Source organism: Mytilus edulis, chromosome 2 (assembly GCF_963676685.1).
Source record: "Mytilus edulis chromosome 2, xbMytEdul2.2, whole genome shotgun sequence".
NCBI lineage: Eukaryota > Metazoa > Mollusca > Bivalvia > Mytilida > Mytilidae > Mytilus > Mytilus edulis.
Window position 1 is genome coordinate 74,561,977 of NC_092345.1, and position 72,089 is coordinate 74,634,065.

A 72,089-nucleotide genomic window follows, 5' to 3' on the forward strand; every position below is an offset into this window, starting at 1 on the left:
ATGACGTAACTTTTTGCGAAAATATTCCTGAAGGAACTTTGAGTCTTACTTCAGACCACCTACCTGTTTTCTTACAACTGAGTATACCGTGTGTTGCTAATTCGTCAAATGGAGGTAATACTGTTTGGCCGTCGTGGCGCAAAGCATCTGATAGTAGTTTGCATGCCTACAACGAACTTACAAATGAAATAGCAGTTGATCTTTTGGATATGCCATTAAGCACATTTCTAGATTTAGATACACTAGCTAGCAAACTTACAGATAAACTGAAAGAATGTGCAAACATAACAATACCGTCAGGTAGCTTTAATCCCAACACTAAGCCGTACTGGTCAGATCAAGTAAAACAAGCACACAAAGCTGAACGCTTAGCTCGCAGGACATGGATTAATCATGGTAGACCCCGAGGGAAGTCCTTTCCTTCCTATGTTGAATACAAATCTGCGAAAAACGAATTTCGTAATCGTCAACGTTTTGCATATAACGCCTATATGGATAATACTTACCGTGAAATCGACGAAGCAGCCGAGTGTGATGTTAGACTCTTTTGGCGCTTAATATCCCGTCGGAAATGCCGTAAAACCAACCAAATTTCAGAAATACTACATGATAACCGACAGTGTAAATCTCCTGAAGATATTTCCAATGCATTTGCTGACTTTTATGCAGGCGTGTATACTCCAAGCGAAAACGCTAAATTTGATAGTGATTTCAAGGCCTACGTGACTGAATTTGTAGATCGCACACTCGAGTCATGTGCAAAATATAATGGCCTCCTCCCAGGAGGGGAAATAAACATAGTTGAAATCGAAACAGCGATTAGAAACCTCAAGCTACAAAAGGCACCAGGCTATGACAAGCTACAAAACGAACATGTTAGATACAGTGGAAGTAAACTACAAACAGTTATCCTTCGTATTTTTAATGCAGTGATTCGTTTGGGTCGTATTCCCTTGTGTTGGAAGCATGGTTTATTAATCCCATTGTATAAAGGTAATGGAAAGTGCAAACTAGCGCCCGAAAACTATCGTCCAATATCGCTATTGCCAATACTTTACAAGCTGTTCGAAACTGTATTAAAGAAGCGACTAGTAACCTCTTTGGAGAAAGATTTATTCCCAAATTTACAACAACAAGGTTTTCTAAATGGACTAAGCTGTATAACTGCCTCCTTCAACTTCCAAGAAACTATTTATTACCTCTTAGAATTAGGCTGCAAATTGTTCGTTGCGTTTTTGGACAGTTCCCGTGCATTTGATACAGTGTGGCATAGTGGCCTAATATACAAACTATTCCGTCTTGGTATAAATAGTAAAGCACTACAAGTTATTTCCGATTGTTATAGCGATATAACCAGTGCCGTTTACGTCAATGAACACGTATCAGTTCCCTTCAAAGTCCAACAAGGCGTCAGACAAGGTGGTGTACTATCGACCTTCCTTTACTTGGTGTACATTAATGATCTATTAAATGAATTAGAATTAGTTGGAACTGCAAATATTTCAAATATTCACACAAGTAATCCATCATTTGCTGACGACGTAGTGTGCATCGGTACCTCACCACAAAGACTCCAAATTTTGTTGAATTGTGCTTACGATTACTCACTTAGATGGAGATTTGAGTTTAATCCGCTAAAATCTGTCATTTTATGCTACAAAAATGAATTAAAACACGTATTTAATCTTGGAGATAATGATGTTAACATTTTAACCGAGACAAGGCACCTTGGAATATTACGAACGGTTGACTTATCGCCAAGCTCAGATATTCAGCTTTCATGTAGGAAGGGCCGAAATGCGTATTTTGCTATAGCCGGTACTGGAACTTGTTTGCTAAATCCCTTAACTGTGTGTAGTCTCTACAATAAAATCGTAATACCTACGGTACTGTACGGATGTGAGCTTTGGAATGGGTTAAAAATGAAAGACATAACGTCCCTTGAAACTTTCCAACATTTCATTGTGAAACATATTCAAGGCCTTCCTAGACGAACACGGTCAGATATGTGCGAATCGATGATCAACCTCGAGAGACTACCAGTACTAGTTGAAAAACGGAAACTGATGTTCCTATGTAAACTATGTGAAATGAAGGCGGAATCTCTTACAAAACAAATTTTCATCTACAGACTATACCAGTTTTTCGGAGATACATGTAGAAAACAATATGGATTCATCCCAGATGTGATTAACATTTTAACAAAGTTTTCCCTTTTGAAATATTTGACAAACTATATGTTCACAGGCACATTCCCAACCAAGTTTCAGTGGAAAAACATTGTCAGTAGTGCTGTTAACCCAATTGAAAGACTTCAAAAGGAAGAGCGAATGCGCAGGGACAACGATTTCGTCCAATTCTTAAGATTATCTGAAAACAATAACTATGATTTCCTGTGGCAATATGCAAAAATTAGTGGCAGACTTTTAACCGCGAAACATATAGCTCAACTCTGGACTACTCCTCCTACTAGCGGAAATTGCAAACTGTGTGGACACTTTGTTCTAGATATACTGAACCACCAAATATGCATGTGCACAGAACTTCAATCACAGAGACTTTCACTTTATAACAGATTAACTGAATTAACTAGTTTCAATTTCATGTACACAACAGTTTCAAAATCGGATGAGAGCTTCTCGGATCTTTTGCTTGGCAACCATGAAGATCTCTGTGACATTTTAATACCGGAACATCGTTTGGAAGTCCTTAACGAGGGATTTTCCTTCCTAAAATACTGTAGACTAAATACTTTTCCATTCAAAATATTAAGTTATTGACATTTCTAATTATGTGATTTCAAAACTTTTCTAATTGTACATAATATTTGTATTTTGTCTTATGTCAATCTCCTATAGGAGGAAATAAAGTATGATGATGATGGTTCTGGATGAAGGTACTATTGTAGAATTTGATGCACCGGACAATCTACTGAGAAATAAAGATGGCATATTTTACTCTATGGCACACGACGCGGGTTTAGTTTGAATGGATTGATATTATAGGTTTTATAATAAAAAATAAAACGAACAAATATGAAATATAACTTATATCAAACTTTTGTGTTAATTTATGATCACAAGGAATGTTTTTATAGATTATCGTTGATCATCTCAATGAGATTGATAATCTCGCTTGAGCCGGTACGGCAAAATCGAAAAAAGCAATCGAATTGAGATGACCAATGATCTGTTAATAGCTATTTTACCTGACTTTGTCAATTTCATGTCAATTTGATTAGCAACGCCACGTGCCTCCTTAGTTTCTAGCGATATTTTTCCATCTCAAGCGAGTAGCATGATATTAAAAATTATCACAAAAATATCAAAGGAAAAAAGAACAAAATAGCGATAACTAATTTTATTACACCTCCATGGTATTTATAATCCTGATTTATCATATCATTTACAATAATTTGATCTAAATAAAAAGACATTTGTCAGATATATGAAGATTAGAGAGTAACATACAAAAAATCTACTGTGTGTACTTTAAGTAATAAAGACTTTTGGTAAATGTTTATATGCATTATAGTTTACAAGGATGTTTTGGTCACATAACATTGAAACTTAGTATACATAAAACAAATCATGTAAACATTTTACTGTTGTGACTGAGTTCACTACATATATTGACACATGTAAGTGTTTAGAGGGCATATTGTCATTTCAACTCATCTTCTTGTTCTGAAAATCATACACAATATTCTATGGATAGTTGCTAGAAGCAACAAGGGATGTTTTGCACAACATATTGAATTTAATCCATAATAGTTTGTACCACTCAATCTTTTTCGCCCATATATTGTTTAATTTTGTTTGGTTTTAACTGTGCCTTATATCTTTTTTTATGAATCGGATATTAGTGGTTGGTACGATATGACGTGCGGTCCAACACTTTTATCATATCAGTTAAAACATTGTTTTTAAAATACTCTTCAGGCTTTTGTAAAAACCTTTTTAACATTAAACTTATCCATGTATACTAAGAGTCACATATTTGGAAAACTGAAGATCGACAAAATCGTATAAAGTCCATAATCACTAAACTAGTATACATTTTTGTTTAAAGGCCAACTGAAGCACACCACAGGGTGAGGAATGTTTAAAACCCATTGGTGACCTTCGGATGTTTTATGATCTTAGGTCGGGTTGTAGTTTTCTAGACACATTCCTCATATCCATTCTCAATTGCATCATTTCTTGAGGTTTTGATTTAATATTCGAGTTGATAGAGTACATGGTTCTAGGCCAACAGTGTAACCTTTGACGCTTAAGCCTCATAAGATAGTGTACAATCCAAGGCTTGTCTGTTACCCATCTAAATTACAACAAAAAAGTCTAATAGATATAGGAAGATGTGGTGTGAGTGCCAATGAGACAACTCTCCATCTTAATAACAATTTAAAAAAAAAGTAAACCATTATAGGTCAATGTAAGGCCTTCAACACGGAGCCTTGGCTCACACCGAACAACAAGCTATAAAAGGCCCCAGAATTGCTAGTGTAAAACCAATTAAACGGGAAAACGAACTAATCTATATAAAATAAAAAAAACGAGAAACGAGAAACACGTATAAATTACATTAACAAACGATAACTACTGTACATCAGATTCCTGACTTAGGACAGGTGCAAACATTTGCAGCGGGATTAAACGTTTTAATGGACCCTTTTCCCTTTTTCTGAAACAATAGCTTAACATCACAACATAGAAAAACACACGATAAAATATCAATTGGCAGGCTTAACTCAATCAAAAAACGTACATTAGATTATGTTTTACGTGAAATTACGATAAGGTCGATGTTAGCTGTTGTAAGTTTGATCAACAGAATTGTTATCAAACCTTATGACACACAAATATGGTTTCCAAAAATAAGATCAACTAAAGAGGTATAGACTGCACATTTGTATTTAACATGTCAGAAGATTTTTTAAAATGAAACATGTTAAATGATCATAACTTTTTAAATGCTGCATAGTTGTATTGGTATTGACATTCGTAGTTTTGTAAAGTACACTTAAAAAGGTCATACATGTAAGCTCTTTCGTTAAGAGATTCAGTATATACAAAAGGGATAAAACATAAGTCGCACAACTGATAATCTCGTTGATATGGCCTATAGTTATTTAGTCAAATCCCGAATACTGCATTTAACGATTATGAAACTTTTTTAGTAGAATTTCTGTTTTAATATAGTCATTAAAGGGCAAAAAGTATCAAAACGTTGCATCGTTTGCAATGCAAAAACAGGTTAATTTCAGTTTGAGCAACCCGTTTTCCCCTGAAATAGCAACCTTTGTTACAGTAAAAATATAAAATTAATTAACTTAAATGTGAAGTCAAAATACCAATCATTGCCAAAAAAGTAAGTATAGAGTTTTGAACTACGTGGGGGTTCCACTCGAGGACTAACAGTAAAAAGTACAGTAGCAGTAATATAATGCATTATGATGATTTCAATCTGCTTTGTATCGATCTGAAAGATTATAGTTCTTTTCAGCTAATTTATTGTTTGTTCTTATGTTGTGCTGTAAAACCAGTCCCAGGTTAAGCGAAAGTTCAGCCAGCACTCACAAACATTTTATGTGCCTGTCCCAAGTCATTTATCACACTTAAAAAAAGAGTATAAATTGAAGTTTGTATTAATATGGATTCAAAATATTAAATTGCACCTTTTCTGTTAACTTCGGCCATCACTGAATGCGTAAACCGATACATTTTTATTCACAAATCGCTTTTATAATTGTGTGTAACGAATCACAAACATGTTTTTTAGTCACCTCTGTAAAAGTATCTTGTCTTAGGAAGGGATAAATTATACTTTGTAAAGGATCACTCTGATTCAAACAAAAAATTATCTGAAACTGACATTATCAAGATGCTTGATTTCTTGATTGAAAACATATTTGTTACGTTCGGAGGACGTGTTTTTTAACAGGCTATCGGCATTCCAATGGGAACAAATTGTGCCTCTCTTTTTGCCGACTTGTTTCTTTATTATTATGAGGCTGACTTCATATAGGAACTTCGTAGGAAGATAAGAAGTTAGCAATATCCTTTAACTCTACTTTTCGCTATTTAGATGATGTTCATTCACTAAATAATTCAAAATTTGGTGACTATGTAAAACGCATCTATCCCATTGAACTAGAGATAAAGGATACAACAGATACAGCAAAGTCGGCCTCATATCTGGACTTACATCTAGAAATTTACAATGAGGGTCGATTCAAAAAAAAACTTTACGACAAAAGAGATAATTTCAGCTTTTAAATTGTGAAATTTCCATTTCTAAGTAGCAACATTCCAGCAGCACCTGCATACGGTATATATATATATATATATATATATCCCAATTGATACGATATTTCCATGCTTGCATTTCCTATCATTATTTTCTTGATAAAGGGTTGTTGCTTACAAGGAAGCTATTAAATCAAGAGTTCCAAATGGTGAAGTTGAAATCATCCCTTCGAAAATTTTACGGACGTCATCACGAGTTGGTTGACTGTTATGGAATAACCGTTTCACAAATGATATCGGATATCTTCCTTACGTCGTAACTACAATCCCCTTCCCTTTTCATAAATGTGACCTACCGAATTAGACTATTAACCGAATTTGATATCTCATAAGCAACACGACGGGTGCCACATTTGGAGCAGGATCTGCTTACCCTTCCGGAGCACCTGAGATCACCCCTAGTTTTTGTTGGGGTTCGTGTTGTTTATTCTTTAGTTTTCGATGTTGTGTCATGTGAACTATTGTTTGTCGGGTTGTCATTTTCATTTCTAGCCATGGCGTTGACTGTCCCTCTGTTATCTTTCGTCCCTCTCTTGTAGCAAATTGTCTATTCACAAATACAGCTAAAAAACATGTAAAGTCTGCTGACGCCCATTGCCATATGTTCGGGCTTCATTAATTAAAGTATAAAATAACGTTAATTGTATTATAATATTTTTTATTATAACATAATCAAAACATGTTACTTAAAGAAAAATAACAGAAGAAAAATAACAAATAATAAATTAATCAAATACCAATGAGTGATTAAATGTAAAACAAAGTATATATAACTGCTGCATATAGGATAAGAAAATACAGGAAACCTGAATTGATGCATAAAATGAATATTTTTATTTAAAATAAGAGATTCTCATCATTTTTAATAAAATTTGCATGATTAATAGTGTAACTTTACAACTATTCATAAATCCACATGTTTTATGCTTTATAACAGGATAAAAAATATGGTATCAGATTAAATCAAACTTAAAAAAGACTAACCAAAACAACTAACAAGATATCAATATAATAACGCTCTCATAATTCATAATATGTATAAAAAAAATCAGTAAAATAATGCCAGCATATGTTTTGAAATGTGTAAGTAATGATATAAAACAATTTTGACAACGTGACAGATAAGCAAATTGAAAGTACCATGCCATTTATAAATTAAACTGTTCCTTAAAAGAGGGACGAAAGATACCAAAGGGACAGTCAAACTCATAAATCTAAAACAAACTGACAACGCCATGGCTAAAAATGAAAAAGACAAACAGAAAAACAATAGTACACATGACACAACATAGAAAACTAAAGAATAAACAACACTAACCCCACCAAAAACCAGGGGTGATCTCAGGTGCTCCGAAAGGGTAAGCAGATCCTGCTCCACATGTGGCACCCGTCGTGTTGCTTATGTGATTACAAATCCGGTAAATAGTCTAATTCGGTAGGTCACATTCATGAAAGGGAAGGGGATTGTAGTTACGACGTAAGAAACATATCCGATATCATTTGTGAAACGGTTATTCCATAACGGTCAACCAACTCGTGATGGTGTCCGTAAAATTTACGAAGGGATGATTTCAACTTCACCATTTGGAACTCTTGGTTTAATAGCTTCCTTGTGAGCAGTAACCCTCTATCAAGAAAATCATGACAGGAAATGCAAGCACGGGAATATCGTATCAATTGGGAGATATATACCCCGTATGCAGGTGCTGCTGGAATGTTGCTACTTAGAAATGGAAAGTTCACAATTGGAAAGCTGAAATCATCTCTTTTGTCGTAAAGTTTTGTTTTCAACCGACCCTCATTGTCAATTTCTAGATGTAAGTCAAGATATGAAGCCGACTTAACTGTATCTGTAGTATCCTTTATCTCTAATTCTATGGGATAGATGCGTTCCACATAGTCACCAAATTTTGAATTGTTTAGTGACAGAACGTCATCTATATAGCGGAAAGTAGAGTTAAAGGATATTGCTAACTTCTTATCTTTCTTCCTAAGAAGTTCCTGCATATAGTCAGCCTCATAATAATAAAGAAACAAGGCGGCAAGTAGAGGGGCACAGTTTGTTCCCATTGGGATGCCGACAGTCTGTTGAAAAACACGTCCTCCGAACGTTACAAATATGTTGTCAATCAAGAAATCAAGCATCTTGATAATATCGGTTTCAGAGAATTTTTTGTTTGAATCAGAGTGATTCTTTACAAAGTATGATGTATCCCTCCCTAAGACCAGATACTTGTATCTACGTTGGCCATTCTTTTTTATGAAGCAAAGTAATACCAACTCTTTCAATTTGTCTTTTAGTTTGGAATGTGGAATACTTGTGTACAGAGTAGAAAAGTCAAATGTTTTAATACTGTTACAAGATGAAAGAGAGTTAGAGTGTATGTACTCTAAAAGATCTTTGGAATTTTTAAGTATCCACATCTGATTCACGCCACCTCTAGAATAGGCAGTTTCACAATAACTTTGAAGCCCGTCTTTGATTGCTGATAAAATAGATGTCAATAATTTAGAAAGAGGTTTCGTGGAGCACTTGGAAGACCCAGCAATATACCGTTGTTTGTAAGGACACTTATGTAGTTTAGGTATCCAATACAGTGATGGAAGATCCAGTTCTTCATCTTTGGTTGAAATACCAAAGGAACAAAGAACAAACCTATGATTATCCAGGATTTCCTCTTTGGTAAGTGTCGTGAGGGTATATGTTGAGTTTCCAAGTGAATTGTCTATACCTAATTCGTTTATCAAGCAATTAATGTAGTGACCTTTACAGACAAAAACGATGTTATTTGGGGCTTTGTCTGCGGGGACAGTTGTTAAATGATTTGATTTATTCATATTAAGAATCTGTTATTAATTTTTACTCTCAAGAGCACTTTTGTTGACATTCTTTAAATGCGGTTCTACTTGTGTTGGAAGGTGTTATATTAGCGAGAGGTCTCGAAGTTTAGATCTTTGCATACAGGAAAATATCGTCGAATTAGTGTCTGAGAAGTCAATAATTCAATATCCGTACATTTATGAAGATTGATAATGTAACAGTTTCTTCTAAACAAAAGTTCATGTTAATTTCTTTTCGAGTAAAGTTTTAAGAACGTAAAACATATTCAACTTCTTTTTTTTAAATTTGAAGTTTCATATGACTTTAAAATCGATAAGAAATGTATATGAATTAGAATGTGGTGCTTCATATAAGATTGGCCTCTTTCGCTAAGGAATAAAACACTCCTGTCTTGTTTTGTAGCAGGGTTTCGGGCGTATCAAATTCAGCTATAACACCATCATCCATAACCATTATTCTGAAACAAAATAACATGGTGATTAAGAAATGACTGCGATTTGTTAAACCTTATTGTAAATTTTATCTTGAGTTAATTTTGATTTTTGACAATTTTACTTAATCGGTTAATTACATCTAACAGAAAGGATGCAGCTCATAGCATTAAAGGTGTGTCCAAGGTTTTCCTTTGTCTCCCGAAATTGCAACAGCAACTTCTAGGAGAACGGTATAGCGTGAACATGTAATATAAGCTGTTGAAATGGAACGGGTACCAATCTTTCAGAATGTTGTAAAACTTATTCATTCAAAGATTTTTATTTTCAATATACTTGTTTTTCGTTATATCTCGGAACTTTCCATGGGCAATGGAAACCGATAATTTCTAATGATATACAAATCAGCTCTCTTCTTGCAATACACTCTATAATTCAACTATCGTTATAAACTACTTTTCAATTTTGGCATTCGATCTACACTTTTGCGTATTAAATATTAATACTGGTATCTATTATGAGTTTATTTTGATTACATACAATAACTTAAGAAACACTTTTTCGTAATCAAATCAATTAATTTAAATGCAGAAACATTCTACTATCATACAAATAGTACTCTCTAACTATTCTAATCAAAATTCAAAAATCAATAACATATAGTTTGCTGAATTCAGTTGCGGACACATAAAGTAGTGATTACAAGCTGGAGCAAAAATCCAAAAAGTTGACCATGACATTTTACTTTAACCTTCAACTTCAATTTCATAATACTGTATTGTAATTTAACGTGTTAAGCTCCAGTTTTGGTAATGGGTCAACCAAAAGGTACAAGATTGTGCAAAATGTCACCAACATATTCAAAGTTATAGCAATATTGTCTCTTTATTTTTTTATAATGTGGAACACTTACTAACATGCATGCATGACTACGATACTATAAAAATCATTGATACTAGCATACCTGTCATAATCTATGACTGTTTTTATCCGATGAGCTATAGACAAAACCGTGCATTCAGAGAAATGCGTTTTTATTGTTTGCTGAATAATCTTATCAGTTTCCATGTCCACTGCAGCAGTTGCCTCATCTAACAGCAGTATTTTTGTTTTATGTAGTAACGTTCTGGTCAAACATAGTAATTGACGTTGTCCAACGCTATAAATATGAAGAAAAAAACATGATTGAAACTCGTATCAATGAAAGAAAAAAACAGAATATGATCTCTGACGAGTATAGAAATCAAAGGTACTATGGTGTAGGCAGGCAGAAGTTAAAATAGAAATGAAATGACAATACAAAATATTCCTTTGAATTATGAATAACATATAATTTTACTATCTCTACGCAAAACAAGCTTTACACCAGAATTTGATTTTGTTATGTTAGTATCGAGCAAAACAAAGTATAAACTCTAAAAAAAAAACAAGGGTCAGCAGCAGAAGGAAAGCAACCCAACCGAAATAAAAAAAAATTAAAATGTATAGATGTTAAATAACAATGGACAAGATTGTCCGAGTCTGACAGGAAAAAAATCAAACAGACTAGAAAGATCTTGCATTAACACAACAATGTCCTGAAGGCCAAAACATTTTGTTGTATATTTTGAGACAGGCATACAAAATATAGCGGGGTTAAACTAGTACTTAGAACATTCTTCCTCAATTTAGATCATTGCAAAGAGGATAGGAAAATGAAGATACAAAATACTACTTAATCCTATAAAAATGATATTATAGACATAACGAACACACAAAAAAACCCAATAACATACTTAATAATACTGATTATTAATAACTTGGTGTATATATATACAAACCTTAGATCTCGTCCACTTTCACCAACTTCTGACCTCAAATCGGCATATTGAGAAGTTATGAAACTTTTTAAATTTGAATAATCTAATGCTTTCCAAATTTGCGCATCTGTAAATTTGCTACTTGGATCAAGGTTTGTTCTCAATGACTCAGAAAATATCACTGGATCCTTTTAAAAAAAATACAGAAAATTCTATAATAAATCTCATGCGAGTAACCTTATTAAACAATTTCCTATAACACCATCTTAAATAAATGTGCTCTTCGGTTGATAATCTATTGTTTCAGTTTATAGGTTTTTAATTAGTAATTGAAAATGTTTTCATCATCATTAAAAGAGGAGCAAAAAATACATGAGGGACAGTCAAACTCATAGAACGAAAATAAACTGACAACCCAATAGCTAAAAAAGAAAAAGACAAACAGACAAATAATAGAACACAATACACAACATAGAAATATGAAACCTGCCATGTATTTTCTCCCAAGAACCAAAATATTATTTGAAGAGAAAAAAATTAAGACAATATAAGGCAAAAATAAAATAAATCCCCCCAAAAGAGATACAAAATAATCGAAGCAAAGAACAACAGGAAAACATACACCAATATGTTTATTCATAAACGTGATTATTTTGCACTTTTTTTTTTTTTTTTATTTGGCTATTGCATAATCTAAACTCAATTAAACTAATCATCAATGTACTCATAAATACTTTATTTTGGCTAAAGAAATAAATCTTTTCTACATACATATTGTTTAGTTTACCATACCTGAGGTAAAATAGAAATTTTTGACCTAAGATCATGCAATCCAATAGCAGCTATATCAAGTCCATCAATCTTGATACAACCATCAACTCTCTCTATCAGTCTGTAAAGTGCCATTGTTAAAGACGACTTTCCTGCTCCTGTGCGTCCAACCACGCCTATCTTCAAAATTGTATAATATTCAATATGTTAATTACGCAAGAAATACAAGGAGAGCAAGCATAACATGAACTCACAGAACTTTTATGAAGGTTAATCCAGAAAAAGGTTCGGGACACATGACATATATATGTTTTCTTTTTTTTATATTGTAATTGTTAGTTATGTTTACTGTTAATCAAGTTATCAAATCACATAATAAATCACATAAGATAAAAAAAAAAAATGACCTGCAAAATTTCGATATTATCTATATTCTGAAAAGTACAGTTTGTCAATATGTTGGTGAGTTATAGCAGCCATTAACGCTACAATGAGTATATTGACAATACGCCCGATGAAGCTATATCTCTAAGCGTGTCAACACTTCCGACATTCCGACCACATCATCGAAAATATTTTATCGCATGAAAGTTCAAGTGATTACACGGTATCTTCACTTGAATGATGCCGTGTGGTAATATCAGGAACAAGTTTAGATAAAGGAACCAAATGTACTTCATTCCAATGGCATCAACACAAAAACGTATACCTCCAATTCCGTGAAGTAAAGTTTGGTTACAACAATGTAGCAACCAAAGGCATCAATTATGTAGACGTTTACATCAAAAACACAAGGATTTTAGCATATGAATATCGTCAGGAATAAGTGTACTTAAACTTAAAAAGGTACAAATATCTTACCTTTTCCCCAGGCTTTATGTTACAGCTAACACCCCTCAATACTAAGTCCAACCCTTCTCTATAACAGGTCTTATAGTTCAAAAACTCAATTTCTCCATTTGCTGGCCAGTCATCAACTGGCCTTTTGTTGCCTATCCATGTTGCCTATAAATATACTCAACATTTTCAACATTGCTGCTTGACGTTTTATTCCACACAAATTGAATTTAACGGACGATCAAAATAGCTAAAAACAAGAATGTGTCCTCAGTACACGAATGCCCCACACGCACTATCATTTTCCATGTTCAGTGGACCGTGAAATTGGGGTAAAAACTCTAATTTGGCATTAAAATTAGAAAGATCATATCATAGGGGACATGTGTACTAAGTTTGAAGTCGATTGGACTTAAACTTCATCAAAAACTACCTTGACCAAAAACTTTAACCTGAAGCGGGACAGACGGAAGGACGGACGGACGGACGAACGAACGGACAGACGGACGGACGGACGGACGCACAGACCAGAAAACATAATGCCCCTCTACTATCGTAGGTGTGGCATAAAAACAATTCACTGACTTATTTCATTAATTTAACATTTGTTAGATTAATTTCCAACAGATGCAGTAGAGACAGCTTTCAGTTAATTAAGGCGAAATCAAATTGTCAAAATTCAAATCTTGTACCAGTCTGCTTTTTATATAAACATGCATTCTGTCCTATCCTTTTGTCTGATCAAGGCAGTCATACATCATGTTCCAAATTAACTTTCACCAGTCATAAAGTCTGGTCATCAAGATAACCAGCTGTAAATGCTTGTATAGTATCTATCAGTCTATATGACAGTTAAGTTCATATTCAACAGTCCAACAGCTACTGTTATCGTATAGGGTTTTGTGCAAATTGATCATAAAGGAAAGAGAAAAATGCAAACTCTCTCATTTAAAATTTTATCAGCACGTGCATGATTGATTAACTTGGACAAGAAAATATCAAAAATTCTTATATCTGATTCAAAACTTCATTTCATCTATACAAAAAGTCCATAGAAAGTACCTCTGGTTGTAATTTGCTGTATTCATCAACTCTCTCCATTGATATGATATCCATTTGTAAAATACTGACAGTTTGTACAACAGCATTCATGCTTACTATTATCTGCAGAAAAAATATTACAATTTTAACAACTTGATTATAATTGGTACATACAAATTAAAACAGAAAGCAGCTAACAGTTCCTACTCAAATTGCACATATATATTGGGATAAAATATTTATAATTGAAGGGTTAACAAGAATCTGTCCATAATACACGGATGCCCCACTCCCACTATCATTTTCAATGTTCAGTTAGTGGACCGTTAAATAGGGGTCAAACTCAAATTTTGCATAATATTATAAATATCATATCATAGGGTGCATGTGTACTAAGTTTCAAGTTGGGACAAAGCAAACGGACGAACGAACGGACGCAAAGACCTGAACACATAATGCCCCTCTACTATTGTATGTAGGCATATAAACATGTTTGTGCTTGAACTAAAAAATGGTTCGTGATCCTTTTGCTAACATTTTTAAATCTCAAATAATGGTAAACCATATATGTTGAAAACTGATGCTTACCTGTAATGCATATGTCAATGACAGGCCGGCATCTGCCCCGGAAAGAGATGTTGAGAGCACAGCAAAAAGTGCAGCAGCTAAAACTACCAAGTTTCCAAACGTCTGTATTCTCATACCAATCCATCTAAAATACAATTATCTATTTCTAAATTACCTTTAACATTTAGGCTAATTATCGTTGAATACACTACAGAAGAGCTTACGGATTTGTGAAAGGTCAAGGCCGCCAGATGCAAAGGATTAATAAATGTAAGTTATCTTTAATATACATCACAAGGATTATGTACGTTTCATGAAATGTATTGCCACTTATAGATTACAAGAGTTTCCTATTGAAAGCATGAAGAAGATCTAAGCATTAGGCGTTATCTGCTCTCCAGGTTGCAGGTTTCTTTCATTTAATGAAATTAAAAATAATTTGAATCTAATTGTCAATAACAATTGATATATATATAAATATACAACGGTATGATAAGTATAGCCGACAGGTTAACATCAGAGAAATCCAGTTTGTCATTTATAATTCTAATAAATTGATAGTGCAAATATAATATAGTTGACACTTGATGCAAAAAGATAATGTCATTCCATCAAACAAAGTGAATTCAATTTCTCATTTCATAATATTTTTTTTATAACTACAGGTAACGTTGGCGCTTTTCTTATAACTACACGCAACTGCGGCGCTATCTCGCGACCATAAAACACAGGCAAGCAGGATCTTCCCATCCTTCCGGAGCACCGGAGATCTGTGATTTTTGTACTGCTCAGTCTTCAGTTCCCTTATGTTGTGTTTTGTGTACAATTGTTTGTCTGTTGTTTATTTAGCCATTAAGGTGTCCGGTTTTTTTTAAAATTTGAATGTCCCTCTGGTATCTTTGTGCAATGTTGTATCCCCTGTTTTTCTATTTGAATATTCATGCAATACTAATGATTGTTACAATGAACAAAAAATAAGCTAACACAGTTTGATCTTTATAAAAATGAGAAAAAGAAATTTAATAACCATATACAATCAAAGAGCTGAAAGCTGTGAGGAAAAATGACGCCACTGTGTCTTTAATATTGGGATATTTTTATGCAAATCTTACAGTTATTAGTTTAACAGTGTAACATGTCTCGTTAGCATATAATTGATATTCGTATATGTGTGTGTGTGAAGTGAAGATGACAACTGGCTGTTTTTTTTTAGTACAAATGAATAGGTCAAGACTACCTCAATAATCTACAGTATCCAATAATACTAGCTGTTTTTAGTACAAATAAATAGGTCAAGACTACCGGAACGATCGACAATATCCAATGACTACTAACTAACAAAGTCTTCCATAAGATAAAACTATACAAAGTACACAAAGCTATTATTGCAACTCTAGGAATATACTAACCCCATTCCAGTGTTTGCGGCAAAATAAAACGACGAGTTCAAATCCAACCGTTTGTAGACTTCATCTATAAACCTTTCCTCTGAGTTATAGGCACGAATAACACTGGTGCCATTTATAGTCTCACTGTAATGGCTTAACAGAAGTGATCTCGTCACTGCCTCTGTCCTTTTTAATTGTCTTGATGTAGGTAAATAAAATTTCTGAAATGAAATACATATTGACAGAGTTATATGAGTACTTTGATTTTGTTGAACGAGGAATACTGCTTTCTCAAAAGTTGCTAAGACAGGGCTATGAATCAATCAAATTAAGGTCATCACTCAAGAAATTTTACGGTCGCCATCATGAGCTGATTGGCCATTATGACAAAAGTGTGTCAGAAATCATATCTGATATTCTTCCTCAGTCATAATAACCTTCCATATCATCATTACCGAACTGAACAAAGAAATAACACGACGGGTACCGTATACGGTGCAGGAAATGCTTACCCTTCCGGAGCATCTGATTTCGCTCCCGGTTTTTAGTTGGAGTTCGTGTTGTTTCTTAATTATTATTTATAACTGTTGATGTAAATGTCCTTTGCTTTTGTGAGTCTTTGTTTACTCCTTGGTTTTGATTGTTATTGTCTTATGAACTTAACCAGATGCAACCAATTGAATTCATATTTCATTTTCCCTTTCATTCTCACATCCTATCGTAATTGACAAGTCTGGCGTACATAGTTTAATCCTGGTATTTCTGACAAATTTACAGAACAGTTGGCCTATAGATTCAATACTTCATGTCATAGTTTGTGTACTGTCTAAACCTATTTTACATCCATGATATTTTAAAATCCTATAATTGTTTATTAGCTTTCTTAGGTGTGAAACTAACAATAGTTATCAAAGGTACCAGGATTATAATTTAATACGTCAGACGCGCGTTTCGTCTACATAATACTCATCAGTGACGCTCAGATCAAAATAGTTAAAAAGCTAAAACGGTAAAAAGTTAAAGAACATTCGGGGACCAAAATTCCAAAATGTTGTGCCAAATACGGCTCGGGTAATCTATGCCTAGGATAAGAAAAAGTTTTTTCGAAAAAATCAACGTTTTGTGTATACAAAACGTTCTGATACTTCAAGTGAAATTTTTATTCTTACCTTTATTTCGCAACAAAAGATAATTGTTTACTCACAGGTGTATACAGAACATTTTACATATTGTTAAGTTAAAATCATTATCGTAACCAACAAATACATTAATAAAAGAAACATACAAAAGCATTTGTTGAAACAAACGGTGTCGCTGGGCATAGGGAGAAATGCAAACCAGAGTAATCGTTCTGGGAGAGTGAATTGGCGTTGTGTAAATCGCATTTAAAAATATTTTAGTAAAGCTAACTTTGAAGTAAACCATATCAAAAGAACTGAACACCCGTGCTGGTCATAGTGATTAGTACGTTTTAAGATAGAATATATAAATTCTTAAATTTGCCAAAATGGTAACGATCTTTTACAAAAGTTTGCTACTAAATTTGTTTGTCATTTATTTTCAGTTTGCATTTTCAATGTCTGTTCATCTTCGATACATGGTTTTTTTAGTTGTTTTTTAATTATCTTTTCGCATATTTTTTTGGCAAAATGGTTACAATATGTTTTTGGTTTTAGTGGTACACTACAATTTGTTTAATTGTGATATGATTGACAATTAGCCACCAATCCACCACAATGGAAGCTGGTGAAAACAACTATTTATCAAGGTCCTGCCTTTATAAATGAGCAACGATCATAACGTTTACTCTCCAAAACAAGGTTTCACTTACTATAATTACAACGTATAAAACTGCTACAGGAGCGATAACAACCATCACCAATGGGGTCTTCATGACTATCACTATCATAGTAGCAATCAGAGTTGACAGGGAAATAACAAAAAAATTACAGATACGTGGAAATCTGTCATCTAATATATCGATATCACCGGAAAATCGATTTATTATTCGTCCTGAAGGTGTTGTATCGAAAAATGACATCGGTGATCGGAGAATGCTGCTCAAAACCTTTGAATGAAATCTATTTGTTCCGTGTATGAAACCGTTAACAATGAAACCTTGAAAAAGTATAAAACTTATTCCTGAAAAAGATTAGGGAATAACATTACTCATCTAGTTATTTTAAACATACGCACGAAATTCACAAATTGTTAATTTCAAGTATAAAAAACTTAGAAGTGACAATTGACTTGATATGCTTAATAAAATTGTTTAATGATAGAGAAATGTTTTAAAAAAATATGATTATTTCTCAAAGAGAGTGAATTCTTAATAACATCCGCTTCTAAACATTTTTTTTTTCACATTTCGAATACCCTCTAGTAACAAGATCAAGTTTGTCAAAAATACGAAAATGCAATGTGATAATGTCATACCTTGTAATATTCCAATCAAAGCATAAAATCCAAGATAGTAAATTTTTTCTTCATAGTAAAAGTCGGTGTTCCAATTTGAAACATTCAATAAATACAAATTAGATGTCCAGTATGTAATCCAGATATTTGAATATATTCCTAAGCCTTGGTATACACACAAGAAAATAAATGCCATAATTGTAATTAATACACCCATTGACTTGATGTAAGTGAGAATGACTGCTAGCTTTACCTAAAAAAAATACAAGAACTGCTAATTTAGCAAGTCATCAATTCTGAAAGCATGTTTAGCAGTTATGTTAATTAAGTTAAGTTTGTATATATACGAAATTACCAAAGTGTTTGGTTATGGTCTTTTTATAATAATGGAAACAGACAGAGTTAACCAGAAATTTGAAATGGTATTATCGAAATATCTTTTTTCATATTAAAGCTCGACAACAATTTCCCCTTTATTTAAATTTCAGTGGCTTGTGATTTTTACTTTAAATGTTTAAAGCCTTTTTAGATCAAGGCCTTAACTAAAAGTATCATGTTAAATTCTTAACTAACATATAAAAAATAGTTCATGGTAATAAAGCTAATATCAAATTAACCATACCAGACCGACATATACACTGTGCTATTTTTAAAGACACCTAAAAGAGTTTACCTATTACTTAGTATGACAACATTTCTAATCGAAGAAATTGAGCTACATCGCATTAAAAAGGGTGGAATGGTAGGATGATTTTATCTACATACATGCATAGCCCTAAGCAGTTCCAAAAAGAAACACATTAAATTAAAGACAAATCTGAAAAATTTCGAACATCAATTTCTCTCAATAGACCAATCTTTAAAGAACTGATAAATGTTCGTACCTTACTTCCGACTTTTCTTTTTTGTACTATACATTTTTAAATCAGAAAACTAGTATTGAAAATTAAAATCTAGTTAACAAGCTTAAACATCGGTGACTAATCTTGGATCAGATACATTTTTACTTATTTTAATATTAAATTTATCTTATCAAATAAAGGCAACAGTAGCATACCGCTGTTCGAACTTCATAAATCGATTATGAAAAAAATACAAATCCGGGTTTCAAACTAAACTGAGGGAAACACATCAAATATAAGATCAGAACTACGACACAAAAGAAACACAACACTAAAATGTAACACACACAGAAACGAACTATAATATAACAATAGCCATTTTCCTGACTTGGTACAGGACATTTTAAGAACAAAAAACGGTGGGTTAAACTTGGTTTTGTGGCTAACCAAAATCAAAAACGTCGGGAACAATGAGCAAAATCATCCAAAAGAAAAACCAACGAAAAAGCACACTACATAAGAAAATCGTAGATTCCAATCATAACCCCTTCGAAAACTAGATTTATCTGCCTATATTTAAACCATGTTCTTATCCTTTGATGAAAATGTGTCTCATTGGCAATGATGCAACTTCTATAAATATCCTTTACGATAGATAATTAAGGTAATCTGCAATCAATTCCGTCTTACTTATAATTTACTAGTACTGTGTTATAATTCTACTAGATTCTACTAGGCCATCGAAAACTGAATATTTAGTCCAGTTTTGGTGGCCAAGTGGTCTAGAGCGCTGGACACAGTGCAAGCGATGTTATCTCGATATCCCATTTGCACGTTTTCGAATCCCAGCGAAGGGAGAACAAATAGTTGCTTCTGCAAAGTTGCTAATTTAACATTGTTATGTGATATTTAGAGTTATTATATTATATACTTAATGTATAATTTGATGCATACCGATCCTTTTTCAGATGTTTCATCTTGTACTAACACACCATCTTTTTGAGAAGGTTTTGCTGTTTGACTTTCTTGTTTATCTGGTGATCCACAATCGTTAGACAGTTGCCTCTTAAGCTTTCGACGACTGTTTTGTCTTGCTAATGTCCTAATTAATCAAGAAATTAAAATCATCCGATCATTTCTAAATGGATATGGCTTAGTTGTCATCAAAATGAACTACTAAATAATTTAACAGTCAAATTTATGACTAAAGTCCAAAAGGATCTCAAAACATTAACTTGTTCTAACAAAATATTATTCCAGTTAATCAAAATAGAAAGATGCATAACAAAATATTATTCCAGTTAACCAAAATAGAAGGATGCATATTAACATTATTTATAAAATAACCAGCTATACTTCAGTAAGATATGCTCGTCCGCTGCATATTTAAATTTTGTGTCTTTTCCCCGATTTAAACGTGTCATACAATATATAAAATTTATTCAATGTTTGTTGTTTACGCAACGTCCAGTTTCAAATTGTCCATGCCAATTCAGGACAAGTCATTTGATCAAACCACTGAAGTTATTCCTTAGTGTGTGGACAGATAAATGGAGAGAAGTAGTAAAGCCTACTAATGTTACGTTTTTTACAGGTGTAAACAACTTGTTGTTTTTTTGTCCAAATCGAAAGGGAGTCTTCTTTCACCAATCTCAATAACAGTATTCTAAAGACAATTTAAATTACGATAACAAAGTAAATGTGCTTCGTGTGAAAAAATGCCTTAAACTTGACTGGTAAAGTCCGAAATTAAGATTGACACATTTTAACAGTTTAAAAATCACTAGTTTTACATCTAAGATATAAGGTGTTAGAAGAATTGCTTGACAACGTTTTTTATTAAAAAAAAATATATAAAGACTTGCTAAAACATCTATAATACTAAAATTACGAGGTCCAATTTGTCAGCCGTCATCACGTAAAAACGACGAATCAAAGAATTCAGCTTTATATATCACTTATATAGTACAAAGGTGTACATTAAAAATTACACCACTCCAGGCCCTTTTGTTTTCCACGTAATTAATATTGCCAACAATTAAGAAGTTCCGGGTCGAGTCGGATACCGATACCAATAGTATATTCACCTGTTACCTATTACCTTATCTGTACGTTCCGCATCTAACAGGTGCACCACCAAACGGTGTATTTAGGATTATGCTATATGCTATAGACACGGATCATAATCACAGGGTTGACACTACTATATTCAATCATTGTCAAATTGTTACCTACATGTATTGTAGTATTTTATCAGTAAGACTTTCTAAGATAACAATACAAATACTAAAAATCTGGACTAAAAATAAGGTGCATGTATATAGGAACCGTTTTCAATTTGTTAGCGGGCATGACATAAAAAAGTGAATCAAAGAATTTTATAACTAACATAGGACAATGCTGTTGATTAAAAAATACTCCATTCCAGGACCTTTTGTGATCCAAAAAATTAATATTACCAATAATTGATAAGTTCCAGTTCGACGGGTTCAAACAGAAAGATTTGAAAGCAGAGAAAACTGTGTATCTTATAATCGGCATGAATTTATCAGATAAAAAATAACACTAAAATAAGGCTTGCGCATAGTTATATACTTCAATTCAGTCACGGACCCGTGATATCACGGGTGTGTTCTAGTATTCCGTAAAATAATAACCCTTTACCTTCTTGACCTTGAACGTTGTGTTTTATTTTCGTCATCTGACATTACACCGTCGGATGTTATATAATCAGACATCCCTCCATCGGAAGTAACAATTACTCTCTCGAACATTTCATCTTTAATTTTCTGAACTGTCAAATAAAAGAAAGTTACTGCGAATTTGGCTTTAAATTGTGCTTATCAGTTTATAATTTAAATTACTTGACGATAGTTGCTAAAACACGGTATAAACGGCTAAATATATTAAAAAAGAAAACAATAAATTTTTGAATTCACGGAAATTGTAAAATATTTGTTGAAGTATAGAAGTATATGGTATAAAATCTTAAATAGTCAATGTCGAATTCGTCCTGCAAGTGACCCAAACACAAAACAAATTGACCCTAACTCTTCGTTTTTATTTAAACTCTAAACGTTAAGCAACCAACAATCCATCAATCCATTTTTCCTATTTTCAACCTCATTCAGTTTAAGTAAAAGGTCTTCGGGCAATACCAGCTTAAGTATGTCGCATTTTAGAAAAAGAAAAAAAGAATATATATCCATAAGACGCACTATCACATTTCTTTTTCACTAAACCATGATATGTTGGGCAAACCCATAATTTGACGTATAATTAACAGTAAAATGCTCTTAATATCAGCGTTATAATAATGGACGTGGGTACTATGCGACAAAGATTGTGTGAGCAAATTTACGATTATATAAGGAAAACATCGTAATACTATTGGGCAAAATATTAGCTTAATTTCGCCGCGTATTCGTTCACTCACATTCAGTGTCGTCTCCGTCTTCTGATGAGTCTTCGTCTACAAGATGCTGCATCAAAAATCGGGAAAAAGGACCATTATTGCTAACTAAGCGTTCGTATGTTCCATGCTCAGAAATTATACCATTGTCTATCACTATTATTTCATCAACCTTTGGAAGCCATTGTACACCATGTGTTACAAAAATTCTCGTCTAAAAAAAACATTTTTCATTTTTAGAATTCAATCGTTTTTCATACCTACCACTTCTTTTTTTTTAAGAGCTTGTTTTAGTATTTATTTAACGAAATACACTTCACGGTACAATGCATCCATATTGTAGATACATATACTTATATTTGTCTATTGGTCTTTAACTTTTGCAACAGTAATTTAATATTGTGACAAATTATCAGATCATTTTACATATTTACCACAAATAAACATGAAAAATAGAGATAGGAAAGGTTCCCAATTGTTTTGACACGATAGCTTGCTTCAAAATACAGTATTCATTGTTCTGATTGCATTTGTTTTAAGTCTGTATCCTTCAGACTCTATCGTGTATTCGTTGAAAGCGTTTTTCTTTCTTTTGTCATTATTTTGATGTTTTACAAATAAAAAAATCAACGTTGGATATCAAAAACTGAATTTTGATAACAAACGGTGTGTTGAATCTTGAAAACGGATATAGGAAGAAAAACAATTAACAAAAAAACGAAATTTGAATGTTGAATGTTAAAATCGAATGTTAAATGTTGAAAATGAATGCTAAAGAAATCAATTTGACTGTTGAATGTTAAATTTAAATCCTACTTGACATGCGTGCGACCTTTGGTTGTTCAGACTCTAGTTTTTGTACCAGTGTGGAAAGTTTTCTTATTTACAATCAAACCACATCTGCTTATTTCAATTAGATATTATTTCAAATATAATTACCTTATTTTTTAGCATTCCATTTGGACCAATAACTTTGTCGAATAAATCTTTACCAACATGGGAATCAACAGCACTAAGAGGATCGTCCATCAGGTATATGTCAGAATCAGAATAAACTGCTCTAGCCAGGTTTATACGTTGTTTTTGGCCTCCACTAACATTTATTCCCTAACAAAACATAAATTATCTTTATATCAGTGTTTCATAGTCTTTCATTCCTTAATTTTGATATTTTCTAAAAAATATATCGATACTTTTTACATTCTTAATTCGTTTATCATAAAACTTGAAAGAGAATATTTGAAATCCTACAAATACCGTACCAAAACATACACCAAAACCATACTTATCCGAAACACAAACAGACAAACAAACAAACACATACAACAAACAAAATCCAGATGGTCTAACTTGCACAATGCAATTATTTTTTCTACTTTTTTTTAAATTTCTTTCATATAGTTTTCGCTGCTGGCCTAACCCGTTGCTTTCTTCTTATAGATGATGTATTTCCCTAGGTTTTAGTTTGCAACCCGGATTTGTTTTCTCTAATTCGATTTCTGACTTTTGAACTGCAGTATACTACTATTACCTATATCTAAAACACATTTTGTTGTGCACAAAATAGTTATCAAATTGTAATGAATACCGCAGAAAATATAGAGTTTTCTGCTTAATTCAGCCTATACATTGTACTGACTGTTATTTTGAAGAGTGAATAGAAATGAAAAAGTAGTTTGTAGAATATGTGCTAAAACGAAGAAAACAACACTCTTATAAATATCATGCGTCCGAAGAGCTTTTTTGTCTTATGTTTAAGGACTTTCAAAGCCAAATAATTGCAAGCTAAGGACGTACAAGAACCAAAACAGGCATAAAATAATAACCTAAAACATCTAAGGTGGTCAACTTTATTTGAGGGAGTTCAAACCTCAATATCTTAAAAAGTTATATATTTATAAACATTTTAAAAAAGGTTTGTTGATAATCCTGTTAGTACCGAAGTACTCACTACTAAGATGACGGGGACTACTAGTTCATCCGCAGTGTTATCGACCCAATGCTGTAAAAAAACGATAAAACAACATGTATCAAATTTCATTTGTCAATCAAAATATCTTGCATTAAGCTCACCCTTTCCCCTAATTCAGTTTCATCTCCACCAGGTAGAATTGTAAAATCTGTTCTCAAGCAGCAGTTTTTGATAACTTTTCTGTATTTACGATCAACATATTCATGTCCATATAAGATATTATCTCTAATTGTAAGGTTTTGTATCCATGGTTCTTGTGATACATAAGATACTGAACCCTGCAAAGTAATATAAAAGTAAGATATATAAAAGACCCGAGAAAGAAAGAAACGAACCTAAGAAAAGTAGCAATTGATTGCGACTTACATTTTTAATATAACAAAAATCATATATTATTTGTTTTGTTTAGATCGTTGCTAATTCTAAGGGGAAAAAATATCAGCCATAGCAGCTTAAAAGAAAACAAAATCATACAAATGCTTTCACATTGATAACAGATATTGAAATCCTATATTTTAAAGACAAGTTAACATTGTTTTACTGAGTTGGTGATATCCTTTGGGTATATCAGTCAACCGGCAAAGTTATAAAGGTATTACGGTAATTACCTGTACATGCACTTCGCCTTCTAATTTCTCCATCTCACCAAGAATGCTGGATAACAACGAGGATTTCCCGGACCCAACAAGACCTACAACTGCTACAAGTTTTCCATGTCGGATTTTTGTATTCAAGCTATATAAAGATACATTTTATTATTTTCAGAAATATTTTATACACAGTATTAATTTTATATCGTACAAAGCAATAACATGACAAATAATATATATATATTTATTTACACATAAAAATTTAAGGATCTGTACACCAATAGCGACAGAAAATAATAATATTTCAATAAGATGAAGTAATTTTGTATTGACAAATATTTTGAGAGGCCTTTGATAATGTCAATTTGTTTCAAATAGCAATATAACAACCTAAAATCTGGCACGGTTTTTTTTCATCAAATAATCTTCAAAATGAATGAGGTTCATAATTAAGACCGACCACAATATCAAGTCTTATTAAAGTTCTAGTAATTGAACAGAATTATCAATGGAATGATACCTCGAAAAATAAACCATTGTGTCAATATAATGGAATTATATGCGACTGTCGTACAAGAGAGAGGTTCAGTTAGCTATTAAATCAGAATTAGTCCAATATTTTGTACATAAGAAAATGCCTATCTATTCATTTGATGTGTTTGAGCTCTTCATTTTGCCATTTCATTTTTACCGTTTTGAATTTTTTCTCGGATTAGGTGTTTTAGTTATTTTTTTTATAGTCATTATCACGATTTGGTTGATCAATACGATATGTCTCAACTCACTAGCGATAAATGTTCGGTCTTATTTATTTTGACACCAGTAAAATTGGTTGATCTGTACTTTTATCGAGCTAGTTCTATTCACGCTCTTGACTTGTTGACCGTGAACTCTCATGTATTCATAGCAGGAACACGTGCGTAGGAAAAGATTGCACTGTCGATGTACTCAGTCTCGATCCTTCTAGAATTGATGGGATTCTCTCGTGTGATTTATTTTTAACGTGATTTGCATCTTCCTAATCAATTTACGGAGTCTGAACATCGGTATTCTACTGACGCTTTAATCTATAAAGCTTTACATAAAAGGATTTGGTAATGATTATTGTATAAAACTTTTCATGAAGGTATCGTGTTACAACTATTAAAAGTGATAACTGGGTTTTTTTCTCACCTACCCTGAAAGTGCTACTTGATTACAACTTCTGTCCCATGTAAACTTTCCGTTACTGATAGTCACAGCAAAGTCTGGAACAAAAACGGATACTTAATACAGTGGGAGAAAAACAGTCCTGGTTATTATATATTATCGACCGCTCTTACAAAAAGCGTAAAATTATTAGCCTGGAAAAAATATTGAAAATTTAGACATGGAACTGCAACACTTCTACAGAAATTATTTGTGTATTCAAATAATAATTTACTTTGTTGCTTTATTATTGCGCGATTATTTTGTACTTCTAATCTAAAAATGAATGTTGTGACTGTGTGTACATTTAATTTAAAATCGGAAGGGTCAATTTACTGAATACTAATATACTAAAGAGAATGTTACTGGGGATACTAATGAATCAGTCGAATATGTCATACTTTGACGGCAACGCTTCGGAACTCATTGAAAACCGAACTACCGAAATTATGTTCATAACCTGCCACTTGCCTGAATTCGGAGGAAAGTCTTCATGGCATTTATAGTCATCTATTTCAGGTGATTGGAGAAATTTTCCTATTCTTCTTATTGACACTGATGCCTAAAATACACATACACATTATCAACATATGCATAAGCTGATATTAAAAAGGATAGGACGCACACACTAGTAATCTCGAGCACTGTATGTTGGTTCCTCATGCTATACAATGAAGAAATATATCACAGTTGTTGTAAGTTGAGATGTGTATAATGGAAAATTGGAATGGGCCCAAAGGCGAACATGAAGATAAAACTAAGGGCTCTCGAGTTGGTATATATATATATAGAGCGAAAGCTCTTTTTTGAGAGCCCAGGTGGTCGTGTGGTCTAGCGGGACGGCTGCAGTGCAGGCGATTTGGTGTCACGATATCACAGTAGCATGGGTTCGAATCCCGGCGAGGGAAGAACCAAATAAAGGCAACAGTAGTATACCGCTGTTCAAAACTCATAAATCCATGGACAAAAAACAAAATCGGGATAACAAACTAAAACCGAGGGAAACGCATTAAATATAAGAGGAGAACAACGACATAACACTAAAATGTAACACACATAGACAAAATCCCACGAGAATAACAAATATAACATATATATATAACATCAAAACCAAATACATGAATATGGGATAGACAAGTACCGTGACACGTCTTATCGCAATGTGAATTTACACTCAAAAATAAGAGAAAACAAACGACACAACGTTATAATGTAATGCACACAGAAACGAACTATAATATAACAATGACCATATTCCTGACTTGGTACAGGGCATTTTTAAAGGAAAAAATGGTGGGTTGAACCTGGTTTTGTGGCATGCCAAACCTCGCACTTTTATGGCCATATGAAATATAACATCAAAATGACAACACAGGACTACAATATAAATAAATTGGAGAAAGCAAATTTACAGATCTAACATTGTTGGGTTGATGTTTAGACGAGTTGTATACACATTATGTACACAGCCATGTATCACCATCATTTATAGCGATCCGATGGATACATCTGTTGTAGAGTTGTCACTGACTCAGACGTACTTATAAGTATAATTGTTTTCTGTGACTGTATATTACATTAATTTGTAGGATCCTTTACTATAGATAATTTAGCTGATCTATAACAATAACATCTTCATGCCTTATATATCATGTACTGTAGTACAACGCTAGATTAAAACTGACGAGAAAAGGTAACACACGGCCAGCGAAAGCTCTTTTTTTTGAGAGCCCAGGTGGTCGTGTGGTCTAGCGGGACGGCTGCAGTGCAGGCGATTTGGTGTCACGATATCACAGTAGCATGGGTTCGAATCCCGGCGAGGGAAGAACCAAAAATTTGCGAAAGCAAATTTACAGATCTAACATTGTTGGGTTGATGTTTAGACGAGTTGTATATACATTATGTACACAGCCATGTATCACCATCATTGATGGCGATCCGATGGATACATCTGTTGTAGAGTTGTCACTGACTCAGACGTACTTATAAATATAATTATTTTCTGTGGCTGTATCTTACATTCATTTGAAGGATCCTTTACTATAGATAATTTAGCTGATCTGTAACAATAACATCTTCATGCCTTATATATCATGTACTGCAGTACGCCGCTAGATTAAAACTGACGTGGAAAGGTAACACATGGCCAGCGAAAGCTCTTATTTTTGAGAGCCCAGGTGGTCGTGTGGTCTAGCGGGACGGCTGCAGTGCAGGCGATTTGGTGTCACGATATCACAGTAGCATGGGTTCGAATCCCGGCGAGGGAAGAACCAAAAATTTGTGAAAGCAAATTTACAGATCTAACATTGTTGGGTTGATGTTTAGACGAGTTGTATATACATTATGTACACAGCCATGTATCACCATCATTGATGGCGATCCGATGGATACATCTGTTGTAGGGTTGTCACTGACTCAGACGTACTTATATATATATATATATATATATACACATCTTTTTTTCTGTTTAAGTATTACCGGTATATTAGTTTACAGGCTTTTTTATCATGATAGATTTGTTTCTGCTTTACATGGTTATAAGGAGTAGAGAATGACAACGGGCAGTAATCCTTCTTAAATGCAACATAATGTAAAGAACTTAATTTCTTGCTGGCTTCGTTGGATTATGGTGTGTTTAAGTTGTTGACTTACGATTACAAATAGTTATTCAGATATGCCAACTTTACTATGCAAGCGATGAAATAAAAAACCTGAGCATTTCCACCAAGGATAATCGATAACAACAACTTGATCGATTCCACCAAGGATAAGCGGAAGCACTTACCTGATCAATTATTTCACCACGGATTTTTTGGATAAGACGTTACTAAGTTGTAAAACTTGTGTCTGATCCATTTGTAATTTTGAACAATAAAATATGTTTAAACTAAACCACGGATTAGCGGTAAATATTACCTGAGCAATTCCACAAAGGATAAACGGTAAAAATTACCTGAACATTTCAACCAAGGATAATCGGTAAAATTACCAGTGCGATTCGACCAAAGATAAGCGGTAACACTTACATGAGCAATTCCACCAAGGATAATCGGTAACAATTACATGAGCAATTGCCCCAAGGTTAAACTGTAACAATTACCTGAGCAATTTCACCATGGATAAGCGGTAACGATTACCTGATCAATTCCACAAAGTATAAACGGTAACAATTACCTGGACTATTCCGCAAAGGATAAACGGTAACAATTACATGAGCAATTTCACAAAGGATAAACGGTAACAATTACCTGTGCAATTCCACCAAGGGTAAACGGTAACAATTACCTGAGCGATTCCACCAAGGATAAACGGTAACATTTACCTGAGCAATTCCACAAAGGATAAACGGTAAAAATACCTTACAAATTCTACAAAGGATAAACGGTAACAATTACCTTACAAATTCCACAAAGGATAAACGGTAACAATTACCTGAGCGATTCCACCAAGAGTAAACGGTATCACGTTCAAAGGAAATTTCAAGATATTGATTATGGACAATGCAAGAAAGGCATTTTTTGCTGTATATGGTTGATGTGACACAAAGGTAAATATAAGCACCATAAACAAATTCATCTGAAATAAGAAATGTTTATTCATTATGGATGCAGTGTAATACGCATATGAGAAATGGGTAAATAAAAAAAATGAAAATAAATGATGCTACTCAACCAATTAACATATTCAGTATTAAAGTATTGTTATTAACATTCTACACATATTACAATAAAGACTCGTGCATATAAAATAGCACATGCCGAAGGAAAAAGAAATAAAGTCAATAGTCGAATGCTTCAAAGATCTTCAAACGATCATCGTAAGTGTTACAATTGAAAAACGTTCTGAAACAAAATATTAAAGATGAATGTATCTTAATTTGTTCAAAGTCTATAAAAGTATTATAAAGTATAGTTATTATTAATAGTATTCCATTTTAGAGTTTCATTTATTTTTATGATCGTATGTGATTGTATTTTGTACTTAATTTAAAAGTTAATGTAAAAGATATTTTTTTATAAATATATCATATAGTATTGTTATATTTTCGGCGGAGGACATTTAAGCGCATTGATAGGACATATGAGCGAAAAAAATCGGACGTTTTAGCGCCAAAGTAGAACCCATTTTAGCGCCTGATTATTAACCCATTTTAGCGAAAATTGAAATTGTCAAAGCCCATTTTAGCGAAATAATTATAACCCATTATAATATATAATAAATAAAAAAAAACTTTAAAAGACTCAAGACAGCACAATATAAAACATATGATGTCCATTAAAATACAGCACTAAATATCTAAAAGATTTAATCAAATGTTAAAAGTTCGTTCTAGCCTGGAATTTATGTCCTAGAGAACGTACGTAATGGGCTCTGGATATACCCCCTGTACAATACTGTTGAATTGCATTAGAAACTGTTCTTTCTCTTTATTTTGTCTAGATATTGATGCACATTCGTCTATACTTCGTATTTTTGTATATGTTGTTAGCAATTTGATAATAGTATCAAGAAAAACGTAAATAGTTTGGTGACAACTATAACATTGCTCTTCATAATGGTCATTGAACGACTCTGGGCCATTATTTGTGCCCTTTGAATTACACTGAACTTCTGCCCAAAGCTTAGTGAGTATTATTCAACCAGGTAAGTTTTCGCTAAAATAGGCTTTAGAAAAATAAAGGTGAACGGATTAAGCCGGCGCTATAATGGGTTCTAATGTTGGTGCTCAAATGTCCACTAGTAGTTCAAAAATTTTCGCTAAAATGTCCTGCGCTCTATATTTTGTGTGGTGTTTTGTGGACATCTGTTTGTCTATTCATGGTGTTGACGTCTTCGACGTTTTTTTAAATCTCCTTAAAACATAAATTTTATCAACCCAGTAGTTTTATAAAAAAACCGAGAATATGGTCTTCTCCTATGATACTATATCAATCAATAGAATTTACACTATGCAAACATATTTGATTTCACTTGTTACGGAGGAATTACCATTTCAAAAATATAAATGATACTTACAAAAAATGGACTATGATCTACACATAGTAAGTTCGTGATTGTAACTTTCGATATCTTCTTAAGTACATCAATTTCTTTACGTCGAATATCTTTAATTTTTGTTAGGAAAAATGGCTCCCATGTATACATTTTAATCAGCTGAAAAACATGTGATTGCAGTTAGATATTTTCATTCTTGAACTATTATCTCCAAAACATAAAATGTCACAGTTCCATATCAAGATATTCTATGGCTTTTATTGTATCAACTCTTTATCTATGTTAATAATCAAATACATTATGTATGTAAAGTTCAGCGTAACGTGTTATGGCAAACCACTTATAAACATGGCTTTGCGTCAATACGGTAATCAAATTCTCAAATTATTTTTCTAATATGAATATATTCACTCAAAATCATGCTTGTACTTGGGTGATAACACTCTTCTGCTAAACAAAGTAAAAACTCAAATTGAAACTTGGACTTCAACTATTTGTATCATGATTTTTAAAAGAACTTTGAATCCAATTGGAGATCAATTTGTTTGTAACTTTTACATTTTTCAAACTTCTATTCGAACTGGAACTTTACTTAAACTTTTATTTGACCTTCAACTAGAAAATAAATAATGTCATTTTTCCATTTGTGAAATTTAGAAATTTTAATTCAAATATAAATATAAAATTTAAACAAAATTGAGATTGTAGATTTTGAAAGTTTTCATAGATTTTACTATTACCCAATAATTCAGAGCTTCACATTACACCTCATAAATATGTTATTGACCGGTAATGGATCACATGCTTTACACAATTTAGTTACCTTGATTCCATTTATGACTTCGTTGAATATTTTTATTCTGCTACCTTTATACATGAATATGTCTTCAAAATAATCTTGCAGTAGTTTTCCAAATATTGAATTCAAGAAGAAAATGAGAAGTATAACCACAAGACATCCAAGAAATGATATTCCCATTGGCTTCCACAATTCATAAAGACCAACTACAATCACAATACAAAACGAGGACAGTTGTTGAGTAAATTGGAAAGCATCTTGAATCCGTTGACAGTCCACTGAAACCAAAGTCATAATTTCACCAGCTGTATACGTTTTTTTCTCACTGCTTTTTATTCGAAAAGTCTGAAATAGTTGGAAATTAATTATTTAATTAATAGAAACTACAGGTTGTGTTCCATCGTCACAAAAAGTTTTAAAATTTAGGTTAGACATGAATGTAACTAATTATATTTATTTTCCTTTAAACTGTAACTATATTTGCAAACAAGAAATAATTTCTGCTAACGATTTGATATGGAAATAGATGACATTGTTTTAGAGGAAGGTTCTCATTTTTTTGCATATGCTTGTGAACGTGTTTGTGTGTGTTAATCAATCATACTTCTTCTATTACGTTACAGAGATTATATTTATTTAGTATATATGACTCGTGGTTTTTTTTAAATTATAAAATAACCTCTATAAGCCATAATACTGTTAGCAATCTCTTTTGAATTACATCAAACAAAACATCAAATTATAAATGTTAAGAGGGCTCAGACTTTTGATTCGAATAAGTATAGTTCAAATTGGTGCATTTGATGTAACCGGTTTTTTTTAGGTGTTTTTTTTTCAATTCAAAAAGTCATTTGAAACGAGTCTTTTTTTAATTTATCAAATAATTGAACTAATGCATGCATATATACTAAACCAAGTAATGCATTCTCTATTCTTTATATTTAAACAACAATGTTTATCTATTCCTATTTTTTAGGTTCATTTTTGTTGCAGTTATATTGTATACCTTTTTATAAATCATTCCCAATAAAGCAGTTTTGATTTTCAATGCAAGTCTAAGAGTAAGCTGTTCTGCGTGCAAATAAAACACCAATTGTAGCTGGCAAAGAAGAAACAAAAGTATCGCAAGTACGACACTATACCAGGTGTATTTATCTGTGATTTGGACTTCCTCCACTATTAATCTACATATAAAACAAAGAACTCTTTATATAATGAATATATCATATGGACAATGTGTTTAACAAAAATTATGACGTTAAAAGAGAGCAAGCATAACAATATTATTTTAAAATATTGGCTCTTTAAAAAAAAACTATCCTTCAGAAGCTAAATGAGAAAATTACATACGCAGTAGAGTCCATAATTAAGGCCTATCATATGATAAAACGATGGACAGCAACCAACTGCAACTTCTGCATTGTAGGCTCCTGACAGAGGGATTGGAATATACAGAGTATGCCGGGGGTATACATGTTTGCAAGAGGTTAACCCTCCCCACATCTGACACAGGAGTGTAACAGCATAACATAACATAAGAACAACTAAACTGTAAAAACATCTGAAAAGGGCTTGACACATCCCAAGATATCGATTTAAGAATACGAGTAGTCATTAAAAGATAGCTCAAATTCCAGCAGAACCCCCCTTTTATATTCCTATAATGATGTACGACTATTTTAAGGTTTGTAACTGTATATTCATGTAGCAATTTTTAAGTTCTAATTTGATTTATTACTCACAAGTTTGTTTTTATCATATCGATTTAAGTTCAAATAGTAAAGTCTGCTGTCGAGTGATTTTAGTTAAAAAAAAATAAAGGGAGGGAGTTAATGAACTGCGTTAGTAGACACTTTATTTGAATTCGGCTTATTGACAAACACATGTAACATGAGCTCTAGTGAGCTTTTCGTCGTGTCCGACGTTTTTAGACATTTCAGGAATAAAATAATAATTAATATGCCTTAATTTAAATTCAAAAATGAGTAAACGAAATTTAAGTAAATACAATTAAAAGTTTTATAACATTTATAACATGGTCATTGTTATATTATAGTTCGTTTCTGTGTGTGTTACATTTTAATGTTGTGTTTCTGTTGTGTCGTTGTTCTCCTCTTATATTTGATGCGTTTCCTTAAATTTAAGTTTGTAACCCGAAATCGTTTTTTTGTCAATCGATTTATCAGTTTCGAACAGCGGTATATACTACTGTTGCCTTTATTTACATAACTATATATCTCTATATTCAGTACAATACATGGATAAGAACCGTTTTATAAAAAAAAATCACATACCACTCAAACGTGACTAGCATGTGAAATAAGTAAACGAATTTAACAAATGTATGTACTGATTACTTACGCCAGAATAAGTGGCTGTAGTAGCATTGCAGTGTCGGACAGTATTTGAATAAAACAAGCACGCAGCCATTCGTATCCATACAGTTTCACCACACATTTCAGAAACGAAGGTTCTTGTTTACAGTTGGTGCCATTTAATGATGGATTGCTATTATTTACAGTTTCACTACTGTTTAAATGTCCATTGATCATTTGACAATGGTCATACTTCTGCAGATTAACCGAGTCTTTTCCGATTTCATAATAGCCTGTTTTAAAATGTCCATTCTGCGTAGGCTTATCAGCAAATTGACGGCTGAAATTACAGTAATGGTAGAGAATGTATATTTTTTCTAAGGTTCATGGCTTTTTGTCGTACAATTTACTTGTTTTTATAAGAAATGAAGAATCTTGAATGTTGTTGAAAAAAGTAAAATCACTAAAATACTGAACTCAGAGGAAAATCTAATCGGAAAGTCCATAATCACATGACAAAATCAAATGACAAAACACATCAAAAACGAATGGAATGGATAAGAACTGTCATATTCCTGACTTGGTACAGGTATTTTTAAATGTAGAAAATGGTGGATTAAACCCGTAAAGCTCTTTTGATATTTAGCAATCATTTGTCATAACAATTGAATTTCTATATTATTATCGGTCTATGTATTTAATATTAGTAGCTAGAATTAACCATGTTAAAATATGATTTAAAAAAAACATAATAAATAGTTCAATATGATGCTAACCCATAAAAGTTTAAATTTTCAATCAAACGCGTTGCAAGGTTCCTTCCTTATTGTTGAAAGTAAACGGTTCCGTTCGCAACTTTCTTTTGAAGGTAAAATGTTTGCTTTGGTTTCAAGTTGTGTAGGCGATTTTATTCAAAGTAGGAGGCGGTTGGAATTCATATTACCTATCCAGTGTTGAACGATTTTCTTCCCCTCTCCATGATGCCTGTATTTCAGCAACAACTGGTTCTGCCTTAAGGCATGGTAAATTGTCCCACAAATCTTCTTTTGTTATTATTTTCTTGTAACACATTGTAACTACACTGTAATACAATTATAAGATTGTCTAGTTGAATGGATTAAGAAGGTGATACTAGCAATCATACATGTTCTCAGAAATAATAACGATTTTTATCTGTATTCTGATGTATGCTTGCTTGCGAATACGCACCTTAAATAACGAATTTGGCTGTCCAAAGTGTGCCTTTTTAACTTGTTTAAAGTGTACGTCTTTATCATGAAATTAATAATAAGCTGATTCTGTATAAATTTGTTTAGGGCCGGCCAGCTGCAGGACTCCGCCGGGTGCGGGACTTTCTCACTACATTTAAGACCTGTTGGTGACCTTCTGCTGTTGTTTTTTCTATGGTCGGGTTGTTGTCTCTTTGACACATTCCCCATTTCCATTCTCAATTTAATTTTATGATTCTGCTTTGTATCAATACGACGGGTTAAGTCCTTTTCAACTGATTTGATAGTGCTTATGGTAAACTGTTACACCACTATTCAAGGTTAGGAGAGGTTGGCGCCTTCAAACTAGCTTATCCTGTCACAATCTGTAGTTGCATGTCCCAAGTCGGGAACCGGTAATTCAGTGGTTGTCATTTGTTGATGTTTATCATGATATTCGTTTTTGTTCATTATTTTGTAAATAAATAATGCCGTAAGTTTTCTCATTTAAATTGTTTTACATTTGTCTTTTCTGTGCCTTTTATAGCTGACTATGCAAAATGGGTTTTGCTCATATTTGAAAGCCGTACGGTGACATATAGTTGTTAATTGCGGTGTCATTTTTGTCTCTTCGAAGTGTTGTCCCATTTTAAATCACACCATATCTTCTTAACTTTATAACATAAGGCGTAATACTAGTAACTTACGGATTATACCACCAGAATAAAATCTTTGACACAACAGAAGAGTAAGTTTCTGGACACTCCATCTAAAATAATACACTAGATTTTTTAAATTAAAATATTCTCTGGCTTTTTTCTCTCTCGAAAGAACAGATAAATTACGAGTCAAAGACAAAATTAACAGAATAATATCATTTAATTTTTATTAAATATTAAGAGACGTTTAACTGTTCAACAGGGTTGATTTGTCAGATATTCTCAATGTCTCTGATTTCTATCCTAGGTCCTAATGTAGAGACTATGGGCTACCGTTTTTTAAATATCTAACATCAGATAACTTGTTTGCAATCTGAACTTTTTGCGATCTCTTCTATTAATAAGACGTGAACCATTCAAGAATAATTACATTTATCAAAATTATAAATTTCAAACATTTTTAACAGATTGAGCGGTGTATCAATTCAATTAATGAATGCCTTTTTGAATGTATGAATATAACCCTAGTAATGTCTCCATTATCAGTTGTTGTTTCCCAATCATCTATAAGTTTGATAAGTGCAGTGACACATGAGTGCATAGGTCTGAATCCTGACTGAACTCAGAAAAAAACCTTACTCTTTATGTACTTATAAAAACGTACAGCTATATGGTCTTTTTTTTTATTTGATATTGTGTACTAGATTGTACGGGATACATGGCAAGACACACATGAATATGAGTAAGAGTAGACAATAAACAGCTGCGCCATTAGCGCATGATACGCCCGACGTCTTGTGTGAAAGTTTTATGCAAAAGTCATAAATAGTCTCTGAGAAAGTTTTAAGCAATTACCATTTATTGCTTTTGAGACACGGCGGGACATGTGAACCACCCCCCACCCCCCTGGGTTTTTTTTACAAATATCACTAAAATAAAATTTTGAATCAAACCAAAAAGTATACAGATCTTTAGATTAATATAACAAAGAAGTGTGTACAATAAAATTTTGAATCAAACCAAAAAGTATACAGATCTTTAGATTAATATAACAAAGAAGTGTGTACAGTTTCAAGCAATAATCATAAATTGTTTTTGAGATACGGCGCGACATGTAAAAAAAAACCTCCCCTTTTTTACAAAATACTCAATAACTCAAAAATGAAATTTTGAGTCATCACCAAAAAGTATACAGATCTTTAGATTAATAAAACAAAGAAGTGTGTAAAGTTTTAAGCAATAATCATAAATCGTTTTTGAGATACGGCACAACATGTAAAAACCCCTCCCCCCTTTTTTTTTTACAAAATACTCAATAACTCAAAAATGAAATTTTGAATCATCACCAAAAAGTATACAGATCTTTAGATTAATATAACAAAGAAGTGTGTAAAGTTTTAAGCAATAATCATAAATCGTTTTTGAGATACGGCGCGACATGTAAAAAACTCTCCCCCTTTTTTACAAAATACTCTATAACTCAAAAATGAAATTTTGAATCATCACCAAAAAGTATACAGATCTTTAGATTAATATAACAAAGAAGTGTGTAAAGTTTTTAAGCAATAATCATAAATCGTTTTTGAGATACGGCGCGACATGTAAAAAACCCTCCCCCTTTTTTACAAAATACTCAATAACTCAAAAATGAAATTTTTAATCATCACCAAAAAGTATGCAGATATTAAGATTAATATAACTAAGAAGTGTGTAAAGTTTTAAGCAATAATCAAGAATCGTTTTTGAGATACGGTGCGACATGTGAAACTAGAGGCTCTAAAGAGCCTGTGTCGCTCACCTTGGTCTATGTGCATATTAAACAAAGGACACAGATGGATTCATGACAAAATTGTGTTTTGCTGATAGTGATGTGTTTGTAGATCATACTTTACTGAACATTCTTGGTACTTAGAATTTTCTCTATCTATAATAAACTTGGACCTTTAGATACAGTGAAAAATATTTTGTAAAAATTTACAAAAATTTACCAAATTAGTGAAAATTGTTAAAAATTGAATAAAATGGGCAACAACTCCTTAAGGGGTCAACTGACGATTTTGGTCATGTTGACTTATTTCTAGATCTTATTTAGCTGAACATTATTGCTGTTTACAAGTTATCTCTATCTATAACAATATTCAAGATCATAACCAAAAACAGCAAAATTTCCTTAAAATTACTAATTCAGGGGCAGCAACCCAACAACAGGTTATCCGATTTATCTGAAAATTTCAAGGCAGATAGATCTTGACCTGTTACACAATTTTACCCCTTGTCAGATTTGCTCTAAATGCTTTGGTTTTTGAGTTATAAGCCCAAAACTGCATTTTACCCCTATGTTCTATTTTTAGCCATGGCGGCCATCTTGGATGGTTGGCCGGGTCACCGGACACATTTTTTAAACAAGATACCCCAATGATGATTTTGGCCAAGTTTGGTGTAATTTGGTCAAGTAGTTTCAGAGGAGAAGATGTAAAAGATTACTAAGATTTACGAAAAATGGTTAAAAATTGACTATTAAGGGCAATAACTCCTAAAGGGGTCAACTGACCATTTCGGTCATGTTGACTTATTTGTAAATCTTTTTTTGCTGAACATTATTGCTGTTTACAGTTTATCTCTATCTATAATAATATTCAAGATAATAACCAAAAACAGCAAAATTTCATTAAAATTACTTATTCTGGGGCAGCAACCCTAAACCGGGTTGTCCAATTCATCTGATCTTGACCTGATAAACAAATTTACCTCTGTCAGATTTCATTAAAATTACTTATTCTGGGGCAGCAACCCTAAACCGGGTTGTCCAATCTATCAGATCTTGACCTGATAAACAAATTTACCTCTGTCAGATTTACTCTAAATGCTTTGGTTTTTGAGTTATAAGCCAAAAACTGCATTTTACCCAAGGTTCTATTTTTAGCCATGGCGGCCATCTTGATTGGATGGCTGGGTCACTGGACACATTTTTCAAACTACATACCCCAAAGATGGTTGTGGCCAAGTTTAGTTTGATTTGGCCAAGTAGTTTCAGATGAGAAGATTTTTGTAAAAGATTACTAAGATTTACGAAAAATGGTTAAAAATTGACTATAAAGGGCAATAACTCCTAAAGGGGTCAACTGATCATTTCGATCATGTTGACTTATTTGTAAATATTACTTTGCTGAACATTATTGCTGTTTACAGTTTATCTTTATCTATAATAATATTCAAGATAATAACCAAAAACAGCAAAATTTCCTTAAAATTACTAATTCAGGGGCAGCAACCCAACAACAGGTTATCCGATTTATCTGAAAATTTCAGGGCAGATAGATCTTGACCTGTTACACAAGTTTACCCCTTGTCAGATTTGCTCTAAATGCTTTTGTTTTTGAGTTATAAGCCAAAAACTGCATTTTACCCCTATGTTCTATTTTTAGTCATGGCGGCCATCTTGGACGATTGGCCGGGTCACCGGACACATTTTTTAAACAAGATACCCCAATGATGATTTTTGTAAAAGTTAACGACGCCGGACGACGACAGACGACGGACGACGGACGACGGACGCCAAGTGATGGGAAAAGCTCACTTGGCCCTTTGGGCCAGGTGAGCTAAAAAAACACATCCCTGTTTTAGTTACAAAGTGCCGTAACTCAAAAAGTTTAAATCTTATTTTCACCAAAATGTATACAAATCATTTGACCATCATAAAAAACAACTGTATTAAGTTTCATGAAATTTAGTCGTTCTCAAGTTACGGTGCGACATGTGTACGCCGGACAGACAGACGGACGGACAGACGGACGGACACCGGACATTTGTATACCATAATACGTCCCGTCAAAATTTTGACGGGCGTATAAAAATCATAAAACAATGACAGTAAATGCATGCAGTCGAAAAACTGGGTGGGGTTAAAGTAATTGCTTCAATACAAATAATCTGATTGTATACAAGAATAAGCAAAATAGAACAATTTAATTAACTTTTTGTGATAAACCATTTTTTTCAATTTTGTTTTTGGCTTACCTTTCCGATATGCTCGTATTCATCTTTAAATAGGTTGTCTGTAAAACTGTATAGAACCAGTTGGACAAGTATAACAGCAAAGAACACATAATGGAATATACTGTTAATACACTTTGGCTGAAATATATGTAAAGATTGAGCAAAGATCGATTACATACAAATTTGTTACTTAAAATAAAATATCAAAAGGGACATAAAAATGGTCCAATATTTATAACAAATAATAGTGAAAATAATCGTGAAATTAAAATATAATATCACAGATAACTCTCATAGTTGATCAACTTATAAATTCATGTATTACTTGATTTGTTTTGTATAAACAGAACAAATTACGGTTACAGGAGTACTGAAGCATAAACCATGAAGACGATTTCCAAACTATGTTCAAATTTTCTTGATTGACGCAAATGTTCTTCGTACAGTGAACCTGGGACTATTATACTAACAGTTAGTATAATAATAGTCCCAGAGTGAGCGTTGTAAAATGTCAAATAATAGGCAAACAGAAAGAAGCACAAATAAAAAAAATGGAGACATGTTGTACAGCTCTTTAGATACGTTGCGTTTTTAAAGTATGATTGATTGATTTATTTTGGTGTTCACCAAAACAATAATTTCAACACTATTGGCTTTTTCGTGTCAACCTGCATTGTTGGACGAAGCCATACTGCCCGTAGTGAACTTCCGAATAACAGCATGAGCTGGTAATCTAAGTCAATAAAGATTAGATTCAAACGCACCTGTCAAGTCCGAGTTCGAACTCACAACCTAAGTGTAAACAGGCTAGTGAATTAGATAAGCCAGAGACATAGATCTCTCTGGATGAACTACTTATACATGTACCACCCGTCCACCGAGGCCCCTTCAACTACAACATGCCTTTGCATCTTTTGTTAAGTAATTTATATTAACCTCTAGATGTCTTTTGCTTTTGTCGGATTACCGTCTCATTAAAGTTTATCCCACTATATGGTGTTATTGATTAATATAATGTGCAGTCGATGATTTTCTTTTATATAGATAAAGGAAGATTTGGTATGAGTGCCAATCATCCAAATAACAATTTATAAAAGTAAACTATTATAGGTCACACGTCTATCAATGTGTTCGTTTAGTAAAGATAATTATATACTGTATACTTACTATAAAGACAAGTCCTGATATTTACCTGATTTGTAATATTCCAAACAAGTGGTATGATATTTATAAAAAAAGACAGCAGCCAAAATATCCACAACATCCAGGAAGTTACTACGCCTCTGTGTCTGTTTACTTGGGTAACAGTGGCCACGTAAATCTGTCACAAAATTGTCACACAAGTTAAAATATTACATTTGCTGCACATTTCGGGATTAATATTTCTTTTACGTTTATGTGCAGCTTTTCGTACATTTGCACGCATTCACTACAGATAAAACAAGTAAAAATGGAAATAATTCATAATAAAATATGTGACTATTATAGTTATTATGAATTTTAAACCCACTTGTAAATTTTTCATATTCAAGTTAATAAAATATAAAGTAATTATGAGAACTCCCGTAATGATAGCTTAAGACATACATGTAACTTTACTGCGAATATTTCAGAGTATTCTGTTTCCTAATTTTACCGAATAGCGATCAGTTTGTTAAGTTGCTTCATCGTACAAACATGGAAATTCGTTCTGTCAAAAATAAGTTTGAGGAAAATATCATAAGTGTACGGTAGATATTCTTTCAGCATCGAATGAACACATGGTGATGCACCGTAAGTAATTGCAGATTCCCTATCCCCCTCCTCCCAAGTCTTTGGGCACCACCACCGTCAGCTGAATCCAGGCGTTTTAGAAACTGCACTGAGTACATCCATTTACTAATAGTATTTTTTTGTTTGTGTCTTCTTAAAGTTGTGGGCTTCATATATTCAGAACGTTACGACATTTAAAATCAGTTCTGTTAATCTTTAGATTTGCTATGTTTTTACATTTTTCGAGGACTAAGTGATTGGGCATAATGCAATGTTCTTATTATAAATTATAAATGAATAAATATCAACCTGTATTTATTTGAGTTAACCTGTAAAAGGATGCGCGCATTTGCACGCAATTAAAATGGTAATGCGCGCAAATGCAATGCTCCGAAAAATTCTACATTAAATTTTACAATTTATGTGATTCGACAAATTGTCCTTCCTGATATCCTATTAATATTTTTCTATTCTCCTAGATTTAATTCCTATAGATAACAAGGAGAGAATAATGTTTGTCTCGCTAAGGCTGTTTATTCAATTCAGTTTAATCAACTGCTGTTCTAGTCATCGTTCAAATTACGGTTCCCAAAGGTCGAGTGGGGTATAGAAATTTTGCAAGTTACAAGGACTTCTCCCATACAGCAGTACTGTAGACCCGATGCTAAAAAGGGATGTTTGAACAATCAACCAATCCAATTTTAATGTATTTACTTTAAGGGAAAAATAAAAATTTAGTTCTTGACATTGCTTATTTCGGTTCCTTGTGTGTGCGGTGTGAAAATAAAGAGAATTATCTCAATTGTATACGTATTTTGTTCTATCGTTTTTAAATGTCTAATCTAAACGGACAATTGATTACGACGTTGGTGTCATAATTCAAATGGTTTGTGATTCGTTCTGGTTATTGTCAACATCCTAAATCCTTTTCACCCACACATGATATATTTTCTTCACAACTTTTTCTTCAGAAGAAATTTTGATAGAACTTAATTGCATATGATGTCATAGTTCGAATCTTAAAACTGTTTCTTATTTTTAATACTCTTTTCGTTTTTGATGGAAACAAATACTTTCAAATATTTATCAATTATGGACTTTTGACGAGGTCATTACGTTACATATGGACCTGTTTAGAGTATATTGACCGAGGACTAAGTAAGTGTGTCAATATAATATTACAGGTCCATATATATCGTATTGATTGATCGAGGGAAAGTCCGCTAATTTTTATACTGAACAACTTTATTGCTCGTTGCGTTAGCGTTCTTGTATTCTCAGCGTCTGCATTTAACATAAATTCTTGATATCTCCTTCTGATAAACATGCAAATATCTTTCCGTCTGCTCAATGCGGCGCTTCCTCCAAGGTTTTTATGTGTGACTTCATGACGTCATAAATAAAATTTTAGCAACGGGTTATTTATACTGACTGTCAATATACATAATATACATAAAAAAAAGAAACATAGCGTCAATATACCTAAAAATAGAAACAAGGCTTGGGATACGTAAAAGAATCCTTGCAACACGCGATCGTAATATCCAATAAAAACACTAGATGCCACACCATATGTAATATACCCCTAATGATATTCGGCACCAATCTATCAATAAATAGTTACAGACTGCAAATATGGTTTTCTCTTATAACGTTTTGTCATCTTTCTGTTTTAATCGGCAATTTAATATTAGTTTTTTGAAATCGACATAGAACAATAGCGTCTTCGTAGGTCCAAAATATTAAAATATTCCTCGATTTCCAAGTATTTCTTTGAAATAACTGGAAGAATAGTTTCGTGTGGGTGGCACCTACTGAAAAAAATCTGGATTCGCTCTTGAAAATATCGGTATATTAGATGACTCGGTGAAAAATCAGAGTTTTCTTTTAGTTTACTGCAATAATTATTTAATTACTAATTAGTAGCGCATTCACTTACAACAGCCAACAACTGGAAAACAGCACAAACATAATATATGGATGGAGGGTCTGTAAAACTGTCACAGCGATATCCAAGAGATCTGTTAACACTGATATCAGCTAACCACAGGAACGCAACAACAAAACATAAAACCTACATAATTTATAAGATAATTATAGTTGAATTATAAGATTATAGTTAGATCATAGTAGTTCTATTTCAATATCAACTCGTGTTTTATTCAAGTTTTTCTTCATTTTAACACTCCAACAATGTTTCTTTTATACTCTAAATGATATTACCAAATTAGTACAATACAATATACAATAATAATTTATTGAACGTCTCACCATCAATAATACAGTATACACATTTCACATTATAAAAGTAAACCTTTTTAAAAATTATTAATGCCATTCTAAAAGAATTATGAGAGACGGATTAAAAGGAACTAGTATTTACAAATTTTCAAAAAGCAATTATAAAACAAAAGTTAAATCATAAATAAAGGCAACAGTAGTATACCGCTGTTCAAAACTCATAAATCCATGGACAAAAAACAAAATCGGGGTAACAAACTAAAACCGAGGGAAACGCATTAAATATAAGAGAACAACGACATAACACTAAAATGTAACACACATAGACAAAATCCCACGAGAATAACAAATATAACATATATATATAACATCAAAACCAAATACATGAATTTGAGATAGACAAGTACCGTGACACGTCTTATCGCAATGTGAATTTACACTCAAAAATAAAAGAAAACAAACGACACAACGTTATAATGTAATACACACAGAAACGAACTATAATATAACAATGGCCATATTCCTGACTTGGTACAGGGCATTTTTAAAGGAAAAAATGGTGGGTTGAACCTGGTTTTGTGGCATGCCAAACCTCGCACTTTTATGGCCATGTGAAATATAACATCAAAATGACAACACAGGACTACAATATAAATAAATTGGAGAACACAATTGACAAAGAATCACACGAACAACAGCCAACAAAAGGCAACAAGTTCAAAATTTTAATACGCCAGAAGTGTAGTTTGTCCACACAAGACCTACGTGTGACGCCCAGATACAAAAGTTTGAAAGCCGAAACGAGTACAAAGTTGAACAGCATCGAGGACCAAAAAGATCAAAAAGGTTGTGCCAAAAACGGCAAGGGTTTTCTGTTCGTTACCAGAAAATCCCTATAATTTAGAATAATTTATACTTTTGCAAACAGTAAATTTTATAAAATGAATATTCAAAAGATGTACATGATAAAACTGAAGTGTTAACTAATTACAGGAAACAACTGAAATACATTTACATAACCAGACATTTGAAACACAAAAGTAGACACATCCGAATAAGTTTAAACCTCTACGCCAAAAAAACATATTTACATCAATTATCGGTATAAAAAACGTCGTCTACGGTCTAAAATAAGCTTGCAGGTTTTGGCACATTTTTGTATCACATTAATATTATCACTCGCTAAAATAAATGAAAGTTTCAAAGAATTCGGGAATAGACGTAAATTTTCGTTTTCAAAGTTTAAAAACTTATACAGTTCGTCTCTAAGATCGTCGTATAACGGACATTCAGTCAATACATGCTCCTCGTTTTCAATTTTATCGTCACAAACAAAACAAGTTCTTTGATCTATTGGAGGACTCTCGGGTGTCCTGTCTCCACACGTGTTGGGGCAACACCACAGCGAAACTGAGAGTATGCTCTTCTGTGCGATGGTATTATAAGTTTAGTATTGAAACATAATGGAGTACACTCTTGATAAGCTGTATGGCAAGCGGTCTTCAATATATTTTGTTAAATTCGTATTTTAGACTTTATTTTATGTGTGAAGACGCTGACATAGATTTGAAATTAAGCTTTATTCATTGAATGTTAAAATCCAAATAATTCTTTTTATTACATATTATTTGTAAGAAATTTGTAACACATTCCGTTTCAAACCCTTAGGGCGTCAATTTGTTTTTACAGTTGGCGAACGTATTACTAACACCCTTTTGTGCCCTAATACATAAAAATACCAATTCACATGATAATAAACCAATTCTTTGTAATATAAGAGAATGATAATCCCCATCTTCGTAATGAAGAACGAGCGTTCTAAGTTGAACTGTAATGTTTAAAAAAAAATAGTCACAATAAAATTAAATAAATAAGCAAATAAACACACAATTATAAAAGTACAGTGTAAAAGTTCATAAGCTAATGTATACTTAGTGAGTCTATAGTCTGTTGAGGTTGAAATTTCAATTGACATTTTTTTTTTGGGGGGGGGGGGGATAAAACTCTGACAACTATAGATTTATAGTTTGTCATCTATTGTTCCAAAATATAAGATAATAATTTCTGGTAAGCCAAATCTGTCATCTCATGAAAAAAAATCATATTTATTTTTTCACGTCCAACTTCATCATATTTGCATTCTTCTACTTTTTTGTTAATATAATATGGAAATGTGTGACATTTAGTTAGGATTTCCAATAGCAAATGCAATGCACTAATTTGTTTCTTAAAGACAACAGAACAAATGGATTTTTATCTTTATTATGACAGAAATGAAATATATATATATACAACTCGTCTAAACATCAACCCAACAATGTTAGATCTGTAAATTTGCTTTCGCAATATATATATATATAACTCGTCTAAACATCAACCCAACAATGTTAGATCTGTAAATTTGCTTTCGCAAATTTTGGTTCTTCCCTCGCCGGGATTCGAACCCATGCTACTGTGATATCGTGACACCAAATCGCCTGCACTGCAGCCGTCCCGCTAGACCACACGACCACCTGGGCTATATATATATATCGTTTAAAGAAGGCAGTGGCTATTCGTCCGGCTAGCCGGACAAATAGTCAAAAATGTCTATTCATCCGGTAAGCCGGAGGAATAGCATTTTTACGGGTTTTCGCTATTTGTCCGGCCAAAAATAAAATGAAGATATAACATCGTGTTTTGAAGGTTTTAAATAAAGCACAAGTTGTTTTAAAATATATTGTCTAACATCGTTTTATGAAAAAGAACCCTATCAAATAAAAAAATATACATTTGATTCCGATTTTTTTATTCTAATATTCTAAAGGAATCTGGGTATTTATAGGGGGGCGGGCAAAAATGATTCTCTCTTTTGTTGTTCTGCCTATGAATTTCCTGTAAAGTAAATAGTCGGGCCATTTATTATTGGCTTTATCTATGATTACAAAAGATCCTGAATTTATTTTTTCTGTGATGTTTGGTTAGTAAGGTCCTCATAAGATTATGCACGATGTTTCATTTAAATTGTTCGGCGATTTTTAATTCATAGGAAATTAGGGAAAAGGGTAGGCACGTGTAACCTGTCCCAAAAAGTAGGATTGTGTTTTCAATCAGATTTTTAGAAGAAAAAAAATGTATATTAGATACAACAGATAACAACAGATAAAAAGCCCCCCCCCCCCCCCCCCCCCCCCCCCAAACCCTGGTGTCTTATTCCCAGTCCAGGCATATCAGTATGTTCATAGATCTCCGTTGTAGTATAACTTGAAAATAATGCATCCAAGCAAGTTTAATATAGTATTTTTTCCGAATGCGTTTTGCCTCCATAAGGTAAATGGGAGTAAATCATCAATTTCACTTGGATTTCAGGCTTATTCCTCACAGTTAATATGTATACGCTATTATTCTGGAATCACTCCTGTAGACATTCGTTTAAAGCAATCACATTCTCTCTGGTTTTCTCTATGACATCTTTAAATATAAATCACGATCTCCAATTCTCAAAACTTCCATTGCATATATACGCGCGTATGTTATCCGATACCGCGTGTGTTATCCGATACCGCGTGTGTTACCCGACACCTCATCCGGGACACTTTCCGCGTCACATGACACTTTTATTGATATTGAAGATTTGCGCATCCGCAGACGGATGGCCGGACGAATAGAGATTTTTAACTATTCGTCCGGCTAGCCGGACGAATAGACACTCCGTTTAAAGAAAAGGTTGGATGGCCATAAATACGGAACGTGAGTAACATTATTTACGGGTAAAAAGAAGTTTTGAGATACACACAAGTTATGAAGAAATGAAATTACACGACTAGTTTTAACTTACAGTTTTCACAATACTGAGTGGTGTCAGGGGAATTTGTTGTCTCTGTCGTTTGATAATATTGTAGATGTAAAAGGGCATGCCTAGAATCAACCATACCACCGGTATGAACGCGGGAACGATGTTCCGGAAACAATCCGTAAAGTTAGGACCAGAAGCTGATAGCTCTTCGTCTGTCTATAAAATCATTAAAACAAAATGTTAAAAACAGTACTAATATTCGGATTAAAATAGAATTCAGGAACTAAATTTATCCTTTATGTAAAATTATTATTATTATTATTATTATTATTATTATTATTATTATTATTATTATTATTATTATTATTATTATTATTATTATTATTATTATTATTATTATTATTATAAAATACAAAAGATCTCTTATAACTTTTAAAAGAAGTGAAAAAAAAAAAATTGTTAGAAAATCATAAAAGAACCAATGTATAATAATTGTTAGAAAGAATAAAAAAAAAACTGATTTTGAAATATATTGCATAAAAAACTATACGATTAAATTTACTGATAAACAATTAACTTTATATAAAATGGGCATGGTAAAATGAAGGAGACAATAAAACCATACAAATAAAAATAAGTTGGAAATTTAAAAAATATATAGTGAAAAATTCAAAATATTACAATGTGATGGATAAAATTTATTACCGAAAGGTAATCTCTTATAATTTCATCGGTCAAAACTAATTCTTCACGTTTAAAAAAAAATCAAACAAGATGTTCAGTAAAAAGTAACATGTTATGGTTATTTAAACTTCGGACTGTAACTTACCCAGAGTGACGAATTCCCACAGAAAGAGGACATGCTGTTCATCCGTCAGCATACAACAACTGAACTGAAAACCAACGGAGATTAAGATGATTATTTAGTTTTAATTAACAATTCCTTGAGGGCTAAATGGTGGTATTTAAGTTTTTGTTATAAACAGAATTAGAGAGATAATGTATTTGTATTCTACGTAATATCTATTTATGTATCATAATATCAATACACATGGAGTAATCTTAAGAAAATATATCTACATCTAAAGAAACAAATGGAGATAAGGTATACAAATAAAATCTTTCCAACACAAGATGTGTTATAAATGTCCGAGTATTATCAATTAACTATTATAACTGAATTGTTTTGCATGGAAGTGTGATTTAAAAACGACATCCATCTTGTAGGTGTAGAACGCCTTTTGGAGATTTACTAGGATACATATGTTTCCATTTCCTTAAAATGCAATTACTTTTCATGGAACATTTTACCTAAAAATCATCATAAGAACTTTCTTCCCTCAAGATATTTTGTTTTCAAGTAATTTTTGCTTAATCCACACTGTTTATCATTTTGTTTTGAAATAATTCAGATTTTGATTTTGCACTCATCGATCTAACAGAAACAGTAGAGAAAGACAATACCAAGGCGACAATCAAAAACTATAACTGATAAAACTGACAACGCAATGTATCCTCTCCGAAAAACAGAAAATCAAAGGTTCACGAAACACTGTACACAGAAAACTTTAAAGAGTGAGCCAACGAACCCTACACAAATCAGGGTTGAACTTGTTGGTTCAGAGGGGTGAGCAGTTCCTGCTCCACTTGTGACACTCCGATCGGGTTTTTCGATGCAAATAAAAATTCGAAGATAAAAACAAAAATATAAAATTATTCCGTATTCAGTAATATCTGTCCTCTGAGTCTTACTAGATTAGAAATCTGTGCTTCGCCTGGTTGAAGCAATTGACATTTCAGGGCTGACGCTTGCAAGGCTCATATGTTTGAAGAATTATGCATTTTGAGGCAAAATAAAATAAGAGAACGGAAAATAATTGTGTGGATGTAAGTACGTACTTACGGACGGACAAAAGTAACACTTAATAAATACCCCCTCCGCTGCAGCGGGTCATTTAAAAAAAAATTCAGGCGTTTGTATACTGAAATTGTACATACCCGACCAATGCCCGATAAGGTTTGTCTGGTCTTGTCGAAATCAGGCTGAGATCGAGTTTATTTGGTCTAGCTAGTCGAGTAAAGACCGTGTAGCGATTGTGAATTGGTCGGAACTAATATGTATTCAATTAGTGGTCGGGTTGGAGTCGTGATGGAGTCATTAATGAGTCGTGAATGGTCGAGTTAAGGTCGTGTACAGTCGGATAGCAGTCGGGTAGAAGTCGTAAACAGGCTTGATCAAGAATTTGGTAACGCTTGGTCGAGGAATTTTGGACAATCGCGATCATCGAGTTGGTCTGATTGACAGTGTGAACCTAGCTTTTAATAACAATACATGAAAGCGAAGTTCAAGATTTATAATATCACAAAAATATAAATTGAGCTATAAAATGACTCTTTGACAGTATTATAATGTAAATTTTGGCACACGACTGTATAAGCAGCTAAAGAAATGTATTCTTAACAATTTAGAAAATCACAATTCTAAACAATTAATCCTAAAAAGGAACAATAACATCCCGTTTTATTTTGATACATGAAAGAATATTGATATCTTTAAAAAGGTTAAACAATTAAAAATAAAATAAATACATTTATATAATAAATAAATAAATAGAAAGAGCTGTCCAAACTGTTTTAACGTTATGAAAAAAACCAACACCGAAGCATGACCCAGTAAACGGAACCTCATACTCTTAATATTTCTTAAAAGAAAGTACCCCTTCCTTCATTTATCGTATACATTTCAAATATTTGAATCATTATTTTTATTTTTGCTAGTTTAGCAAACAAACGAATTACACGACGAAAAAGTCTGCATTGGTATATCAAGTATAAATCAGTTTACAGTTACTCACGTGTAGTATTTAAGTGGCGTAAAAAGCATTCTTTAATGTGAATATTTTTTATATATAATTGTTAATGTTAGCTTTAGTTTACAAAAACATGTTTGTCCAAAAATGGATAAATACTATGCGATTATTCGAAAACCATTTGACACAGAAATACAGATATTATGACACACCCTCTGGTATTGGTAAATATACATGGCAAGTATAAAGGAGTAGGTCCGGTAAGGGCCAATTTTGGCCTCAAATTTCAGGTTCATCTGACGAAAGATTTTGACCACTTATTAAACACTTAAGTGTCTATTTTATTTGAATTAATTAGTTTAGGTGAAAGATTTTAATTGATTGGGTCATAAAAAACGATCCGATTCAAGCTCAAATATGAAAAATCTACCAAATATGCCGAAAAATGTCACTTTTCAGATGGTTTTTGGTAAAAATGAAAGTGGCCGCATCCGTGTTCATCCTCAACCTTTATATATAATATGTATTATCATCGTATACAACTTACATTTCAATATTAAGGATGAACACGAATGCGGCCACTTTCGTTTTACACGAAAACTCTCTAGAATTTAACTGATATGCTAGAATTATGAAGTCTTTATTATTTAGCATGACTTAATGGTGCTAGTACCGGATATATGTACAATGTAATTGTCAAAAACAGCCCATATTTATGTAGCAGAAGCATTCTACTGTCCAATAAATAACTAGAAGTTTACATTTTAACAATTTTGTAAAACTGCTATATTTTGGGGCCAAAAAGGGGTCTTACTGAACCTACTCCAAATTGAAATCATAATTAACGGTTCTCAAGATATAGAGCGGACACGACCTTTTATTAAATAGGACATGGGATTTTCAACTGAAACCAACGTTTTTGACCTTGACCATTGACCAAACATTATGACACAACCTCTGGTGTTGTTTATATACATGCCAGCCAAGTATATGAATGATAACGGTTCTCAAGATATAGAGCGGACATAATGTGTTACGGACGGACGAACAGATGGACTGATCGCTGATCGCCATTCGGCGTGGCCCTAATACACTTTCTGTTTATTGCTTTATACTGAGTTTATTGCCTACTGTTTCCGGGTAATTTTTCATAAAACAATATAAATTCGTTAGAGCCCTCTAGTATTTATTCTGTAAATATATATATAATGATAGTTACAAACAGTATAAATATACTATTAAACAAAAGTTTTCAAAGAATATTATTATCGAAAATATGACCCCTTCTGTACGAACTTTTCAAACTGCAAAAGTATCAAAACATCAAATATAATCAATAACAGAGATCGGTCATATTTTACATTAACCAAGGGGAAACTTCGTGCAAAGCATCATTATTTACTTTTTCATTGCATTTAATAGAAAAAGGCGACTTTGTGGCAAATAAATCAAGTTTTTTTATATAGAAAATCTACAGAGAATAATTTTGTTATAAAATTTTAAACATAGATTACTCCCTTGTTTTTCTATGATGTGCTAGCGTTAAAATTTACTGTTTACAAAAAGTTCAAAATTATCTTTAAATCCCTCAAAAAGACTCAAGATGAGTCACTAAAGTCCAGCGCACCCTAACAGGTGTACTTGATTTGGTCCATATTTATATTTGTTTTAACCAATAACTAAATTAATAAACTTGTTTTAAGGAAATCAATATTTGCATTGCATGAAATAATCCTTTATCTATCAGTCACTGAATTTCCAAATATCAGAGTACAAAGGGAAAGGCTGTGGATTTTCTATAAACTTTCCATATTTTTTTATGTTTAGCATTGAATCAACACAAGGGTACATAAAACTTAGAAATAAAAAAGACAAACCTTTAAATATATAACTAATGACAAAACCCATCCAAAGGTTTCAACGACTGAATACAGGTGTACATTTATTACGGTAAATAGATTTAGCATGCAGGTAAAAAGGTGTGTTTGATCTACTTGATGTCTCGGAGGACAAACAATTTTTCATATGAATTTTCACTCGTCAATATTTTTCATTAACGTTTCAATTTTCTTAACATATTTAAAGTTTTTATTTAGAAGAAGATCACTTGCATAATCAAATAAAATAAAATATTTTATTATTCCAATTCGTATTCCAAATCGTATGGATAAATCCATTGTTTTTGCTTTGTAAATATGTGCCCATCATATTTTTTTCAGACTAACGTATCAAGTATCGACCTCTTTTTATGAAAAAAGTTGGGATTAACTAATAAAAAAAGGCAGGACCGAAAAGAGTGGAAAATAAATAGGCAAGACAGAGTTTACAACTAAACAAATGCAAGACAACACTTTTCATCCTAGCCCCACTAAAAATCAAATGATAGCTCCCTAATGCTGACATAATAATGCTAAAAGTTGCACAAAAACATGGTATCATTCCTGACTATACATGCTATTCAAATTTTTTTTAAAGCACTCAGAAACACGTTTTCATTATTGCAACCAATTAACCAACATCGCTTTTATAATGCCGTAAACACATTTGGTATTAAACGATGGGCAATAATATATTTTTAGGGTGGGAAGGGGGCTAGGATGATATTAAAAAAAAGGAAGGACAGGTCTTTTGAACTAAGGGAAAAAAAGGCAGGATAAGAAACTTTGCAAAACATAATAGGATGACATTACCAAAAAAATGTCAGGATAAACGAATAAAAAAATAGTCAGGACCGATTAGAATGAGAAAGAAAAAGACAGGACAGATATCATACAACTAAAAATAAGTGCAGGACAAAACTTGTTATCCTACCCCTTTATCCTCCTAGTAGTATTACAAGACTTGTAATAGCTTCTATCAATCCTACACTAATTTAGCGTTCCGGCGGTTTTTGTATTAGAAATTCTATATACTCAAGATACCAGCCATCATGAGGTCTGGGTTCTTCTATTATATAATATAAGTTCAATTTTATCGACGTTATATAACGGCTAAATTTTTATGCTTTTTATAAGCTTTTATTGGTTTGACCGAAAGTATATTTTGCGAACCTCATCATGTTTTAGTAGATCCAAAGTTTATGGAACGACACAGAAAGCAACGACAGCCTTGTATGGAGTTATACAAAAAAGTCATTTATTAATTAATCTTTATTCAATAAAATATCAACTTAATCTATTTGAAAAAGTAGTAATTACCTATCATATACTGTAGGACTGTAAAGTTTGTGGATTTGAAAAAAAAATATTATCGAACAGGTTCACCTGAAATTTCTGAAACATATTCTGCACTTGAAAAAATTTAGTATATAAGTATAGACTTCAAAATTTTACAGTGGACGTTTGTATTGAATAATCGTCGTTTGGGTCGACAATTAAGCCTGTTCAAATTACAAAAATCTGGGATTTGAAATCCGATACAAATAAAAACAAGAATGTGTCCAAAGTACACGGATGCCCCACTCGCACTATCCTTTTCCATGTTCCATGGACCGTGAAATTGGATAATAATCTAATTTGGTATTAAAATTAGAAAGATTATACTATAGGGAACATATGTACTAAGTTTCAAGTTGATTGGACTTCAATTTTATCAAAAACTACCTTGACCAAAAACTTTAACCTGAAACTCCCACTTTCATTTTCTATGTTAAGTGGACCGTGAAATTGGGGTCAAAAGTCTAATTTGGCTTCAAAATTAAAAAGATTATATCATAAGCAACAAGTTTACTAAGTTTCAAGTTGATTGGACTTCAGCTTCACCAAAAACTACCTTGACCAAAAACTTTAACCTGAAACTCCCACTTTCATTTTCTATGTTCAGTGGACCGTGAAATTGGGGTCAAAAGTCTAATTTGGCTTCAAAATTAAAAAGATTATATCATAAGCAACAAGTTTACTAAATTTCAAGTTGATTGGACTTCAGCTTCACCAAAAACTACCTTGACCAAAAAATTTAACATGAAACTCCCACTTTCATTTTCTATGTTCAGTGGACCGTGAAATTGGGGTCAAAAGTCTAATTTGGCTTCAAAATTAAAAAGATTATATCATAAGCAACAAGTTCACTAAGTTTCAAGTTGATTGGACTTCAGCTTCACCAAAAACTACCTTGACCAAAAACTTTAACCTGAAACTCCCACTTTCATTTTCTATGTTCAGTGGACCGTGAAATTGGGGTAAAAAGTCTAATTTGGCTTTAAAATTAGAAAGATCATATCATAAGAAACAAGTCTACCAAGTTTCAAAATGATTGGACTTCAGCTTCATCAAAACTACCTTGACCAAAAACTTTAACCTGAACGGACGGACGCACAGTCGAACGGAGCCACAGACCAGAAAACATAATGCCCCTCTACTATCGTAGGTGGGGCATGAAAAGTGTAGTATTTTAGAGCGTTACAATATGTGACGAGCCATGTATTTTGTGTCCGTATTTTAGAGTGTTACAATACGTAACAACCCATGTATTTTGTGTTCGTATTTTAGAGCGTTACACTATGTGACGAGCCATGTATTTCGGGTCCGTATTTTAGAGCGTTACAATAAGTGACGAGCCATGTATTTTGGGTCCGTATTTTAGAGCGTTACACTATGTGACGAGCCATGTATTTCGGGTCCGTATTTAAGAGCGTTACAATATGTGACGAGCCATGTATTTTGGATCCGTATTTTAGAGCGTTACAATAAGTGACGAGCCATGTATTTTGGGTCCGTATTTTAGAGCGTTACACTATGTGACTAGCCATGTATTTCGGGTCCGTATTTAAGAGCGTTACAATATGTGACGAGCCATGTATTTTGGGTCCGTATTTTAGAGTGTTACACTATGTGACGAGCCATGTATTTTGGGTCCGTATTTTAGAGCGTTACAATATGTGACGAGCCATGTATTTTGGGTCCGTATTTTAGAGTGTTACAATATGTGACGAGCCATGTATTTTGGGTCCGTATTTTAGAGTGTTACACTATGTGACGAGCCATGTATTTTGGGTCCGTATTTTAGAGCGTTACACTATGTGACGAGCCATGTATTTTGGGTCCGTATTTTAGAGCGTTACACTATGTGACAAGCCATGTATTTTGGGTTCGTATTTTAGAGCGTTACAATATGGGAAATCCAAGAGGTCTATGTTGCAAGTTGAGATATATAATAATGCAAAAAGTACCTACATGTATATACAAGAGAAACAATACTGCAAAGTTTCAGAGTGGGCCATTTATTGAGTATTGCTAATAAGAAACGGCCGTAAAATTGACAATGTTGCCCTTGTTCCTGGTATTTGGTAAAAAAAATTAAATTGAACAATTCTTGAACTACAAGGAATTTGTGCGTCAAATGTGATCAAACCCCTTATATAGCATTCAGAATAAGATGACAATTACGAATTCAAATATTATATAGCAGTAAATTGACCTGATCCCATGTGATATCACTTAAAAAACCGGATCTACACTAGAATAAAATAGACCGATTCACTCGAGAAAAAAACTGATCTCAACTGGACATCTATAAAACTACCGTGAATATCCGGGCCATTTATCGAGCTAAAAATGCGAAGGAAAGTTGGTACGGAAATGAAAAGGCCTTTCAACTTTCTAATATTTTCTCTGTAAGCAATGTAAAATGTATCGCCTAAAATTCACAGTTTGTTGAATAAAATCTCAGGTACTAAAATAGTTGTCAGTAGGTGGTAAGATTTTTTTTTAGTACGATAACAGCGTATTTGATTTTTGTCTGACATGTTTTTTATTATGATACATTAAAAAAGTATGTGCATATACAATGTATGTGTACTACAATGTATTCATATGTCCTGTAAACATGTGACGAGTGGACAATAATCTTAACTCAATCGCTGTTAGTATATATATATGTTCAGTTAGGCATTCTAAAAACAGGGACGTCTGATGTCACCCCAAATCAACGTAGAGTAACATGCCCTTGGATTTCAGCGACACTTTCGACATTTCTCAACGCCCACAAGAATTTTGTTAAAAAGACATTAAAAATCAATATTTAATGATTTTATGTGGTTATAAATACGTCAGTTAACTCTAAATGTCAATTGTTCAAGTCGACGCCTTATATGAGAGTTTTTAAAAATATGAATTCCCATGATTTACTGGTTTTCCGCCCAAAATAAATATCGACATGTACAGTCTTGTAACTATAAGTACAATCCACATATAAATCATTGTGGTTATCAAATATGTAAATAATAGTAATGTAAAAGTGTCGCCCTGTATGATCATAACTCATGAGAAAATAATTTGAACCTCCTAAACATGTTTATTGATTTCTACAATTACCAGATTTTGTCTATCAATAAACATTATAGCACTAATTTCTCTGTTTAGTCACGTAGTCACTTAGATCTTCTTCCTTTGTCGAAGAAACTTGAAATTATTTTAAATTGCCTCTGACTTTCTTTTAAAAATTCATATGTTCTAACTGTCATAACCACAATCCCGTCGGCAAATACTAATGTCTTTTCCTCTCCTGTCACTTTCCAAATTAAACATAATCATCCAACGACGGGTGCCACATGTAGGGCAGGATCTACTTACCCTTCCTGATCACCTGTGATCATCCCGTTTTCTATCTATTTATCTATTATAATATTGTGTTCTTTTGCTTTTCTTTTTTATCATTAATTATTAGTTTGATAGTAAAGATAAAAATATGTTCATGTACCGATAATTTCAAACATCGGCTTGTGTCTTAGAGATATCCACCATTCCCTGAGGCTTTATCACTAGATGTTTCAATAACGAATTATAGCATGACGGGTATCTCAAGCGGAGCAGAAATTCTGATTTTCATGGAGAACCTCGGTATCCATCGAATCAATGTTGATCAATTTTGTTTTCTGTGAAGAGTATTGTGGACTTGCTTATCTTTTCGTCATTATATTGTGTGAGTATTCCTGGCGATATTATTTCCCCTTTCTTTTATTTAATGATGATTTCTTTACTTTGCTAGTTAAGTTACAAGTTTTCTGCCATATAAATTACAAAGAAGACATCCATTAAACCTATGTGACAAAGAACAACTACACATTTAGTATTTCTTCTTTTACTTTCTAATTTTTGCTATTAAGCCCCTTTTACAACTTTTAGCTCCTTATAATAATTTTTCTACAGTTTCTATTGTCAAAGAATTCAAAATAGATTCAAACTGATTTTTTTCTGCTTTCTTTGTCATCAATGCATTAACATTGACATAATTACAATAAAAGATTAGCTAATAGTTGACTAATACTTATTACCGAACGTGGTTAAGGGTGACAAACAAACAAACAAGTTGGAAAACCCTATTTGGTAAATATATATATATATATTGTTGTGAAACTAACCCTTTTCAACAGGCGCCAGCGGGGTACTGACACCTGCGTCATCAAAAATACACATCATAGTATTTACAAACAACATTATATGATTGATTGTAATAAAAATGGTACAAGATACTTGCAAAAAGCTTTAAAAGTCTTATAAATACATTAACGCTAAAATATGATAATACATTGGTTATTTCGTAAAAGTGCATTACAGTGACAATTTCATATGCATATATACTTGGAAATCTTTCGTCCATAAAAGATTTAAAAAAACCAATCTTGAAACTAAAAACGATTGCACACAATTCAAGATATTATACATTGGAAATTTTATCAGGTAGAAAAAAGTTATCAAAGGTAAAAGAACGTTCATTCATAACGTCTACAAGGTGTTTATTTTACGATATTGTCTAAACTACATGTATTACCTAAGTCTGGAGAATACAAGCAACCCAGATCACCCATCATGAACTGTATTTGTGATAACGGTGGCAACTCTGAAAAAACAGATATCCATTTTTAAACTCTCGAAACATGCTTGTACATGTCAGTACTTGTTCTTTTTCTGATTGCCGAGATAGAAGGACAATCTACGGAAGCCGATAAGGGCCATTAAAAAAAAAAATTATGTCGTAAATACGACATAGCATGTCGTAAATACGACATAGCATGTCGTAATTTCAACATAACATGTCGTTATTACGACATCGCTTTGTCGTAATTTCGACATAATATGTCGTTATATCGACATCGCTATGCCGTAATTTCGACATAACATGTCGTTATAACGACATAGCTATGTCGTGAGAACGACATAGCTATTTCGTAATAACGACATAGCGATGTCGTTATAACGACATATTATGATAGCCAAGAGACTAAATGACACAGAAATTAACAATAGGTCATCATAATACCCCCAATAATTAGAAAAGCCCCCGCATAGTCAGCTATAAAAGAGGGACGAAAGATACCCGAGGGAGAGCCCCCGAAATGCTGTGTGGCAGACAGTGTTATTAATTAATTATTAGCTCCCTTGGTAAAACTCCAAATTTCATATTTAATGTATTTCATTGTTAAATAATTTACATGCAGCTTAATAATTATATAATATTTGTTAATTGTATAGCTTTTGCTATTTGAATTCATTGGTTAAAGATATTTATTTATATTGTAAAGTTTAATATTTGCATAGTCGAAAAATCTTTGGTTACCTTCTTTGGATACCTTCAGTGAGAAAGTTATATATTTTATAGATCCCATTTAAGTTTGAGGACGAGCCTTAATTTCTACTAAAAAAAAAGAAAGAGAAAGCTTTTCATCTCCCTATAAATATACGCCAACTACATCGCTTCTTGTAATAATGCATCATCGCTAGCCAAGGTCTATGAAGAGAGCGCGAGGGGATCGTAACCCTTGGCTAGCGAAGATGGTAATAATGTAATAAGGGCGAATTGAAGTATTGACTGCTTGATTGCTCTATTTCTACTTTCAAACGTTGGGCACCATGTTCCTACAACTCCTAGGATTTAAAACAGAATCTTTGAAATTTCATCCGCAAAACAATATAAAAATATTAAAAAACACGAACCAATATTAATACAAATTCAATATATGTTTTTAAATTATGTTTTTACAGCTCTTGATCATATACTAAGTAATATCTTAGACTAGTATATTTGAGGATCAAAATAAGAAAGCTATGTGAAAAAAACGGATGTCCAACGTTACATTTATGAGAACTGTTTTAACTCTTATGTATAGTGATCATATTTCTTATTCTTTGATCTTCTTGATTCTTGGCAAGAACAACGACATGTGTCAGTTCTTTGTGGCGTTAAAGCCGTTATTTTGCCAAATTTCATTTGACTCGGTGGCTGCATATTTAAAAGCTGGAATAAGAAAATGTCCAACGACGTTTTTCGTTAACTCAGCGACTGAAAGTGAATTTTATAAGTAGATATAGCAGAAAATGAATAAAAAGAGTAAGACAATAATAATATCTAACAAAAGTACAAATATTTGCCTCATGTGAGTTCAAATATTGCTGATTCAATAAAATCTTCTCTACACAGTCGTTTTTCAAACGGTAGCCATTTTGTCCAAGTTGATATTTCATTTTTCAAAGCAGTTAACGCGTATTTTTTTTTATAATTGATCAAAATAAAAGTTAGATACACGAAGAGTAAAAAATTTCAAGATTCTTTTCTTATTAACTACATATTTGGGTCTTAAAGGAATAAAATGCTTCCACACATTACAAAACGGTAGCAAATTTTTCTAAACGTCGGAAAACGTCTAAAATCCTAAAGACGCTAATTTCCGACGTTACATGTGCTAAAGTTTCAATTAAATGATCATGATAATTAAAACAAATCGTGTTATGAAATTTGGAAAAAGAGGTTGATGATTACTGCCGAAAAAAATTTAGTGCATGTTGCTATAGACTCTGCCTGGCAACATAGGTTCGACAAAGGTTAAATTTTGCAATTTTTATTAATCGTTTATAGCTTTTAACGATTTATTTAAAATAATTGGGAAATGGGGGAAAATCCCATTACATGAACTTCGTCCAACTTTTGCAAAGACAAATTGGAGACACCAAGACAGTCCTCTAAATGTAAAATGCGAATTGAAATTTATGTTACGGAAGTACTCCGAAATAGATCATTTAAAGTCGTAACTTCAGTAAGGTGCAATCACCAATATTAAAAGTCTTAAAACTAGTTCACGGAATGTTTTACTTCGCGATTTGTCCTGCTATTCATGTTATAACTGTCGTGATGAAAGTAATTCATGTACTAGCGAAGCCGGAACTTTTCGTCAATATAAACTTGTGCATGAAATGGAGGTGATTGAAAGACGAATCCCAAACAGCGACAGAAACCGTTTCATCGAATTAATGAAAACCCGGGATTATACTTGCCGTTTTCGCGGACGATCCAGGAGTAGATTACTATATTTTAAAATGTATATCAGAAGTTAAACACTATAGATGACTTGGGAAATAATTCTCAAGCCAAGGTTCAAGTTATTGAAGGAGTGTATTTTGACAACTTATGTGCAAGGGAAAATACAATTCTATTCAAATTTAACCAAGAGTAAAATTGTTCGATTTACTTGCAGAGTGTCAGATATATTTGTATTGGGGTTGAATTAAGATATAGAAATTTTACAATGACAGATGATATGCAGGGGACGGATCCAGGATTTTGGAAAGGGGGGGGGGCGGGGGTCGAAGTTTTTTTTTAAATTCGCCGAGTGGAGCGAGGCGAAAAAAAATTTGGGACCTTTTTTTGGCTAAAAAACATAAAATAAGTGTAAAATGCACTTTTTAAACGGTTCGTGACGTGGGGCATGTATATTTTATAGTTGCTGTTAAGTGTAAGGGTTGGACATTTTTGATGTTGTATTATCCCCATAAATTGTCTATCATAAAATGATAGTATCGGTCAAAAGCTATAAACTGATATATTTGATGTGGGACTTGTCAGTAAAAAATAGACATGGAAAATTCTCGCTTGTTGTATGTTAAGTTAGCATAAACTCACAGATTTCTTGTTGTAAACAAGATACACTCCGCGCTATTCGATGAATTTAACAATACGAGCGACATGAGTTCAAAAAGAAAAAGAAATTTTTATACAAATGTTTGGTTGATATGTTTTACCCAACAAAATTGAAAATTAACCAAAGGTTACGAATGAGTCTGAAATGACAACGAATTTATGAATGACGGTCGACAAATTCAGATATAAAGGCCACACCCAGCAGGCAGGTTTCAGTCTGATCTTGATAAATGTATTCAATATATCAGTTCATGCAAAACCCCGTCCCCCAAAAAATACGCCCGTTTTTTATTCATTATGTTCATTTAATGCTATATTATTCTGTAGGAAATTTTCGTTTCTATTAGCCAAACAGTTGACAAGATTATTGTTTTCAATCCAAATACGGCCAGAATTTTTGTTTAAGGCAAAAAGTAGAGTGAGATTTGTTCTCTCAAATATCTCAGACTGCCTCCTCAAACAACTGGTTCGTACCTTGCACTTTAAATCTTTCCAGAGCTTATACTGACTGGGGATAATTATTCAGCTATGTTATTTTAAGATAGGCGCGGGCGTTTGGGGTTAAACATAATTTCGTAGGTAAATAATATTAATGTGGAACTTTTTTTCGTGAGAGTATAATAGAGTATAACTTTGTGTTTGGTTAAATTGTGAAATAGAAGTCAATATTAACCTCATTGGTTGATATCTTTGGCGGAAGTACATGTGATACATCCTCATTCTTTCAATAGCCAAGCTGTGGGAAGGTCGTGCTCCACGTGTTGTCGGCAAAGTAACTATATTCTTTAACTTTTACTTACATATAGCCTTGGTGGCTTTAAGACCTTGGTGGTCATTTATATATGCCTTGGTGGCAATAGACCTAGGTGGTCATTTATATATGCCTTGGTGGCAATAGACCTAGGTGGTCATTTTTATATGCCTTGGTAGCAATAGACCTAGGTGGTCATTTTTATGATTTTTTAAAAAATACTTGCCTTGGGGCGTCAAGACCTTGGTGGTCATTTATATTCGCCTTGGCGGCTTCTTGATAGAACTAGATGGTAATGTTTGACCTAAGTGGCAAAATGTTTTGGGATTTAGACCATGGGTAGTTATTATATTGTAATTTTATTATTTTTTTATTCACAATTTACATGATATATACAATGTATGTGGTTTTTAGCTTGATTCTGACCAATGCTTATATTCCAAATATATATGTATATGCCTCTATTGTTGTTGTTACCAATTATGTAAATCAATTGTATCTGATTTTATGCCCTTTATGGGCCCTGTAATTTGGGAAATAAAAATATTCTATTCTATTCTATTCTATTATCAACCCAGGTGGTCAGATATTTGTTATGCCGTGCGCCGGTTAAACGCAGGGCAAAGTGCTATCGCTATACAAAATATATTTGAAAGTGGGGGCTCTGGCCATTTTGGAAAACTAGTTGAAAGGAGAATAATAAATTGTTTATAGGGTAAAAACTTTCTTTTGTTACTTTTGAGTGTTGTGGACTTTCCATTTATTATTACATCGTACATACTGATAGAAATGCTCTTTAAAGACTTTGTTAGAAAAGAATAGAACTATTGAGAAAGTGGAATAATTTAGTGTGACATATCACTTGATATTCATGTTTTTATCGGAGTGATGTGTATTGAATGATAAGGTGTCTTCGTCGAGGTCCGCGTTCAGCGGTCTGTTTGATTGTACATAGAATTGAATAGAATGTTTATGTTTTTAGATGGTGTTACCTACAGCTTTGACAGACTGACGAATGAAGAAGTAATATGACATTGCACGATGATTCATGTCAATGAGTTCGAACAACCTTTTGAAAAGGAAAGGATTTTTTCTAATCAGAATATGGTGAGAACAAATTGTAATTGAAGTAATGTTTTGGTTTCTGAAAATAGGAAAATAATGAATGGGAAAAATATTGATACTACACTAAATTATGTATGTCTGTGTTGAGAAAGGCAGAAGATGCCAATATGGCACGGTACTAAAAAAAAATCTGTGTTGGAAGCAGCTTTATGTTCAAATGAACCTATTTAAAAGTAATGCTAATAATTTTCCCGTAATTTCATGATGTTTTCTATTGGATGTGTATTTAATTTCATTGATGTGTTGAAATATGTCACAAAAATCTTTTTGTCATAGGAGATTAAATAATGGTTGCAATATTTTTGTTTTGTTTTGTTTTATCTAATAAATATAATGTTGAATGATTTTGTATACTAGTACAAATGTATACTTAAATTTTATGTATGGTTAAATTTTTTAATTTAAATTTCTTTGTCTACAGTTCGAGGGACACTGATTCCCTAGTGGTTTTCCACGTGGATTGTAGGCAAAGGGATTTTTCCTTTTCAAAGTGTGACTTATGCTGTCTTTAGTACAAATAAACAATTTGTTATTGGTTAATATAATATTTTCAGCAGACATGTGAAGATTCGATTGGAAATACAATTGTCAATGTTCCTGATTATGAAGTAAAGAGTGTGTTTGATTCAACAACAGTAAAGAAAGAGACAAGCCAGCATAGTTTACACTTGGAGGTTAAGTCCCTTTGCTTACAAGCTTTCCACATGCTGAAGATGTTATTAAAATGATGACAATGTTCATTTTGATATGGGTTCATTGCCTTATCTCAACTTTTAAAAGTCCGTATGTGGTTAAATTATGAACTATATATAAAGAACTGTGTACATGTATCTTTAAATATTTAGAAGTGTCTTAAAGTAATTCTAAAAGGAATAATATTTAATAAAAGTGTTGAATTTGTTTTGAGTATTGGGAATACTATTCCTTAAGGGAAAGCCTTGCTAGCGGTGTAATTTGAGATTGGCCTGCAAATATGCTGTATAAACTATAGAGTTTTCTATGCCCATAACTTAACATGAACTGGATGCAAGATTATATCCATCACTGAGGATATGTGTATAACCTCATTGGTTGATATCTTTGGCAGAAGTACATGTGATACATCCTCATTCTTTCAATATCCAAGTGGGGGTTGGTTTAAGGGCTATGTTTGGTCAGGCAAGGCAATACATATTGCCTGTTTGGGTTGATGAGGTCCTTGAAAAGTTCCCCCCTCTCCCACCCATAAGTACCAAAATGTGGATATGTTTTTATATTTATATTTTAATATTGGTATTACATGTATGCATTTTGGGTTGATGAGCACGAGACAGCATTAAAAAAACATAAGCATTACCATGGGATCATGTTGACAAAACAAACCTTCGCTTTGTCGATTTTCAAGGGAAAGGTCAATTAGGGCAAGTGTATTGGTATGTTTGTGTTTGCTTTTTCATTACAACGGGAAAAATAAAATTATATATATCTCGGGTGACAATAAAGTTGATTATAATGCTTCATTTTATGAGCTTCAGAGTAGTTTTATAACTGAAAAACAACTGCGCACTATATCCAGTGAGCCCTTCAGCATTGCATTGTGCATAGTAGTCCACATTTTGGTTTCTGAAACGTTAAGATATTATCTTGTATTCGGTTCTTTCCTCTAGAGTTTTCTATGCCCATAACTTAACATGAACTGGATGCAAGATTATATCAATCACTGAGGATCTGTGTAGTTCTTGCTCACTCCTTTGTCGCTTTGAAGGTGTCATGATTTTTCATGCTCAGAATTGCAATGGTGTTCCTGTAATTTGAATTTCAAAATGGCTGAGTGACGTTTTTTCGACGAACTGGTCAACTTAACCATACCGAATCACTCTACTGTGATGCGACTGTTATATAAGTGAGAGGTTTAGCGCTATAAAACCAGGTTCAATCCATCATTTTCTACATTTGAAAATGCCTGTACCAAGTCAGGAATTTGACAGTTGTTGTCCATTCTTTTGATGTGTTTTATCATTTGAATTTGCCATTTGATTAGGGACTTTCCGTTTTGAATTTTCCTCGGAGTTTAGTATTTTGTAATTTTACTTTTGACATATTCAGTAAATACTGGCGAAAAAAATCTTTATGTGTAAAGAATTGTCTCATAAAAATTAAATACACGGGAAATGGCAAAGTTCACGAAGTCAAGTCTTATTAATCTTTTTACAAAAAACAAAAGTCCAAACAAAAGGGGGGCGTTCGCCCTCTACACCCCCTCTGGATCCGCCACTGCACGCAGTTACTGACAGCTTTTTCAAAGCCAATAACAACTAATAAAAAAATCTTACCAAGATTTCTGTGAATCAGTGTTGATTGAGACCCACTGGAAAGAAATGCACCACTATTATTCTATGTAACAGATTGTCATTGTTGCGTCAACCAGATTGATTTCTTGTTTTACTTCATTTGAATTTTAAAAGTGTAAGAAAAATTGATTTCTCGTCCAAAAATACCGTGTGTTGCACTTTTAAACATTTCTTCATGTTTTTAAAACATGCTAAATGTTTATAATTACATGATTGTGGAAATATACATTCAAACATTAAATGTATTGCATTTATTTCAAACGTGCCAGAAAACATGCACATATTCGAATAAGCTGACAATAATTTAAGTGAAACATGGATGGGGATATACAAAGTACTGTAAAAGAAAAATTAGATTATCTATACTAATAAACGAGAAGACCTCATTTTGTGTGTCGCTTCTCTTCCTTCTACAATAAATTAATTATCATGTCTCTGTGTTCTATATAGGTATAGTCGCATTTGTCATCTCTTCTTATGATTATTCAGTTTGGGTTATTTTGGGAGGAAAACGAAAATAAAGGTGTCAGGGGCCGTATGCATAAAACATCTTAACTTAAGTATTCCTTAAACTTAGATTTCACTAAGAATTTCCTTAGTTAAGTCAAATTCTTAAATGGTATGCACAAACTTACTTAAGTATTCACTTAACTAAGGAATACTTAAATCGGAACCTTTCTCTAGTTACCGTATGATAAATACTAGCTCATCACATGTACTCATCCGTGTAAAAGTTTGTTATGATTATTTTAGTTTATTGATCAATGCATGCTTTTATTTTTAAGAGCTGGGGTTAAATTGATATAGGCATGTAAAACAATTCAATAGAACGTAACATAGTTTAATGATGAACAATTGGCGCATATAAGACAACGCTTTTTATGGTTGATGCTTTGACGGATGAGCATTGGTAATCCAAAACTTTCCTCTACCTAATCTTTAATTATCTTTCATGGGTGTAATATTTTCTGGAGACAACAATATGTTTTCAACTCTAACAAAACATGATCAAGGTTAAATCAGTGGCATAGCACAAGACTGAGTACAGCATTGTAAGCATGCATGTGCTAACAAATAATTTTACAAAACACTTTTTTTCAATAAAATGTTCACTTATCGTTGAGCTTATTATGCGCTGCCATCTCCCTGTCCAGAACCCTTGCCTACATTTGCTTATAGTTTAAAACAAATCTATTTTGATTTGAAATTAACATTTTTATCACTTCCCTTTTACAAAAAAAAAGGGGGAGGGTAGATTGTTTTCCAGAAATCCATATACAAACTAGGATATATTTCAAAAGTCCTACAATCTCTACTAAAACAAATGATTACAGTAAGTATATTCTCCACATCTTAACGAACTTAGAAATATTTTCGAACCGCAATATATAACTGTGTAACGTCGTGTTGTAGGTACATCGTCCCCAACGTTTGAAAGTAGAAGTAGAGCAATCAATACTTTAATTCACCCTTATTACAAGAAGCCATGTAGTTTGCGCTGATTTAAAGGGAATGGAATGCTTGGCTTGCAATGTCAGTCCTCAAATAATTCCACATATTATTCTTCTATCAACCTTGACTGGCCGTACAGCCGGTAACTTAATAAACTTAGATGGGATCTATAAAACATATAAGTTTCTCACTGAAGGTATCCAAAGAAGGTAACCAAAGATTTTGCGACGATACAAATATTAAACTTTACAATATAAATAAATATCTTTAACCAATGAATTCAAATAGCAAAAGCTGTGCAATTAATAAATATATACTTAAAAGGGCTTCATATAAATTATTAACACTGTCTGCCACACAGCATTTCGGGGACTCTCCCTCTGGTATCTTTCCTCCCTCTTTCATAGCTGACTATGCGGGGGCTTTTCTAATTATTGGGGGCATTATGATGACCTATAGTTGTTAATTTCTGTGTCATTTAGTCTCTTGGCAATCATAATACTGTAACATATTCTTTTATATATAGTGATGTCGTTATTACGACATGATATGTTGCAATTACGACATAGCGATGTCGTTATAACGACATGTTATGTCGAAATTACGACATAGCGATGTCGTAATAACGTCATGTTATGTCGAAATTACGACATGCTATGTCGTAATTACGACATATTATTTTTTTTGAATGGCCCTTATCGGCTTCCGTAGGATCGTAATGGTGCTATGCGGATAAATTTATCGGTTTTTCAAGAGCAAAATTGGTAGGGCGTTATCCCTACAATGGCGTCCATTTCTACGATTGTGAAAATTAACTGGCGTAATGGGGAGATAATTTTGACGAAGTAGAATCCTGACTGTGTATGTACATCTCACCTACAAAAACAAAGCTAGCCTATACAGATTTACAAAAGTAATATTTTCATGGGTTTTGCTCATTCTTGAAGTTCGTTTATTGGTTATAAAAAAATCTTCTGTCAAAATTTCATAACGTTCCATACAGGTTTGACAATATTATTGATGACTGAAAAAATAAATCCTAGACTGAATCTGACGGTGGAGGACGCCGTCGACGGAAACTATAGGATCGCTTTATCTGGCATTTGCAACACAAATGTCGTAGGCTTGATAAAAATATCTTGATTTGCAAATGAAAATAAAACTTTCTGAAATTCTATCTGTCGATTTCGTGCATTTAATATCAGTTTTAAAACTTTCAACCCCAAAAAAACATGTGTAATAAATCACCATACAAAAGTATGTAAAATAACTTGATTTTCATATTGAATCATTTTAAACAATTAATTTATTAAATAAATGCAACTTTCTTCTAGTGGTAAGTTTTTGACATTGTCTTTTGGATCTGAGCGTCACTGATGAATCTTATGTAGACGAAACGCGCGTCTGGCGTATTAAATTATAAGCCTGGCACTTTTGATAACTATTGAAGCCAAGAATTTATCGTGTAGGTACATTTTAAATGTAAGTCGTAGAAGTGGGAGATGATTTTACAGTAACAATAAGGGCTTTCCTTTGGTGGATGAAAAAAAACTTCAAAAGTTTGTTTAGATACGTAATTGTTTATGGAAATAAATTTTTAATATATGCAATACTAAGGGTGTTGGCGATAATAACCTATTTCATGTAAAGTAATGTACACAACAAGTTAATATCACATTCACTTATTATAAAAACTAGGAACAACCTAAAAACAGTAACAGTCAAACGGGTTCTCAATTAATATAATCAGTGATTCATCTAGTATCTTTAAGATATTGACAGGGATTAAAACTTCAGGTAATTATGATCATTGGTTGTATAAGCGTAAAGGTAAGTCTACTGAACTTTTTTATTAAGTTATTTGATTTTCTCCTGTTTCATTATTTCATTTCATGATATCAACAGTTTTGCCTATCTTTATTAACAAAACCAAAAATAAAGTTATTTAAACAGAGCATTCTTTGCAGTTCTATAACAAGATTTTTATTAAACGATAAGGGCAATCGGACAACCTTGCTTAACCCCCATTTACATTCGAATAATTTTATAGATAATGTATTTTGTTACATTTAACTAAAAAAGAAAAAAAACATTTTAGATGTTACTGATACTTCTCTGTGCATTAGCCCCTTTATCGTTATCATGTAGTACAAGACAGTAACTTATGATGGAAGACCCAGAAAAGATTGAAACTTTAATGACTTTCAAGAGTACTATTGGAATCTAAGTGTAATATATAAAATTGAAAATTAATATATCTTTAATATGTATGCAAGTTTTCTAAGATTTCTGTTTCTAAACCAGAGGGTTCCACGCCATTACACAATCAACAGTTTTGTTGTTTGAATATTTCTAAACAGATGTATTTTATTTAGTCTGAAACATTAAAATAGTTTCCTAGTAAATATCCCTTATACACACAGACATATTTATTGTAGACATAACATGATTGCTCGAACTTTACTGCACACCTGGTTGAACTTTATGATAATTTTCTTCTTCATTCAACGTAAGTATAAAAAAAGAGTACTTATATAATTACAATTTTACAAGTGGATCGAAATCAATTGATATCAAACGATTTATGAGTAATAATTTAAAGTGTCATCATTTAATTGACAATTAGTAATCAAACCTTCAGTCAAGTAATTTCTGTGGTTTTGTTTTTTTGCCAATTTAGTAGACTATGTTAACTTATAACTTTTGAAATATCACATGTTATTGATTTGAAATGTATTTGTTTGAATTAATATTTGTCATAATTATTATGTAATTGTTGGTCTACTAACATTATGTCCTCGATTGTTTTATATCAATATTTACATCATATCATAAACTTATCGACTTATACGTAATACAAGTCTTTTAATAATGTCGAGCTTTGTAATACTTTGGTTCGAAGTATTGCTATAATAAAAAATAAAAATGCAATTGATAACAACAATGAAAAGCCCCATCACTGCTTCTTCATATTCTCCGCCATAAGATAATTAACCTTCGCCATTAGTGGCTTCGCAACACAACATAATTTATACTTGTCAAGTAACGTATAATTGTTTTTGTAATGGGCGACGAAACAGATGATAATCTCTCGTTTACAAGACAAAAATATTATTTATAGATAAATGAGCATTACAAATGCATTATATGTAAGTATGTGAGAAAGGTCAGATACTTATGTAAAGTAAAAGTCATGTCGCAAGTTGATGGGTCTCTATTGAGTGCTAACCTTCATACAAACGCCTGCTCAAAAAATATTATTGTAAATTGTTATCAAGCTGTAAACTGTTAAAGTACAAGCATGTATTATTTATATTATATACCATTTTTTTCTTAATCAAATTGACAAATAAATTAAATAATAACAGCAAAAAAGCAATGAATTTATTGAATCTCAAGTAATTCCGCATATTGTGGTTATATACATGACACTGTAGCTCTAGGGAGAGGCGGCTGCAGATTTGTAAATGAGTGTTTTGCAAATTAATCGTGTCCAGTGCTTATACATTGATAAGAATTTATGAGATATTGTCCGAAATCCAGAAATGTAACGAATTAGAAGTGTTTCCAACGAGTACTTAATCTAACAGACAACTGCAATCCCTCGGAGACATGGTATAACAATGAACGAATCTGATGAAAGTATCAGAAATGGAAAGCGAGGGACAATTTGAATTTTTTTAAACGCACAATGTCTTACATAAGTAGAAATTAAACACTTAATTTTTTGTGAAAGCATTGAAGAGAAAAAGCAGCAGGTGGTTAAGAAAAGATTATTATTAATGATGTGCTTTGACTTCTCCTTATAAAATGAAAGATAACAAATAATGAAAATTGGGCCGTGTGGAAATTATCTAACGCTTTAAACACCATTTTCGGAAAGCAATTGAACATTCCGGTTAATTTGAAACCATTAATATTTTCTACATTATTTAGCAGTTTAGTCTCGTTAGAAATTCTGAATACGTACCTAATAACTAATATATCATGGATATTTAGTGCAAAGACATACAACAAATAAATCTTTAAAAGCAATAGAATGCAATAAAATGTTTCATAGTCATGTTGAAAAATAAATAACTTCTCATTTAAAACTTACGAAACAAAACTTACTTCGATATTTATAGAATATCGAAGAAGAGTACACTTTGCAAAATATAATTAACGCGAACCCGATCTGACATGCACCAGTATCCAATGTAACCGGATAACTCTTCTATGTTACACTACATATATGATGGACAAGGGTATAAGGTCATCCTTTATTCCCCAGTTACTTATTAGCGGGGGCATATAATAGTGCTGACATTTTTTGTCGTTTCAAAGCTGCATGTTGGTGAATAATCTCCAGATTGTTCAAGAGTATTTCCCCAAAGTGACCACTTATTAAATTATTATTTTCAGTTGGCAGAACCGACTTTCACTGTAGAAGGAAGGGATTTAATTGTAAAAGTGGTGGAATTTGCAATGCTGGTGATGGATCATGTTCTTGTCCAGCAACTCAAGCAGGATACGACTGTTCATTAGATACTGGTATCGGATTTGTTTTATTATCGAAAAAATATATTTT

At 32.7% G+C, this 72,089-nt stretch overlaps 2 protein-coding genes across 3 annotated transcripts in view; one reads left to right on the plus strand and one right to left on the minus strand.

Annotated features, from left to right (window-relative positions):
• Nucleotides 1-6,949: 6,949 nt before the first annotated feature.
• Nucleotides 6,950-58,767, minus strand: LOC139512968 (ATP-binding cassette sub-family C member 3-like). The gene is made up of 31 exons (XM_071300973.1): nt 58,721-58,767; nt 48,973-49,036; nt 48,186-48,359; nt 44,067-44,201; nt 41,568-41,696; nt 40,397-40,513; nt 36,428-36,489; nt 35,456-35,593; nt 34,559-34,852; nt 33,204-33,381; nt 32,222-32,542; nt 31,420-31,557; nt 29,836-29,979; nt 26,875-26,965; nt 26,393-26,462; nt 25,234-25,360; nt 24,727-24,903; nt 23,593-23,760; nt 22,678-22,867; nt 21,906-22,035; nt 20,196-20,343; nt 18,421-18,652; nt 17,816-18,126; nt 16,006-16,205; nt 14,618-14,741; nt 14,051-14,152; nt 13,013-13,156; nt 12,173-12,331; nt 11,402-11,568; nt 10,546-10,740; nt 6,950-9,607 (listed from the first exon to the last, which is right to left on the minus strand). Exons 2-31 carry the CDS (start codon nt 49,012-49,014, stop codon nt 9,496-9,498), a joined length of 4,719 nt encoding a protein of 1,572 aa, XP_071157074.1. The 5' UTR covers nt 49,015-49,036; nt 58,721-58,767; the 3' UTR covers nt 6,950-9,495.
• A 10,398-nt stretch (nt 58,768-69,165) lies between these two features.
• LOC139512928 (EGF-like domain-containing protein 2) overlaps nt 69,166-72,089 on the plus strand; it is a 15,917-nt gene continuing 12,993 nt past the window's right edge. The window contains exons 1-3 of one of the 2 annotated variants that reach the window (XM_071300910.1): nt 69,166-69,349; nt 69,958-70,028; nt 71,924-72,052. In XM_071300910.1, coding sequence (XP_071157011.1) covers nt 69,965-70,028; nt 71,924-72,052 — 193 coding nt within the window. In that variant the 5' untranslated portion in view covers nt 69,166-69,349; nt 69,958-69,964. The remainder of the gene's footprint in view (nt 69,350-69,957; nt 70,029-71,923; nt 72,053-72,089) is intronic. The other variant, XM_071300909.1, reaches the window with a different exon arrangement.

Bases quoted from the DNA above. Each gene is read 5' to 3' on its own strand.
- LOC139512968 (XM_071300973.1), bottom strand. From the start codon at position 49,014: ATGAACAGCATGTCCTCTTTCTGTGGGAATTCGTCACTCTGG. The intron at 23,761-24,726 runs GTGAGCTTAATG...ATGTTTTGTTAG, and splicing joins AAACTGAATTAGGGGAAAGG to GGAATAAATGTTAGTGGAGG. The intron at 12,332-13,012 runs GTAAGATATTTG...ACAATTTTGAAG, and splicing joins ACATAAAGCCTGGGGAAAAG to ATAGGCGTGGTTGGACGCAC.